Source organism: Pistacia vera, unplaced genomic scaffold (genome assembly GCF_008641045.1).
Source record: "Pistacia vera cultivar Batoury unplaced genomic scaffold, PisVer_v2 Contig1002, whole genome shotgun sequence".
Lineage (NCBI taxonomy): Eukaryota > Viridiplantae > Streptophyta > Magnoliopsida > Sapindales > Anacardiaceae > Pistacia > Pistacia vera.
The window spans coordinates 453,449-524,938 of record NW_022195031.1 but is presented as its reverse complement, the minus strand read 5'-3'; the positions used below and the strand labels follow the sequence as shown (position 1 = coordinate 524,938).

General features: G+C 32.8%; 6 protein-coding genes and 2 pseudogenes across 8 annotated transcripts; 2 read left to right on the top strand and 6 right to left on the bottom strand.

The window, feature by feature from the left end:
* Nucleotides 1-5,998: 5,998 nt before the first annotated feature.
* On the bottom strand, nt 5,999-9,603 carry LOC116136237 (annotated as a pseudogene).
* Nucleotides 9,604-15,717: 6,114 nt separating this feature from the next.
* LOC116135880 (probable zinc transporter 8) lies at nt 15,718-17,927 on the bottom strand. Its single transcript, XM_031421620.1, has 4 exons — nt 17,429-17,927; nt 17,295-17,341; nt 16,454-16,603; nt 15,718-16,023 (listed from the first exon to the last, which is right to left on the bottom strand). Exons 1-4 carry the CDS (start codon nt 17,925-17,927, stop codon nt 15,718-15,720), a joined length of 1,002 nt encoding a protein of 333 aa, XP_031277480.1.
* A 1,890-nt stretch (nt 17,928-19,817) lies between these two features.
* Nucleotides 19,818-22,161, bottom strand: LOC116135784 (probable zinc transporter 8). Its single transcript, XM_031421532.1, has 3 exons — nt 21,529-22,161; nt 20,861-21,010; nt 19,818-20,225 (listed from the first exon to the last, which is right to left on the bottom strand). The coding sequence occupies exons 1-3, from the start codon at nt 22,159-22,161 to the stop codon at nt 19,920-19,922; spliced, it is 1,089 nt and encodes a 362-aa protein (XP_031277392.1). The 3' UTR covers nt 19,818-19,919.
* Nucleotides 22,162-26,667: 4,506 nt separating this feature from the next.
* Nucleotides 26,668-34,277, bottom strand: LOC116135686 (annotated as a pseudogene).
* Nucleotides 34,278-52,399: 18,122 nt separating this feature from the next.
* LOC116136325 (40S ribosomal protein S7) lies at nt 52,400-55,464 on the top strand. The gene is made up of 6 exons (XM_031422061.1): nt 52,400-52,492; nt 53,821-53,914; nt 54,013-54,086; nt 54,171-54,294; nt 54,817-54,999; nt 55,205-55,464. The coding sequence occupies exons 2-6, from the start codon at nt 53,840-53,842 to the stop codon at nt 55,322-55,324; spliced, it is 576 nt and encodes a 191-aa protein (XP_031277921.1). The 5' UTR covers nt 52,400-52,492; nt 53,821-53,839; the 3' UTR covers nt 55,325-55,464.
* Nucleotides 55,465-56,982: 1,518 nt separating this feature from the next.
* On the bottom strand, nt 56,983-60,052 carry LOC116137838. Of its 2 annotated transcripts, XM_031423566.1 has the most exons (9): nt 59,709-60,052; nt 58,943-59,038; nt 58,413-58,497; nt 58,083-58,204; nt 57,681-57,705; nt 57,517-57,600; nt 57,387-57,416; nt 57,191-57,296; nt 56,983-57,046 (listed from the first exon to the last, which is right to left on the bottom strand). In XM_031423566.1, the coding sequence occupies exons 1-9, from the start codon at nt 59,799-59,801 to the stop codon at nt 56,983-56,985; spliced, it is 705 nt and encodes a 234-aa protein (XP_031279426.1). In that variant the 5' UTR covers nt 59,802-60,052. The 2 variants fall into 2 exon arrangements, with proteins under 2 accessions (XP_031279426.1, XP_031279485.1); XM_031423625.1 differs by lacking the exon at nt 58,943-59,038.
* Nucleotides 60,053-61,887: 1,835 nt separating this feature from the next.
* Nucleotides 61,888-62,772, top strand: LOC116135592 (F-box protein At2g17036-like). The gene has a single exon (XM_031421332.1). It carries the CDS (start codon nt 61,888-61,890, stop codon nt 62,770-62,772), a length of 885 nt encoding a protein of 294 aa, XP_031277192.1.
* A 537-nt stretch (nt 62,773-63,309) lies between these two features.
* Nucleotides 63,310-66,333, bottom strand: LOC116136569 (cysteine-rich receptor-like protein kinase 10). 2 transcript variants are annotated; one of them, XM_031422273.1, is made up of 5 exons: nt 66,011-66,333; nt 65,018-65,228; nt 64,659-64,896; nt 64,348-64,498; nt 63,310-63,832 (listed from the first exon to the last, which is right to left on the bottom strand). In XM_031422273.1, the coding sequence occupies exons 1-5, from the start codon at nt 66,194-66,196 to the stop codon at nt 63,437-63,439; spliced, it is 1,182 nt and encodes a 393-aa protein (XP_031278133.1). In that variant the 5' UTR covers nt 66,197-66,333; the 3' UTR covers nt 63,310-63,436. The 2 variants fall into 2 exon arrangements, with proteins under 2 accessions (XP_031278133.1, XP_031278198.1); XM_031422338.1 differs by having other exon boundaries at nt 65,018-65,241; nt 66,011-66,149.
* Between the last annotated feature and the right edge of the window lie 5,157 nt (nt 66,334-71,490).

Genomic DNA, 71,490 nt, shown 5'->3' with positions numbered 1-71,490 from the left:
AAAAAAAAAAAAAAAAAAAGAGAGAGAGAGAGATTTTCTAATTATAAAATGATTAAAAAAACCAAAATTTAAAACAAAAATAAACCAACATTTTCACCAATGTCACTAAACAGACAAGTATAGTTGAAGTAAATTTCTAAAAACCCCTCACAGCATTGATAAGAACTACGCCAACCCAACTACTATATCTGCCTTCTGTAATCACCCCATTATTACTGTTCTTTATTTTAACCAAGGCCAAATGACTTGCGTATACCCAAGGTTTGCCGTAACGATAAAGTGGTACCTAAAAGGTTTGAAAACGACAAACAAGTACCTTCCGTCATGTGCTGTTAGTGATTTATGTTTGTTAACAGTAAAAAGAATAAAATGCCTTTGAAAGTTTGATATTTTAGTTTTTTATAAATTTAAAATTTCCAAAAAATCCCCTAAGTTTGCTAATTTAACTAAACACCCCCATATATCAAAAGTTTGTTAAATGATAAAAACACCCCCACCACTTGCAGTGCCAGATTCTGGCCACCACTGCCAGAATCTAGTCGGAAATTGCATTACAACACAGACCCGTCAGATCTGTGTCGTAACGCGTCGATCTAGCCTTTTCCTGCCAGATTCGTGGCTGATCTGGCCGGAAAAGGTCAGATCTACGGCCAGATCTGGCCGTCGACGCAGCAGATGGAGTTTTGGCCGTCGACGGTCAGATATGGCCGTTTCGGCCAGATCCGTGGCGGATCTGGCTAGAAAAAGCTAGATCGACATGTTACGACACAGATCCGACGGGTTTGTGTCGTAACACAATTTCCCGGCCAGTTTTCGGCGGTGGTGGTCGGAATCTGGCATTGCGGGTGTGGGGGTGTTTTTGTTATTTAACAAACTTTTTATATATGGGGGTGTTTAGTTAAATTAGCAAACCTAGGGGGTTTTTTTAGAAATTTTTAAATTTATAAAAAACTAACATATCAAACGGCATTTTAGTCTTTTCACTATTAACAAACAGAAATCACAAACAACACATGACAGAAGGTACCTGTTTATCGTTTCTAAACCTTTTAGGTACCAACTTGTCGTTACAGTAAACCTTGGGTATGCATAAGTCGTTCGGCCTTTTAACCAAAGGTGATGGGCAAGCAGAAAGGTGAGGCATATGACAACATGAGTAATACTACATATACATCATTTTCATACAACATTTTCTATATAATATTATGTGACAAGATATGATTGGTTAATTGAAAGTTAAAATTAAACTTTCACCTAATCACATCTTGCCACATAATATTATATAAAAAATATTATATGGGAATGATGTATGTGTAGTATTATTCATGGCAACACAATCGATTAATGGGCGATTTAAATGCTAGTAAATGAAGACCAAAGTGAAAGTGAAAGTGAAAGTGGACCTTCCAATTGAACGCACGCCCTCAACATAAATGTCTTCTTCCTCCCAAAAGCCATATCTCCAATCACCAGATAAATGGTTCCGGTGACTCAATTTCACCCTTAATTTCCATTAATTTCACTTATGGATTCCGTGCAAATCCCTCACTCTCAAACTCATACCTCCAAGAAAAGTTTAAATTATATACTGTTTCGGATGATCTTAACCCTCGTTTTCCCAATCTTCATTTTTTTTTTCTTGTCGTTTTCGATCGGCCTCGTCGCAATTTTGTTCGGGGAATTATCGGTTTCTAGTTCCATTTTTGTTCAGACTCAGTGCAAGATAGTCTCCAGTGGTAAGTTTATTTATTTATTTAGTATTAATATTTGATTATCTGAATACAAAGCTTGTTCATTTTTTGGTTTATTAATCTTGTTCAGGTGTTGATATAAGGTCATCGAAGGTTTGTGAACTTGGGGTGTTGAATTATAAAGCGAAGCGTNTCTTTAGTCTCACTTTAATATCGCATCCCATATGTCTGCTTGACAATGAAGTATTTCTAACCCCTTAGGGATTAGTTGAGTGGTCCACAATGGTTTGCGCCCACATGGACGGTCTGTAAGTTTCATGCTTCTTGCTTATGAAAGATTGTAGGGTTCGGTGGAGCTCTGGTGAAGTTGTTTGTTTGGTCAAGATAAGTTGAGCTTCACATGTAGCTTATTTTTCATATTCCATATTTTGCTTTATCCTCTTTTTGATCCTATCTTTTGCATTTTGTCAAAAACTAAAGCTCTTCTCAAACAGCTGTTTCCGCAATTCAAGGATCATCCACACTCAAGTTTCTTTCATTTTATTGCCTCCAAAACAATCCAGGAATCTTTTTTTGGCCCCTTTGTGGTCCTAATACTAGGCCTGATGGGGATTCCCTTTTCCAGTTTTAATTGAAAGTGTTTTCAGAAAACAATTTCAGAATCCTCACCTATTGTTTCAGGGAAAAGTAAAAATGAACAAGAAAAGATTACCATTTCTTAAAGTTTACTGCACTCTTTTGTGTTTTCCCCTTTACAGCTAGCCTGCTTTGCATTATATATATTCTTTTACACTCTGATTTGTGAGAGTTTTTTAACATCTGTTGTAATATAATAAGCCAATGACAACCGGAGTATGTTACGTCAACGCCAGTGGAACACACTTGCGTTTTCATTGACGGATTGTATTACAACATGATGCAAAAAGTATTTTTCGTGATTTGGCGCTTGGTGAAATTTTCGGTGGTGGATACGTTCAACTTTTGTTTTTTTTTGTTTTTTTTTTGTTATCGAGAGTGTCTAAGTCAGCTTATACACATCTCAATTAGTCATTCGACCTCGAACAAGGGTTCCGAAACAAGATAAGTTCTGCAGCCTGTGACCAATAATATTAACAATTGTTCTTGTCTTGAGACCATAGGGGGAGCAAACCCCTTGGGCCAAAGTCTTTATTGCTTGATAAACCCATCGTTGGTTGGATACGTTGAACTTTGGGTGTGTTTGTTTTAGTATTTTGGATAATATTTTTGATATTTTTAGAGTTGGGTGGGAATAACGACTAGGATTTGAAAATTAACAAAAAAAATCCCCTTAGTTTTGTTAAATAACTAAATACTCATGTAATAAAACATTAAAAATTACAAAAATACTCTCACCCACCCATTAAATTTCGGCAGTCGGCCACCACCGTTGGAGGGTGGCCGGAGTCGTCGTATCGTTACATGACTAGCAGGATCTGGCCGATCGTGCGCTAAGATGACTTTTTCCAACCAGATCCACCGTGGATCTGGCTATGTTTGCTAGTGAACGATGGCCAAAGATATGGCCGTCGTTGACGACCAGCTACGGCCAATGATCTGGCCGTCAACGACCAGATCTGTGGCTGAAGATCTGGCCTTTTTCGGCCAAATCCACGGTGGATCTGGTCGGAAAATGATATATCGACGCACTATCGGTCATATCCAACCTGTAGTGCACCATTATATCATATTCTGGTCACCTCCGATGGTGGTGGTCGGAATCTAGTAAATGTGGATTGGTATGAGTGTTTTTGTTAATTTTTAAGCTTTTTTTCTGAGGATGTTTAGTTAAATTAATAAACTTAAGGGTTTAAAATGTAGTTGAAGAAAATATAATAATATTTTTTAAATAATGTAGCAAACCGTTATTTTGAGAAAATGATTGAAAATAGGGTAGAAAATAGTTTACCAATACACTAAAGGGTGCGTTTGGTTTATTATTTTGGATAGGATTTTGAAAATAATATTGGATAGTTGGATAAGAGAGTATTACGAGGTAAAATTTAAAAATTTATGAAAAAGCCCCTAGGTTTGCTAATTTAATTAAACACCCTAATGTATAAAATGACAAAAACACCCCCATCACCTACAGTGCCAGATTCCGGCCACCATCGTCGGAATCTGGCCGAAAAATCTCGTTACGACACAGACCGGTCGGATCTGTGTCGTAATGCATCGTTATGGCGTTTTTCGGCCAGATCCACGGCCTACCGTGGCCGCGATGGTCGGAAAAGGCCAAAACGACGGCCATTTCTTTGGCCGTTGTTACGGCCAGATCGGTGAACTTCCGGCCATTTCTGGTCGACAAGTAGGCCGTTGCACAGATTCCAGCTACCACCGTCGATGGTTGCCGGAATCTGGCAAGTATGGGTCGTGGGGGTGTTTTTGCTAATTTTTAAACTCTTTTTTTCAGGGGGTATTTAATAAAATTAATAACTTTATGGGATCTAAAAATAATTAAAAAAAATAGAGTAATATTTCTGGAATAATGTGTCAAATCCAAACATTATTTGAAGAATAGGATTGGGAATATGGGTAAAAATAATAAGTCAAACATGCCCTTTGATGTTATGTGTTATTAGTATAACGTTTCATGGTATACGTTTTTTGTCGCCCCAGTAAACCTCTACTCTCGCTAGTGAGACTCGAAATGTGAGTCATATTATATTGAACAGATAATGTTATCAATCAGGAATTTTCTTTTTAAAAGAACGATTTCGGAAACCGATAGTCTGTCGTCGACCGCAGTGATCGATCGGTGTCTCTCGCCGACATCATTATCAGAGTAGTTTCCTTTCACATGAATACTCCGGCCGGTAGGTGGGGAGGCCAGCTACTCAATCGCGTGTGATTTTTGGAAAGAAAAATTTTAAATGATGGTGGGAACTCATTGACTTGACTTTCAATACAGATAAAGCCTAAGATCCAGGCCGAAACGTTGACAATGGAGCTTCTCTTCCCCACTATTCCCTCCAAATCATCAATATTTATATTATTATATGATCAAACAATTATCAAAAAGCATCACAAAATTGTTCAAAAGTATTAAAATCCCTATTACGAAATTTTGATTATTTGATGCCCTTGTTCATTATACTGTTTTGAATCATTATTCTATTACCCTATTTGGATTAAAAAACAGAATATGTGTTTGTTTATTTATTAGGTCAACCCATTCAAAAAATTAATCCAACTCAAATAAGAATTTTTATCTCAAAATGAAAAGTGGGTGAAACTTGTTTTCTATTATCTTATTTTATTCAATTAAAAACATTTTTCCAACTTTATTTAACTAAAAACAATTATCTTTCACTCATTCCAATCTGAAAATTAATCTACCCAAGACAACCACTGCTTGCCAGCAATTGTCGCAGGCCGCCATGGCCAAAACGACGCACGATCGATCAAATTTGGCTGATCTTGCCGTTTCCGAACATATCTACGACCAAAGATATAACTCTTGACAGCTAGATTCTGGCTAGATCCAACCGTTAACGGCCAAATCTATCTGGCCATAGATCTGGCAAAAAATGGTCATATTGGTGTACAACCAATCAGATCCAACCAATCGTGCGCGATTTTGACGACTATCAGCTATCGTTTGGTGACGATGGCCGACTGTCCTCTTGGGTGGCTGAGGTGCTTTAGTTAATTTTTAAACTTTTATTGTGGGGGTGTTCAGTTAAATTAACAAATATATGGGGTTAAAAAAGTAAATCTAAAATATTTTTAGAAAATGTACCAAAACAACTATTCAACATTTTATCAAACTCCGGATATACTTTTAAATATTTTACCAAACACATTTTTATAATCTAATCTAATTCGATTTGATCCAGCTCAACTCAACTCAACTTAAAATACTTTTTCATAATAACATTTTTCAAATAATTTACGAAATAGGCCTCATACTTTTAAGGAGAGATTTTAATAATATCAAAAGGATTTTGAAAAAAATTGATAAAATAATATAATACACTTTGATAATCGTAAGCACGTTTAATACTAATCAATCTCAATCGATTATACCCTTTTAAGCATATGCAAATCCATATGGTAATTACACACAAACATGTATATTTTACGCAAAGCATAGCTCATCTCTATTAAGAAGAGAAACAAATAGAATAGGAAAATGAAAAATGATTTCCTTGATGTGTTGTTTTAAGTTCAATAAATATAAGAGTGTTTCTCTGTCCGGGGATTTTTTTTTTTTTTTTTTTTTTTTCTTTTCTCTCAATTTCTTTCAAGAAGAAGCAATCATCATCTTATGCAAGGAAAGGATCATCTGGGCCACAAATTTTCCAGCATATAATGATCAAGAAAATTACACATTGTAATGAAGAGCGTTTTTGTTTTTACATGCCCCTATAAAGAAAAAAATTATGGAGTGAATAGAGCGAGAAACTCAACACTTTCCCTGAACGCATTGTTGCATATTGCTTATCATATCAACTTATTCCAAGTATCAGAGACTAGTCTTTATATCGGCATCACTGCATATAATCTTCATAGTAATTGTCGCTTATGACTGAGACAAACCTTTCGAGCCAAGGCAGTTGATGAAGATCCTTCATAGCATCTACATAAGAGTCTGTACAGCGTGGTGGCGATTGGTATGGATGGTGATCACTCAGGCTGAAACCCCCGGCAAGGAATCTTTGGATAAGGGCCAGCTGAGATCTCTCTTGGTCTGAGTATGCATCCATGATCATGGGGAGAGAATTGAAAGTTTCCCAAGCCCATTGATCTGATTCCTGGGCAGATTGGGAGACTAAATCGTCGGAATTGTCTTCATCCCAGAAGGCACATTGGCAAGTCTGCTGGCTTTCTCTATATTCGGCACCACAAGAATAACAAAACTCGTGTCCGCACCTGGAAATCAGACATGGAAGCAGGTTTAGTTTCACAAACTTTAAACCATGGCAATATAAGAAAGTTAAATAAGACTAGTTCACACATGGACAACAAGTGCATGAAACAAGAATGTCAAATGATGAAATAAAAAAAGGTTCCATGCTACGGCCTTGACATAATAATAGTTAGACTATGCTTCAATAGAGCTTGGATCTTTCTATTGCATTTTGTCAAGTGTTAACTAGACTCAAAATTACAACTAATTCAACAATCCTCAGTTCTAACCAATTACACTCATTAAATGGACATTTTCTCACCATTCAACAATAGCTAGACACATACTACATTATATCTTAAGCACAGATGTCTTTTCGTATCTTTCCAGTTCTGGCCATAAAACCATGTTCAAACGGGAAAGGATAAAAGACATATTTTCATGAGCAACTGGAAAAAGCATTGACAAGAGAAATGCCGAGTGATAAAAAAATTATTTCTCCTTAAACCTTCAACTCAGGAATTCTTCCCGACATTTTTGTCTAGACAAAGAAACCCACCTCAATAGGACCACCTGCATGCCACCTGCTCTCTTCCATGGAAAAGATCAATACCGTTCTTTTACAATAAAAGATCTAGCACCTTTTATTTCGACACCTTAATTGATTTTTTACCTGAAAGTATTCCTTTTTTCACTTTCTAGAACCACCACCAGGACTTCCACACGGTGGCAACCACCATTCAAACTATCAATTATTACCATTATCATCACTGCCACCACCACCACAAGCTTTAACGCTGGCAGCTCTACAAACATACCACCAGTGTCCTCACCATAACTAATTCCATCATGACTGTTACCATCCCCACCATCACTATCAAAAGTAGCCATAGAGCTACCAGCCTACCACCACTACTAGTGTCATTTTCACTAGAATCAGTCTACCATTACTAACAGTGCCACCCAGAGTTTACCCACCACAACAATTTTTGTCATAACAATGGCCATCATAACAGTTGCAGCTTCCATTTTCATTACTCTCATTTCACACATATTTGAATCTAACAGACCACAATTTCATTACAAAATTAGAAAGACAATTAATTGCATTTCAAGAGCAAAGCGAGCAAGGAATTTTAAATTTCATGGACTGCAAATTCTTGGATTTATAATTCCTAAAACCTCAAAGTCCTAAAACAATTTGATACAAAATTCAAGGACCTATATCACCCAAATTCTCATGAATGCTGGCTGCTCTGAACTGGAAGATCGTTGCTTCCACATAATTATGTACAATGGAAATTAAAATTTAAAAGGTGAGAGGGATCCAATATGGCTTCTTTACTTTAAAATTCATCCAATCAACTTAATTTATGAAAAGCAACACAATTATTTATGGAGAAAAAGATATATCTTACCGGCAAGTCATGTGATAGCAACCTTGACTGAGTTCAATCATCCTACGACATTGCTGGCAACGCCTCCATCTTTTATTTTGTGCTAACTGATGCAAGGAAATGTCTGACGCATCTCTCTCCTCCAAGGGAAGATTCTGGTACTCCTCACAGTTCATTGATGAATGCCAAGGAACCCCACAATCCACACAAATAAATCTTTGACAAACTGGGCACTCAACACAGCTGTTATCAGACTGACTTGATGAACTTGCCCTAGCTGACAAACATTCCTGAGGATCAAGCAGGACTGAACAATTTGGAAACGGGCAGTAGATTCTATCCGAGTGGAGAACATTTGCTTCAGCAAGGGCTCTCTCCAGTGATTCATACGAAATAAGTGGAAGAAATGATTTGCACTCTGCAGTAGAGATGCAATATTTGCATTTCAACTGCGGACATCTGATTGGAACCTGAGACGACTGCACTTTCCCATCGACGTAGGTCCTCATACAATGCGAACAGAACTTGTGGGAGCATTTCATTGTAATCATCATCGGAGACGGCTTGTCCTCGCAGCAGATAGAACAGTTTTCAACTAATTTATCTCCTTTGGCAGGAGAAGAGACAACCCCGATAGCTATTTGTGCTAGTCGCAATGGCCTCTCAAGATCAACACTCGGAACAAGTGTTAAAACAAAAGTTTCAAGATTGCTTGTATGTTCTAGGATTCTTTGCCTCAGCGCCACAAGAAGCGGAATGTCAAGTCTCTCCTCATTTGTAATCTGCCAAAAATTCATAGTTAAAGACAGCATTCAATACATTATCATTATTTAACACCACATCACCCATTTTCAAAAATCTTCATTAGACTCAATGTTTTCCATAACCAAAAAATTGAAACGCTCATCAGAAAGTCAAAATAGACTACTCCTTGTTTACAGACAATTCAAAAACGCATACATAAAGCAAGCTTTTATTCTTTTCCATCAGAACTAACACTCAAACCAGTGAAACTGTGTCCAATTTAATTCGAACCAATATTAAACTCACAAGAATCTCAATATCGAATTTTAGTACACTTCCAAGTTTATATAAGCTACAATGCGAAACAATAACGAAAGCTCTCGCAACAAATTCCATCGCGAGTTCTAAGTTTTGACATTCTAAAGCTTCAGCACACTTTGAATCACAAAACTTAAAGGATAAAGACATAAACCTGCTCATACAACAATCGGAAATCGGTAAAAGCTACACACTGCGAACTTTATTCTGCATAGCTCCTCAGCCAGACATCCATTAAAGCTAAATAATCAGCCACAGATCCTCCACTAGAAATCAAGCTTTTTCTGCACCTGAATAACAGGAAGATTAATCGCTCTCTCCATCACAACACCAATTCCAGAGAAGCCAGAACTAGACTCTCCACGTGAGCTATTGACATGCCTTTGAAGAACATCTTCACTGAAAATTCATCAAGATCTTCCTTTGCTTCTTCTTCCTTCACCACCACCACCACCCTTCTTCACTCTCCTTCCACACCTCTCATCCTCACAACAGCTCCTGATTCCTCCTCATCTTCCTCTAATCTCACTTCCCTCACTGTATTCACACAAGATTCCACACCAACCTGCTCTTGATCCTCCATTTTTCACCACCAATTCCTCAAACAAAACCAACACACAACTATGCAAACAAAGACCAAAAGAGAAACAACACCCCCAAAATCTGATCTTCACCTCCTAATCTAAAACCAAATTTAAAAACAATCCACCAACAGATCAATTCAAAACCTCCAAAAGAGAAAAAATTCAGGAGCCACAATCAGTAAAAATATGACCTTGAACCCTCCAAACCAAGCCAAGATTCAGAAACCTCCAAGGGAGAACAAAAAAGAAGAAAGGGTATGAACAGAGAGAGCAGAAGTGAAGGTTTCCATGGGATAAGTGGTGATTAGCCTGGAAGTGGAGGGAATTAGGGAGGGTGAAGGTGAGAGAAAACCCTAATGACGGAGGGGGGGCGTCTGGACAGGGGAAAAAGCATAAAATTACTAAGATTAGAGGGAGAAGGTGATGTGGAGAGAGAGGAAGATCAGTTACTATTTGCTGTCAATGGATTGGGATATGGCGTAAGATTGAGGAAGCAACTTTTGGGGTTCGGATTTGGAACTTTGGATGTGCTGCATTCATTCGTGCCTTGTTGCTTGCTTCGTTTAACTTGTTCAAGCTTGGCTTTTCTGAAGCACTCACTTTACTATAATGTTAATATAATTAAATAATTAAAGAAATTCCATTTCTGTACAGGTATTTGCTGTCTTAAATGTTATTTATTTGCATACTTAAGAGTACAAGTTATTATGTATTAATGCGTTTTGATTATAATCTAAAAAATTTAAAATAAAATACGAATTTTGTTTTGATTTTTAATATTTGAAGATGCATTTGATACAATTCAAAAACTATTTCAAATTAAAGATTATAGAACCCATAAAATTAATTTTTATATATTTTATGTTTTACACTATTTTTATGACTGTATCTAAAAATTGTTTTTAAAACATTTTAATTCATTTCTACTAAATACATGTTCATAAGATTTCATTGTATCCCTTATTCTTATAAACTAAAAACTATATTTAATTATATATCAAGTATGCCCGAAAATCAAAATTAATAAAAACTAACCTATGTTAATAGTTTATTTACATAACATAAAACATTTTGGAATAGATGGAAATTCTAGATAGAACATGGTGACATTAATTTTATTAGACTATACTTAAATATCATTGAATCATCCGTAAAATATCAAATAGTCTAAATGAATAATCTAATGGTATTTAGTAAGTTCCTGACAAAACTAAGGTCAGTATGTCAAAAATATCATAACCCATCATCGGGAGAATGTTATATTAGAACAAGAGAAACACGCTTAATTTCTTATCGGGCTCTTACTGTATTACAACATGATTCATAATCTTACTTTGACAAATTTTTAAATATAACGTAGCATTATTTGGTTAGATATTAGATTTGTCACCCAATTTTTAAAGAATTTCTTGAATTATTTATGGTAATATAAGCTCTACTTCATTATCAAATTAGTATTCTTGATTAGAAATTATAGTATCATATATTAGGTTTTAACCCTAAGGCATCGGTATGACGGTCAAGAAGGTTTGTTCTATTTATTATCTTTTTGGGTTCGAACTATCTTAGATCACTTATCATATTGTAGTTTACCCTAAAATATAATTTTTAAGGTAATCAATAGATCTGCGAAGATTAGTTAAGATGTATCAAGCAATTCGAACACCTCTTCATAAAAAATAAAAATTAGGTATTTTTATTAGCTCTTAAATGTGAATATTTGAGCAGAAATTGAAACCCTCAAAATTGATTCTTCATCTTTTTAATTTGTATCAAATAAGAATTTCTTATTTAAAGCAATTGTATTTTAATTTGTAGATAAACCTTATATATTCAATGATAAATCATATAAAACTTCTTTAATCCAAGGAAAAAAAAAAAAAAAAAAGCCATTAAAACAGTAATCAAGATTCTGAATAGAAAGCCTGGTTTAAGAAACCTATGCACATGGGTACTTGTCTCTCTTGACTTTCTCAAAGCCTACAATTTAATTAATTATTAATTATTTTATTGACATAATATAAAAAACTCTGCAAATGTACTGATTAAAGTTGATAATCAGACAATAATGATTACCAACCTCTTTCATCTTTTTCGAGATAATATTTTATTTTTTATTATTAAGAATTTTTTTTTTTTTGGAGAATGATGCCAACAATTCTAATTTCTACCAATTGTAGTACAAATTTTTGGCTTTGGCTTTGGCTTTTGTTACCCATTAAATAAAATAATATATAAATTATTCTCTTGCATTTAAAAAATAAAAAGATGATGGGATATTGGAGAATATCTCTCAATTTTTTTTATATTTAAAAGTCTCTAATATTAGAGAAGAGAGCATTACCATACAAAAAAAAAACTCATATTTTGTAAATATCATAAATTCAACTAAAAATAATAAGTCTATATTAATATAAAATCCTTTAATTTCTATTATCAATCTATTAGAATTACAATAAAAATTGATTTATAATTTAATTTTATAAACTTTCTTTCGTAATCTCGATATAATTATTTATAATTGATTAGATAAAAAAATTCATAAAAAATTAATCGTAAGACATCACGTTAGAATTATAAAAAAAAATTATAAGGTTAGGAATATTGTCCCTAGAATTAACCCCTTCCCCTTTTACAAATAAATATCAATAGATTACTAACCGACAGTAAGAGAAAGTCATTCATTGAAACAACAGACAACACAAGTTTTCGTTTTTCAAACCAAATATCATGTAGTTTACTAGACAACAAATAACATTAAGAGAAAGTCTTCACTAAGATACTTTCTACCGTTGAGAGTTGATAAGATTTTTTAATAACTTATTAATGTGAATATGTGGTGCAATTACTTTATTAGAATTGGACTTATTTGACCCCTTGATTAAAGAAATGTCTATATTACCCTCATTACTCTTTTTCAATTCAATCATTAAAACTTGAGTAATGCTACAGTTACCGAAGTAGTGCATCAAATTTATACACCAAATAACTTGGTAAAATCCTAACCGTTGATTAATAATAAGTTAAAATTAATTAACAATTAGGATTTTATCACGATATTCGATGCATAAATTCGATGCATTACCGTCTATGATTATATTATTTTCCTTAAAACTTAATTATAAAAAGGGAAATCCTGTCCTTTCACCTCACAAGTATAAATATTATGAAGACCAAAAACCTAATCTAATATTATTACAAATTCATGATTAAATTTTAACGTCTAAATTTCAAAAAATGGGGATAATATAAATATTTCTAAAACTTTGGGGGGTGGGGATGTTATTTTTTAATAGAATGGGTTGGAAATGATTTTCATCCCGTCTTTGTTTTTATTCCAAATAATTGAGATGTCTCAATCACCAATTCGGTGGTAGGTATTCTTCGCATTGACACCAAATTAAACGTTTTATTTCTTCATTTAAAAAGTTCCAATTAATTAATTAATTATTAATTACATTATCAAGACAATTAATTTGTCATTTATATAATTGACATTAATTAATTAATATTTATAATCATCAAAACATCATTATTTAAAAAAGTATTATAATTTTATTACTTAAAATTTACTTTTTTAATATCACAAACTCTTTTTCAAAACTTTTGTATTGTTTGGTAGCAATGGAGAAAAGAGTTTATAAGTTATTTAATAAGTTGTTTTACGCCCTCATTGAGAAGCTTAAAATTTGAGTTTATTTGAAGTGTTAAAATTTTAAAAATATTATCGTTCTATTTAATAATTTTTTTTGATTTTGTCTTATATATTATAACATTTTTGGTAATTTAAAACTAAAAAAAAAAAAAACATTTATTTAACCAAAAACCAAATTTTTTTCTTCATGAAAGTATATCTTTATAGGTTGTTAACTTTCCATATTCCTTCAACCATTTAACACTTTTTATATTGAATTAATTAACCATTTTAAATTTTGATATATGCTTTCTTGAAATAAAAAATATAAAAATGTTTTTGTTGATATAGATGGCCTAATTTGTGAATAAATATTTTTTTGGTAGAGTGGGTATGGTTGGTAGTTTAATTAGTTACAATATTCAACACAAAACAAGTATTGAAGATAGAGACAAGGCTCCCATAATTGCATTCCCCAACCAAATTTATTTATATGTTACAATTTAGAGAAATAAATACAAAAAAAAAAAAAAAAAAAAGCAAAATAAATTCTTCACATTCTAGGGATAGTTTCATCTTGTTATTTAACTTTTCAAAGGTTAAAGATAAATTATTGGAAAGAAATTTTTTTATTAATCTTTTCTAGAATTTGGTTAAAATATAGATAGATGTGTTATTGATTTTATTTTTTTACAAACAAAATCGAATGAGGAATCTCTATTTCTAATTAGATAAATATTATATTTTAATTTTAATTTTTTTTTTAGTAAACCCGATAATTACCTTTTCCATGACTCAAAGATAATACCTTTGGGGATAGTTAACCCCACTCCGACCACAAGGGTAATTTTTTTTTTTTTAGTATCCACATATATGAGAAGGTACATTATATGCCGCTAATTAATGGGTTTTAGTTATTTTTGCTAGTTTTTTTCTCAGATAATCTTAGTATCCACAACCTAATCCACATTTATATTAACTTAATTATCTATTAATTATATAGTCACAAAAGGTCAAAAGAGATGCACCTTCCATGACCTAAAATAATGCACCAATTGGGAAATTGAATAATACTACACATACATCATTCCCATACAACATTTCTCATACAACATTATGTGGCAAGATGTGATTGGGTGAAAGTTTAATTTTAACTTTAAATTAGTCAATCATATCTTGCCACATAATGTTGTATGAGAAATATTGTATGAAAATGATGTATGTGTAATATTACTCTTGGGAAATTTTGTCATTTTCATAAGTAGGCAGGCGGCACAACTAATTAAAATAATTAAATTAGAGTTAAATGAAGCAATTAAATAATGATTGAGAAATGTGTAAGTTGGAGAGGCCATGTTCATCTTCTATTATGGTACATGTCAGATTAAATGATTGGCAAATAAAAAAATTGGAATTGTTTTTACCAACTATATTGTTTGGATTTTTTATATTTAAAAAATAAAAAATAAATAAATTGGGCCGAAATTGATAAAAGAGAAATTGGGCTTTTATTATTTAGGAAGCCCATGGAAAACAAAAAAAAAAAAAAAAAATACTAGTTAATTACTTTCCATTTGCCTTTTAAAAAACAAATAAAAATAAAATACATATACTTGTCATAATTTTTCTTCTCCAACTCAAAAATAGAAAGGAAATGAGATTTATGGCTAATCAGAAAAAAAAAAATATATATGGTGAATTATAATAAAAATATAAAGAAAAATAAGACGAGAAAATGATCCTATCCTTATTCGAAAAAAACAAAGACATAAGAGTTTTTATAGGACAATTGAGTTTTTGGATTGCTATTTGAATTCTTCATTTACTCTAAGAATACTCCAAAACTCCTATTTTGTAAACCAATAATATAAAATAATAACTTTTGATAACTTATAAAATAAGAGATAGATGCATTATAATTATGATTTTTGGGATTAATTATAGTATTTAATTAAGAATCGGAAAAATGAAACAAAGAAAACCAAAAATTCATTGCTAAAACTTTAACATTATACAAAAAAAAAAAAAAAAAAAAAAAAAAAAAAAAAAAACCTTAAGCTTTTAAGTAAAGGTTCAACGTTAAGATTTAAGTTTAACTTCTTAAAAATTCACCGAAATTATTTCTTTGATTCCTGTTGAAATATGAGACTTTCATTTTACATGTCATAACCAAGTTAAACATATATTAATAATTGATCTAATGGTATATATATATGATTCTAATAAATTAATATCAAGATGTTTTGATTAGAGAATTATTCAGTGTAATGTTACATATACAAATTATTTCTTACAAACTAATGTAACAATCCTGCATGTTTGCCATATAATCTCTTTTATTTATTTAATTTATTTTTAATTTAAAATTATCCAATCATCTTGAAACGCATCAGTTTGTATGAGCGAGCTAGTTTATATATGAAGTATTATCCTTATTCTATATATATTCCACGTATTTGTCATATAAAAAAAAAAAATTTCAAGCCCATTTTGCCAAAAGAGACATGCCACCAGCACCAAGAAGAACAGCAACATAAGATTTAAGCTGAAGCCTGATGCTTCCTTGCAACTTTTGGCCCATGAAGTCAGCAGCAAGAAGATCAACTAGAGCCATATAGATTAGAAGCCCGGCTGATGAAGCATTCAACAACCCTACTGAGATCAATGCTATTGGACTGTTCTCTTTGTATGTGTTTGACAATGCGATCCCTAGGGCAATGCCGAACGGCGTTGTTACGGCGAAGAAGAACACCATTACCATCTTCTTGAATAGCTTGTACTCAGCCTGATTGTTACATAGTAGAGAAAGTGGAAATTTGTAAGAAAAAATATATAACTAGAGTTTTGCTATAGTACAACATTGTATCAAGACATTAATGTAAAATTTGTGAACTCGTAATGTAAAACTTATAATTTCCATATGTACTGTGTTGTATGATAGTCAAAGCCTATATAAATTTATATGAAAAAAATTCTTGGGTTTTGATATAAGTTTTTGTTTCAAAATTTGGGCTTCGGTTATTCAACGTCATAAAAACTTAAATATCTTTTATTGTTAGACGGACTTGACGAGTATTAGTTAGCTGTAAACCACAAAATTTATAGTTTTTAATACGAAAAAGTTTGATTAATTTTTCATTTTTACAATTTTTTGATGATAGGAAACTATCATCTAAGGTTGATTAACAAGATTTGTATTTTAAAAGAAATTATACCTGGAGAATGCAACCACCAAGGCCCATTCCTTCAAACATTTGGTGGAAGCAAAGAGCTGCAATAAGACCTTTAATGCTGCAAGTATTGTTTGAGGCTCCAAGGGAAAGCCCTATCACAATTGAATGTACTACAATTCCCAATTCTAATACCTAAATATATAAACAATGTAACACATGTCATCTTCACCATTAATCAAATCAATTGACTACATCCTTATTTACTGATGATAAAACAAAATTGTGATAGTTTTTTAGGTTTGATGGATCTGTGATTTAAAAATAATTTTGAGAAACTAAAATTGAGTCCAAATTTTTTAGTTGTATGTTAAATTTTTGATATTTTAAAACGTGTTTGATATAATACTTAACTTTTTTTTTTTTTTTTTCCGAATTAAAAAGTTTAAAGAATTAAGAAACAGATATTTTAATTCATTTCTATCAAACATGTTTTCATAGGATTTTTTTGAATCTCTTATTTTGAAAAACAAATAATTGTATTTGATATTGAACATTAGATCATTTTATTCCTTCTTTTTATATTCTAACCTTATCTATACATACTATACGTATGACTAACTTGTTAATACATAGTTCATTCTATTTGTCTACTTAAAAAAATATACCATGACAATAACAAGATAATGTTACTTTTTAGTATTGTATCTTAAAACAATTTAAAAAAGCATTTTAACTCATTTCTACTAAATTTGTTTTCAAAAATAAAAAAATTGTATTTAAGTTCTAATTCTATATTTCACTATGTGTTTGACCTAAAGAGATAATTAAGCATATTTTATTGGTAACCCATTTGATATGTGTACTGAAAAAAGTAAAACATTACCATAGCTATAACACCATACCGCATCAGCTGGGAACCAACACTCCCTGCTGTCTTTGTTTGATCAAGATGGTGGCTGTGGCCATGCATATGTCCGAAGCTCGGAGGTGCTGCCGCCAGCTCTTCGTCCCTTTCACCCTCCGGAATAAGGACACCACCACCAGTATTACACTTCTGGCTATAAATACTCGTCGCCAAAGAGTCCACCATGAGCGTCACAATCGCAGACAACATCGCCACGAACCCCGTAAAAGGAAACTTATGCCATGGATTATCCTCCAAACAACTTGACGACAACATGTCAAAAGAGTCTGGCAGCACGTGCATGAACCCGGTCGCCAGAATGATCCCGGCGGCAAAAGACTTCACAACAACGAACAAATTCCGATCAGGGTGGAGAGCTTTGACCGAACGAGTGAAAAGTGGCGCAGAAACGCCGATCAAGCTGGTGATTAAGATTGTAACGATGGCGATGATCTTGAGCGGCAAAGCTGCAGCTTTATCGTTGCAGGAGGAGGAGGAGGCGGTGGTGCATTCATTGTTTGATTGAGAAAGAGCTTGGGGAGTGAAGATGGAGAGGATGAGGAAGAAGGAGATGGAGAAATGATTGAGAAGTGAAGGGGTGGTGGTGGCCATATTTGAGAGTGGCCAAGCGCACCTAATACCAAGTTAATTACCAACCACTAAATACTTTCTTCCTATCCAACAATTTATGAACATTAGCCAATCACCATTTTCCCTTTATTTTTAATTCAAATTTATCATGAATTTTGCTGATAACCATATCTTTTCGCTATTTTAAAGGGATTTAAACATATATTATTAATAATTGTTTCTTCCTATCCAACAATTTATGAACATTATTAGCCAATCACCATTTTCCCTTTATTTTTAATTCAAATTTATCATGAATTTTGCTGATAACCATATCTTTTCGCTATTTTAAAGGGATTTAAACATATATTATTAATAATTGTTTCTTCCTATCCAACAATTTATGAACATTATTAGCCAATCACCATTTTCCCTTTATTTTTAATTCAAATTTATCATGAATTTTGCTGATAACCATATCTTTTCGCTATTTTAGAGGGATTTAAACATATATTATTAATAATTGTTTCTTCCTATCCAACAATTTATGAACATTATTAGCCAATCACCATTTTCCCTTTATTTTTAATTCAAATTTATCATGAATTTTGCTGATAACCATATCTTTTCGCTATTTTAGAGGGATTTAAACATATATTATTAATAATTGTTTCTTCCTATCCAACAATTTATGAACATTATTAGCCAATCACCATTTTCCCTTTATTTTTAATTCAAATTTATCATGAATTTTGCTGATAACCATATCTTTTCGCTATTTTAGAGGGATTTAAACATATATTATTAATAATTGTTTCTTCCTATCCAACAATTTATGAACATTATTAGCCAATCACCATTTTCCCTTTATTTTTAATTCAAATTTATCATGAATTTTGCTGATAACCATATCTTTTTGCTATTTTAGAGGGGTTTAAACATATATTAATAATTGTTTGCCGAGTGTGTAATGCTTGTGGCTCCATGCATTTGGCTTGAGTTTTAATTAATTATGAGTGTGTTTTGACTAGAGAATTATTCCATGTGTAATTCTATATATATAAATTATTCCCATAGACTGATATGACAATCCTACATGATTGTCATGTAGTCTCATTTATTCATTTAATTTATTTTTAATTTAAAATCATTTAATCATCTTGAAATTTATCTGTTTTTATGAGCGAATTAGTTTATATATGAAATATTATCCATATTCTATATATATTTCACATATTTATCATCTTTCAATAACATATATATATATACACATAAAAAACCCATTTAAATTTGTTCTTATTGAATACTATGAAATTTTGTCTTTAATATTTTACGACGTTATATAACTAGAATTTGGATATGAGAAAAAGCAGGCTTCAACACTTAGGAAATTTAATATGTAACCCAAATGAATTCCTAAATGATGTGTCATTGCATATTTGCATGTGGCGGTGACATATCATTTAATACCTCAACTCCTTATTACACATTAAAATCACATAAAAGAACACACATCAATTAGAATAGTAAACTTGGGATGTCATTTGAGAAGAGTATTATTCTACATATTTTGTGTGATGTATCTTTTTATTTTTGATCATAAACTTGCCAAACGTATGAGGGTTTAATCGTGGAAATTGTGAGTCAAAATCTGTTGAGTTCCGAAGAATTCTATTTGATCATATATCATTTTCTTTTAGACGGCAATGGAGGAAAAAGACAGAAAATAAAAAACATAAAAAATACAGAATGTTCATCTTGCTATTTTGTTTGACTTATTATTTTAACTTTTTAATTAAAAAGATACAGTGGATAAGAATATTATATGGCATATTACACCAGTAAATAAATATATATTAAGATTTAAGTTTAACAAAACTATTCGATTTAAAGGTTCAATGTTAAGATTTAACTTTAACAACATTATACGAAGTGTAAAGGTTCAACATTAAGATTTAAGTTTAACAGTATTCTACGACGACGACAAAAACACAAGGAAAACAAAATTTATTACATTATGATACAATCAAAATCTCAAGCCCATTTTGCCATTAGGGATATGCCACCAGCACCAAGAAGAACAGCAGCATAAGATTTAAGTTGAAGCTTGATGCTTCCCTGCAACTTTTGGCTCATGAAGTCAGCAGCAAGAAGATCAACTAGAGCCATGTAGATTAGAAGCCCGGCTGATGAAGCATTCAACAACCCTACTGAGATCAATGCTGTTGGACTGTTCTCTTTGTATGCGTTTGACAATGCGAGCCCTAGGGCAATGCCGAACGACGTTGTTACGGCGAAGAAGAACACCATTACCATCTTCTTGAATAGCTTGTACTCAGCCTGGTTGATACATAGTAGAGAAAGTGGAAATTTGTAAGAAGAAATATATAACTAGGGTTTTGCTATAATACAACGCTATATCAAGATATTAATGTAAAATTTGTAAACTTGTAATGTAAAACTTATAATTTCCATTTGTACCGTGTTGTATGATAGTCAAAGCCTATATAAATATATATGAAAAAAATTCTTAGGTTTTGATATAAGTATTTGTTTCAAAATTTGGGCTTTGGTTATTCTATGTCATAAAAACTTAGATATTTTTTTTAGTGTTAGTGTTTGTAAACCGTTATTAATAACACCATCTAATGAGATTTATATGTTAGTGATATATTGACCTTCGCAAGAGATGGGCTATATATTTATGTACATAAAAATTTTCAACTATGTCTACATTTAAAATAATAATAATTAGATGGTGTTCAATGATTTTTTAAATGTTTGAAAGTTTAACTGGGATTTTTATCTTTTATTGTTAGACGGATTTGACAAGTATTGGTTAGCTATAAACTACAAAATTTTTAATTTTTAATACAAAAAAGTTTGATTAATTTTTCATTTTCACAATTTTTTGATGATAGGAAACTATCATCTAAGGTCAGTAAACAAGATTTGTATTTTAAAAGAAATTATACCTGGAGAATGCAACCACCGAGGCCTATTCCTTCAAACATTCGGTGGAAGGAAAGAGCTACCATAAGACCTTTAATGCTGCAAGTATTGTTTGAGGCTCCAAGGGAAAGCCCTATCACAATTGAATGTACTACAATTCCCAATTCTAATACCTGCATCCAACAACTTTGGTTTAACTTTACTATTAATTAAATCAATTCAACAAAACAAAACAATTGACTAAATACAAGTGCCATAATTTCTAATCACATTCATATTTACTGATGATAAAAAAAAAAAAAAAAAAAAAAAAAAAAAAAAAAAAATATATAATATATATATAATATATATATATATATATATTATATAATGTCACGTTTTAGTATTGTATCTTGAAACTATTTAAAAAGCATTTGAACTCATTTATACAAATACGGGACATTATATATATATATATATATATATTATATATATATATATATATTATATATATATATATATAATGTCACGTTTAGTATTGTATTTGAAACTATTTAAAAAGCATGAACCATTTATACTAAATTTGTTTTCAAAAATTAAAAATTGTATTTAGGTTCTAATTCTATATTCCACTATGTGTTTGACGAAAAGAGATAATTTAACTATTTTTTGGATAACCATTGACATGTCTACTAAAAAAATAAAACATTACCATAGCAATAACACGATTCTGCATTAGTTGGGAAACAACACTCCCTGACGTCTGTGTTTGATCAAGATGGTGGCTGTGGCCATGCATATGTCCGAAGCTCGGAGGTGCTGCCGCTAGCTCTTTGTCCCTTTCACCCTCCGGAATAAGGACACCACCACCAGCATTACACTTCTGGCTATAAATACTCGTCGCCAAAGAGTCCACCATGAGCGTCACAATCACAGACAACATCACCACGAACCTCGTAAAAGGAAACTTATGCCATGGATTATCCTCCAAGCAACTTGACGACAACATGTCAAAAGAGTCTGGCAACACGTGCATGAACCCAGTTGCCAGAATGATCCCGGCGGCAAAAGACTTCACAACAACGAACAAATTTCGATCAGGGTGGAGAGCTTTGACCGAATGAGTGAAAAGTGGCGCAGAAACGTCGATCAAACTGGTGATTAAGATTGTAATAATGGCGATGATCTTGAGCGGCAAAGCTGATACTTTATCGTTGCAGGAGGAGGAAAAGGCGGTGGTGCATTCATTGTTTGATTGAGAAAGAGCTTGGGGAGTGAAGATGGAGAGGACGAGGAAGAAAGAGATGGAGAAAAGATTGAGAAGTGAAGGGGTGGTGGTTTGCATTTTTGAGAGTGTGAATTTATTTTTTATTCAAGTTTGATTGTGTTATGCCTCAAAAGTCAAGCTTATGTCAGCCTAATAAATGTCTTTCTGTACTAGCTGCCAATCCCATATCTCCTCAAAGATATTCTTACCAACCCTATCTCCTTTCAAGAAATGAATGGACGAGAGCCTTCCATGTGTCAAGGCAACTTGCAAAATACTCATTACATTGAGTGTTTAAGAGTATAAATTAGCATTTCTCTTCCCGAAGAGGGGGGTTGGGCATATGAGAGCTAACCATAGTTTGGGCTCAATTCTTTCTCTCTGTAAACATTGTTTTTCTTCATCTTTGTATGCCTTACAGGCAGTATCATAGAAATAGTCAGAGATTAATAAAATAACAGTGGATGTAGAAGTCACTTGTTTGAGCATCCGAACCACTATAAAAACCTCTCTTGTCAGCCTATTATTTATGTTTTCTACAACATATATAATCTCAGTTCCATATTCAAATCTCATGGATCCATCACGTGTGATTCCTAAGTCCACTTAGCGCTTCTCACGTGATAGTCTTTGGCATACAAAATCAAGCGTCAACAGTTTGGTGGCCCATACAGGTCCGATTCTCAAACCTGCATCCAAGTTCCCTGATGGTGTGCTCAGATCTCAAGCTTGCTTCTGCTTCGGATATCTTATGGCCAGATCGCAGATCGCACACGTTAGAATTCTCCAATCGCGTGGCTAGATCGCACGCGTCAGAGTTCTCCAATCGCGTGGCCAGATCGTAGATCGCATGCGTTGGAATTCTCTGATCGCGTGGCCAGATCGCAGATCGCACGCATCAGAATTCTCCAACCGCGTGGCCATATCGCAGATCGTACGCATCAGAGTTCTCCGATCGCGTGGTCGGATCACAGATCGCACGCCTATGCCGTCCTGATCCTCGGCTTCATATCGCTGATTTTTAGCTTCAAATCGCGTGTTCAGATCGCTGATCTCTTGTGTTCTTATGTAGAGCTCGTTATGATCTCTCAAGTCGAGCTCGTTATGACCTTTTCAGGTCGAGCTCGTTTTGACCTCTAAGATTAAGGTCGTTTTGCTCATTGAGCTCATTTTGACCTCTCAGGTCGAGGTCGTTGACCTCTCAGATTGAGGTCGTTTTGCTTATCAAGGTCGTTTTGACCTCTCAGATTAAGGTCACTTTGCCTATTGAGGTCATTTTGACCTCTCAAGTTGAGGTCGTTTTGCTCATTGAGATCATTTTGACCTCTCAGGTCGAACCCGTTTTGACCTCTCAAGTTGAGCTCGTTGAGCTCGTTTTGCTCAGATTGAGTTCGTTTTGCTCTCAAATTGAGCTCGTTTTGCTCTCAAGTTAAGCTCGTTTTGATTTCAGGTGGTGCTCCTAACAGATTTTAGGTCGTGCTCTTAACAGATTTCAGGTCGAGCTCCTAACAGATTTCAGTTCGAGACTGTAGCCATTCAGATCAAAGACTTTAGTTTCTGAAGCGCGATTACGCACTTCAAAAACTGGGGGGCTTCTATTATGCCTCAAAAGTCAAGTTTATGTCAGCCTAATAAATGTCTTTCTGTACTAGCTGCCAAGCCCATATCTCCTCAAAGATATTCTTACCAACCCTATCTCCTTTCAAGAAATGAATGGACGAGAGCCTTCTATGTGTCAAGACAACTTGCAAAATACTCATTACATTGAGTGTTTAAGTGTATAAATTAGCACTTCTCTTCCCGAAGAGAGGGGCTGGGCATATGAGAGCTAACCATAGTTTGAGCTCAATTCTTTCTCTCTGTAAACAATGTATTTCTTCATCTTTGTATGCCTTACGGGCAATATCATAGAAATAGTTAGAGATCAATAAAATAACAGTGGATGTAGGAGTCGCTTGTTTGAGCATCCGAACCACTATAAAAACCTCTCTTGTCAGTCTATTATTTATGTTTTCTACAACATATATAATCTCAGCTCCATATTCAAATCTCATGGATCCTTCATGTGTGATTCCTAAGTCTGCTTAGCGCTTTTCACGTGCAATTCGTTGGTGTCCAAAATCAAGCGTCAACAGATTGTGTTTTGGAGATTCATTTTTGATGTGATCTTCTTATATAAGAATTTTGTGTTGTGAGATTATGTTTTATTAATATTTTTTTATGGCGAATGTTGTGAGATTGGTTTACTATAGGAATTTTGTGAGATTCAAGTATAGTTTTAATGTAATTTTTAATCTCAAGTAGATGATAGAGATTGAGTAATACTATACTCTATCACAAGAAAGAGGCCAAGCGCACCTAATACCAAGTTAATTACCAACCACTAAATCTTGAATACGTACTTTCTTCCTATCCAACAATTTATGAACATTAGCTAATAACCATTTTCCCTTTATTTTTAATTCATATTTATCATGAATTTTGCTGATAACCATATCTTTTCGCTATTAAAACCTACCATAGCTATACCACCATACCGCATCAGCTGGGAACCACACCTCCCTGCTGTCTTTGTTTGATCAAATGGTGGCTGTGGCCATGCAAGTTCCGAAGCTCGAGTGCGGCCGCCAGCTCTTCGTCCCTTTCACCCTCCGAATAAGACACCACCACCAGTATTACACTTGGCTATAAATACTCGTCGCCAAAGAGTCCACCATAGCGTCACAATCGCAGACAACATCGCCACGAACCCCTAAAGGAAACTTATGCCATGATTATCCTCCAAACAACTTACACAACATGTCAAAAGGTCTGGCAGCACGTGCATGAACCCGTCGCCAGAATCCCCGGCAAAAGACTTCACAACAACGAACAAATTCCGATCAGGGTGGAAGCTTTGACCGAACAGTGAAAAGTGGCGCAGAAACGCCGATCATTGGTGATTAAGATTGTAACGATGGCGATGATCTTGACGGCAAAGCTGCAGCTTTATCGTTGCAGGAGGAGGGGGAGCGGTGTGCATTCATTGTTTGATTGAGAAGAGCTTGGGAGTGAATAGGAGAGGATGAAAGAGGAGATGGGAATGATTGATATGAAGGGTGGTGGTGGCTAATTTGAGAGTGCCAAGCGCACCTAATACCAAGTTAATTACCAACCACTAAATACTTTCTTCCTATCCAACAATTTAGAACTTAGCCATCACCATTTCCCCTTTATTTTTATTCAAATTTTTGAATTTTGCTGATAACCATATCTTTTCGCTATTTTAAAGGGATTAAAACATATATTATAATAATTGTTTCTTCCTATCCAACAATTTATGACATTATTAGCCAATCACCATTTTCCCTTTATTTTTAATTCAAATTTATCATGAATTTTGCTGATAACCATATCTTTTCGCTATTTTAGAGGGTTTAAACATATATTATAATAATTTTCTTCCTATCCAACAATTTATGAACATTATTAGCCAATCACCATTTTCCCTTTATTTTTAATTCAAATTTATCATGAATTTTGCTGATAACCATATCTTTTTGCTATTTTGAGGGTTTAACATATATTAATAATTGTTTGCCGAGTGTGTAATGCTTGTGGCTCCATGCATTTGGCTTGAGTTTTAATTAATTAGGGTGTTTTGACTAGAGAATTATTCCATGTGTATTCTATATAATAAATTATTCCCATAGACTGATATGACAATCCTACATGATTGTCATGTAGTCTCATTTATTCATTTAATTTATTTTAATTTAAATCATTTAATCATCTTGAATTTATCTGTTTTTATGAGCGAATTAGTTTATATATGAATATATCCATATTCATATATATTTCACATATTTACTCTTTCAACACTTATATATATACACATAAAAAACCCATTTAAATTTGTTCTTATTAAATACTTTGAAATTTTGTCTTTAATTTTTACGACGTTATATAACTAGAATTGGATATAGAAAAAGCAGGCTTCAACACTTAGGAATTAATATGTAACCCAAATGAATTCCTAAATGATGTTCATTGCTATTTGCATGTGGCGGTGACATATCATTAATCCCTCAACTCCTTATTACACATTAAAATCACATAAAAGAACACATCACTTGGAATAGTAAATTTGGGATGTCATTTAGAAGAGTATTATTCTACATATTTGTGTGATGTATCTTTTTTTTTGATCATAAACTTGCCAAACGTATGAGTTTAATCTGGAAATTGTGAGTCAAATCTGTTGATTTCCGAAGATTCTATTTGATCATATATCATTTTCTTTTAGACGGCAATGGAGAAAAAGACAGAAAATAAAAAACATAAAAAATACAGAATGTTCATCTTGCTATTTTGTTTGACTTATTATTTTAACTTTTAATTAAAAAATACGTGATAAGAATATTATATCATATTACACCATAAATAAATATATATTAATTTAAGTTTAACAAAACTATTCGATTTAAAGGTTTCAATGTTAAGATTTACTTTAACACATTATCGAAGTGTAAAGGTTCAACATTAGATTAAGTTTAACATATTCTACGACGACGACAAAACACAAGGAAAACAAAATTTATTACATTATGATACAATCAAAATCTCAAGCCCTTTTGCCATTAGGGATATGCCACCAGCACCAAGAACAGCAGCATAAGATTTAAGTTGAAGCTTGATGCTTCCCTGCAACTTTTGGCTCATGAAGTCAGCAGCAAGAAGATCAACTAGAGCCATAGATTAGAAGCCCGGCTGATGGCATTCAACAACCCTACGGAGATCAATGCTGTTGGACTTTCTCTTTGTATGCGTGGACAATGCGAGCCCTAGGGCAATGCCGAACGACGTTGTTACGGCGAAGAAGAACACCATTACCATCTTCTTGAATAGCTTGTACCACCTGGTTGATACATAGTAAGAGAAAGTGAAATTTGTAAGAAGAAATATATAACTAGTTTTTGCTATAATACAACGCTATATCAGATATTAATGTAAAATGTAAACTTGTAATGTAAAAACTAAATTTCCATTTGTACCGTGTTGTATGATAGTCAAAGCCTATATAATTATATGAAAAAATCTTAGGTTTTGATATAAGTATTTGTTTCAAAATTTGGGCTTTGGTTATTCTATGTCATAAAAACTTAGATTTTTTTTTAGTGTTAGTGTTTGTAAACCGTTATTAATAACACCATCTAATGGATTTATATGTTAGATATATTGACCTTCGCAAGAGATGGGCTATATATTTATGTACATAAAATTTTCAACTATGTCTACATTTAAAATAATAATAATAAGATGTGTGTCAATGATTTTAAATGTTTGAAAGTTTAACTGGGATTTTTCTCTTTTATTGTTAGACGATTTGACAGTATTGGTTAGCTATAACTACAAAATTTTTAATTTTTAATACAAAAAAGTTTGATTAATTTTTCATTTTCACAATTTTTTGATGATAGGAAACTATCATCTAAGGTCAGTAAACAAATTTGTATTTAAAAGAAATTATACCTGGAGAATGCAACCACCGAGGCCTATCCTTCAAACATTCGGTGGAAGGAAAGAGCTACCATAAGACCTTTAATGCTGCAAGTATTGTTTGAGGCTCCAAGGGAAAGCCCTATCACAATTGAATGTACTACAATTCCCAATTCTAATACCTGCATCCAACAACTGGGTTTAACTTTACTATTAATAAATCAATTCAACAAACAAAACAATTGACTAAATACAATGCCATAATTTCTAATCACATTCATATTTACTGATATAAAAAAAAAAAAAAAAAAAAAAAAAATATATATATATATATATTATATATTAATATATATATATATAATGTCACGTTTTATTATTGTATCTTGAAACTATTTAAAAGCATTTGAACCATTTTACTAATACGTGACATTATATATATATATATAATATATATATATTATATATATATCTATATATATATATATATATAATGTCACGTTTTAGTATTGTACTTGAAACTATTTAAAAAGCATTTGACTCATTTATACTAATTTGTTTTCAAAAATTAAAAATTGTATTTAGGTTCTAATTCTATATTCCACTATGTGTTTGACGAAAAGAGATAATTTACATATTTTATTGGATAACCCATTCTGCATGTCTACTAAAAAAGTAAAACATTACCATAGCAATAACACGATACTGCATTAGTTGGGAACCACACTCCCTGCTGTCTTTGTTTGATCAAGATGGTGGCTGTGGCCATGCATATGTCCAAGCTCGGAGGTGCTGCCGCTAGCTCTTTGTCCCTTTCACCCTCCGGAATAAGGACACCACCACCGCATAACACTTCTGGCTATAACTCGTCGCCAAGAGTCCACCATGAGCGTCACAATCACAGACAACACACACCAGAACCTCGTAAAAGGAACTTATGCCATGGATTATCCCCAAGCAACTTGACGACAACATGTCAAAAGAGTCTGGCAACACGTGCATGAACCCATTTGCCAGAATGATCCCGGCGGCAAAAGACTTCACAACAACAACAAATTTCGATCAGGGTGGAGAGCTTGCCCGAATGAGTGAAAAGTGGCGCAGAACCGTCGATCAAACTGGTGATTAAGATTGTAATGGGCGATGATCTTGAGCGGCAAAGCTGATACTTTATCGTTGCAGGAGGAGGAAAAGGCGGTGGTGCATTCATTTTGATTGAGAAAGAGCTTGGGGAGTGAAGATGGAATGACCTACTAAATTTGTTTTCAAAAATAAAAAAATTGTATTTAAGTTCTAATTCTATATTCCACTATGTGTTTGACCAAAAGAGATAATTTAACATATTTTATTGGATAACCCATTTGATATGTCTACTAAAAAAGTTCTTAATTTACCGAAATTATTTCTTTGATTCTTGTTGAAATATGAGACCTCCATTTTACATGTCATAACCAAGTTAAACATATATTAATAATTGATCTAATGGTATATATATATGATTATAATAAATTAATATCAAGACGTTTTGATTAGAGAATTATTCAGTGTAATGTTACATATACAAATTATTTCTTACAAACTAATGTAACAATCTTGCATGTTTGCCATATAATCTCTTTTATTTATTTAATTTATTTTTAATTTAAAATTATCCAGTCATCTTGAAACGTATCAGTTTGTATGAGCGAGCTAGTATATATATGAAGTATTATCCTTATTTTATATATATTCCACATATTTGTCATATAAAAAAAAAAAATTCAAAGTATTAAATTATTCTATAATTCTTTTATTAGTTTTTAATAAATTGTCATTTTCAAAGTATTAAATTATGTTTTAAAATTCCCACCTTCAATTTCCTTCAATAATTTTTTATCCAAAATGTCTCAATCAAGTAAGTCAACTGTAAAAGTAATTGCCACTGGCTATTACCAGTCACCTAAGCACATTACTCACCTATAAATGCAATTAGCATGCACACAAACACAACCTCCATTGTGATTTTTCTGTTTTTAGTTAATATTAAAAAATACACAGCTCAAAAGTTCAAGATGGTCCTCCCTTCCTCCCTTCCTCTACTTCTTCACTCTGCCATACACGTAGTGTAGATACCTTTATGAAATACAAGTAATAATAGATCATAATTAAGTTTAGAGTGGCAACTTCCAAACCTACATGCTAAACTAACAAAAAGGAAAAGGGAAAACATTAAATTGGACTCCACATATATCCCCTACAAGTTGAAACTGATTTTTTTTTAGAATTTTGTAATGACTCGATATATGAAATTATATATTATAAAAGTTATCTTAACTGTTGACTCAACTGTATTAAACTATAAATCATAAATTGTCAAATCTTTGATCATAGCAAAGAAAATGTTAATCGGTCATTTTGTTTGGAACTTAAAAAGAACTTATAATATTTTTTATTGCAAAATGCAAAGTATTATATATAATAAAACCAACACTCTATAGGAGGGATACGAAAAAAGTTACCTACAATATCACAATAGCAACAGTCTTGTCAAGCATAGGCTTTCTCACAAACTTGGGCCAACTATTAATATTTGGGTACTTCTCTGTTAATGTCTATTCCGCCTCCTGCAAACAATAAGAATACAAGATTCAGTCACATTAATTATTAAAGCCAAAGGCGGTATCATAAATAGGCATTTAGACTGTATTAAATTGTATTAAACTATAAATCATAAATTGTCAAATCTTTGATCATAGCAAAGAAAATCTTAATCGGTCATTTTGTTTGGAACTTAAAAAGAACTCATAATATTTTCTATTGCAAAATGCAAAGTATTATTTATAATAAAACTAACACTCTATAGGAGGGATAAGAAAAAAGTTACCTACAATATCACAGTAGCAGTAGTCTTGTCAAGCATGGGCTTTCTCACAAACTTTGGCCAACTATTAATATTTGGGTACTTCTCTGTTAATGTCTATTCCGCCTCCTACAAACAATAAGAATACAAGATTCAACCACATTAATTATTAAAGCCGAAGGCGGTATCATAAATGGAAAATAATATAGTCACCGAAAGTAGTGCACTGAATTCATGCACCAAATGATGTGGCACAATCCTGACTGTTTATTAATTATTAATTAATATTAATCGACGATCAGGATTGCGCCACGTCATTCGGTGTATGAATTCGGTATGCTTCTTTCGGTAACTGTAGCATTACTCATCATAAATAGGCATTTAGAACATGCAAAGTAAATGGCTAAGCTTAGACTTTAATAGTTTCATGTAACTTAATTCATGATTGTGTCTTTAGCAGCTCTTATATCTAAAAAAATTTTAAACTTATTTAATAATAATTGACTTGTACTTAGCATTAACATTTTCCAATTCAGATACCATCTAACCATTAATGTCATACCTAGGGGTGGGCGGGTTCGGGTACCTACCCAAATCCCATGGAACCAGATCGGAAACGGAATCGGTCAGTTCCTGGGATTCAAAGCTAGAACCAGTCGATTTCGGTTCTTAATTGCCTAGAACTGTAACCTATAGCATAGGCTCCAGTTCCAGGTACCCAAGAAAATTATGATCACCCCTTACTATTCACAAAAAATGACAAATACATCCCTACAAAATTACAATACACCCCAAAAAACTATCGTTCAATCTCAATTCCTACCAGGATACCTTGGTCTCAATTCGGGTTCTTATAATGGTGGAACCCAAATCGAAACCGCATAGTACCGATTCTGATTTTTTAGAACCGAAATCGACCCTATGAGGGCTGATTCCGACCAGTTCTTTTGCACACCCCTAGTCATACCCAGTTGGGGAGCTATGCTAATATATAAAAAAAAGGTTATATCATAGGGCACTTACCTTGGTTGAATATATCTCATTTTGATAAGTATACCTCAACTTGTCAATTTTTCTTGTCTTGGAGAGCTGAGAAATAAATTCCTTCACCTTTTCTTACTCAGCCTAACCAAATAAAAATAATTTAATGAGAGTAGGGACTAACAGAAAGATTATAGTAATGATGAAAACTCACAATATAAGTAACGCCCTTCCATTTATATTTTGGATTACCAATGACAAAACCCTTAAAATTATAATTTGAAATCTGCAAAAATAATGATTATAAGCTGACTTGATAAATTATCTATCAATATCCAATTTACAGTCTAATCGATATAAACACTATAAACACAAGATTTACCTCAACGGAAGGCCTAACATAATAATTCTATACAAAATAATAACCCCTACAAATTCGATTTCAAGACATTCAAAAAATTTAAGACAAAACCCAATCAATGATCCTTACTAAATACCGGACTTAGGGGTGAGCGGGTTTGGATACCTTGTATTTTTTGAAGGAACTGGAATTGGCTAGTTCCAATTCCTAAAAACTTGGACCCAAACCTGAAACATAGGTTCTGGTTTCGGGTTAATTTCATTACCCCTTAATTTTAAAAAATGACAAAAAACACCCCAAAAATTATAAAACACTCCTAATAGTTTACAAAAATTACAATTCTGCCATGTTCTTACCCGGGTACCGGGACTTCAGTTTCAGTTCTAATTCCAATCCTCGGTTCTAGCAATGCAAGGAATCAAAACCAGATTCGGAAACTCTTGGTTCCAATTTTCCAGAACTAAAATCAGCCTTAATAGGGTTGGTTCCGAGACCCTTTACCCATGCTCACCCCTAACCACACTAAACTGATTGGTATTAATTAGTTAAAGAAAAAAAAATTAAGAATATAAGTGATGAGGAAACTTTACCAGATATTGAAATTGTCGAGCAATCGCATTGATTTCATCTTCCCTTTATGACACACTACAACGTTGACAAATAACCCAAATCATAAGTCACAAACACAAAAATAGAATCAACAAGAACATAAAACAAAAGTAATTAATATCTACATATTAACACCCACATAAACAAGGGAGAACGACATGCACCCACCCAAGATTTGGTGTAAAGACAAATTGGTACCCAAATAGTTCGAAAAAGACAAACAAGTAATTTCTGTCATTCTCAGTTAGTGATTTCTGTCTGTTAAAGATTATACTTCTGAAAAAGACTGAAATACCCTTAAAAGGTTGCCACATCAATTATTGAATTTTTTTCTTCTTCTCCATCATTCTGATTTTCTATTTCTTCTTCTCCATCGCTCTTTTTTTTTCTTCGCTTTTTTTTCCCTTCTTCTCAGGCATTCTGAAATCTTCATTAATCGATGAAATTTCATCACAAAATCCATTCAAACGCCGACAAACCAAACCCTAACTCGGACCACCAAAACCATAGAGTCTGGCACGCCGCCATGTTGGCTTCCCAATCACCGGCTTCATTAACAGTGGTTTTATGTCTTTTGATTGGGTGGATTTGATTGGTCTTTTTGTTTTGTCTTAGGGGTTTCTTGGTGGAATTTCGATTGTTTGGGGTGGGTGCTGATTTTGTTTCTTACATATGGTCAAATGTGTGTTGGTGTGTCTAGTTTGGCTTGTTTTGGTGGGCGGGTGTGGTGGGGTATGGGCACTTGGGAATTTCTGCAATGTATGTTCTGGTTTATAATGATTGCAGAATTTGTGATTTTGTTGGATTGATGATGGGCTGGAGTATGCCATTGTTGTGGGGGGTTGGAGTGCTTTGGGGAATTGAAAGCTGAAGCTGATGTGTGTGGGCCCTTATGTTGCTGATTGTTGTTTTGCTGTTTTGGTTGTGGTTCTTGGATGCTTTTGTTGCTGGTTTTTGCTGTTGCTAGGCTGAATTTTCCTTGCTTTTTGCTACTGAATTCCTGCTCAAGGTGTTTTGTGAAAGCTGGTTGTTTGGCCTGGGATATTTTTGTTTGGTTTTGCTATTTGGTAATAGTTTCTGGAAACTTTAGCCGCTAGTTTTTTTGCTGCTGCTAGGCTGCATCCTTTTTGTTTTCAATTGATGATTTTCTGCTCAAAGTGCTGTGTGAAAGTTGGTTGCTTGGCTGGTTTTTTTTAAAGTTTTTGTAAAGGCACCCTTGCCTCTTTTTTGGTTCAGGTTTAGGATGTGTTGTTTAGGATTGTATTCAATTCAGCAGCATAGCAAGTTTTAGTTGAAGAAACTTAATAACATTCTTAGACAGATCTTATCACAATACAAGAAACTTAGCTGGTTTTTGTTTCGTTTAGTTTATCAAGCTCCACCTCCTTCACGGACAAAGAACAAAGCCGTAACAAAAGAAAAGCTAAAAAGGCTTTTCGTTTAAAAGGAAAAACTCTCTTCTTTCTTTTTTCTCAAGGACACGTGTCAAAACCTTAATAAATCTTTTAAAAGAAGCTTTGCTCCATACCCAGAGAAAGATAATTAAAATTTAAAACCTACCCAGAGAAAGATAATTAAAATTTAAAACTCTGTGGTTTTGCTAAAATTACTATGTTAGCCTTTAGCTGACTGAACTCACTAATAGATAATGACGGAAAGTATCTATTTATCGTTTTCAAACTATTTGAGTACCAAATTGTCTTTAAGGCAAACCTTGGGTGGGTGTATGTCGCAACACATAAACAAATATTAAATTACATTACTTAATTGTGTAGACTCATACCATAAAGGGTTTGCAGACACAGTAGTCTCATCCGAAATTGCAGCCCCAATGTACTTGGTTCCAACATCTAAACCAAGTAAGCGGCCTGGTTTTGGTGTGTTTCTCTTCACGATATTGAACAAGCCAATGGGTCCCACTTTCTTCATCTAAGATTTAACTTATCCAATTAGTATTCAATTAAACATTTTAAATAAATAAACATAAACAATGTTATATATTTAAAAAAAAAAAAAAATTGGTAACTCGTAATTTTGTGAAGACCCATTGGCTACCATCTTCATCTTCTGCAAAATGCTACCAAAGTTTCCTTTAAGAACTCCGCAAACAAAGATCCTGCTCCAAGACTTTAACCGTCGAGCTCAAGGTGACATTTTTCTTCTCTTCTATTTTCCTTTCTTATGCTCCCCATATTCTTCCTGCTAATTTTGATGAGTTCTCTTGAGACAGACTTGACATTTGCTTTTGAAGTCTTGGAAAATGGAACTTTGAGAGGAAAATATGTATATATCAATATTATGAAAATCGATGCAACATAAAAATAATTAAATATAATTTTATATATTTATGTATAAAACAAATTTTATGACATGAATTTANTTACCAACTTTTTAGTTTTTTTCCATATTTCATTCAAATTATTTCTACCAAAATTACCAACTTTTTAGTTTTTACTCCATAAGCGTTTTCTGTATACAAATCCCGAAAATTAGTGTTTATATATTAAAAAATAAGAATATTTATATTTGAGAAAAAATAATTAATCATATAAATACTTGCCTCAGACACGAATTAATGTTAAAAGTAAAATAAAATAGAACCACAAAACTATCTGCAAGACTCTCAATTTACATTGGAAAATAATAACCTTAATAATATTAATCTATTGTATGGACATTAACATATTTATTAATATGTGTTACGTCAATCTCGGAAATTAATTCACACAATTAAATATGGAGTGGTTCCAATCTGATATTAGACCTCAATGCAAGCCGGAATGGGCCGAGATGTTTGGAAATGTGTCAAAGTAACAGGCCTTGCAAGGCAGCCCGTTTTATTATGGTCCACATTCCGTGGCCCGTTTTGGCTTGCTTTCAGTCTCTCTCTCTCTCTCTTAATGTTTTACTGTTTTTGATGAATTCTATCTTAAAATTGTTTCCAAAAAAAAAAGAGTTGAAGTTAATGTTTGATAAAATTGAATCAAACGAAAATTTTATAATTTAGGGAACTTTAAAATACAAATTATATTTTATAAGCTATAGTTTAATTTCTTTGGAGTATTATCCATGACCCATATCTTGCAAATTTGCATCTTCGCAATCCTTTTTAACTTAGAAAAATATAATTAGCTCCTATAATTATAATAAGAAGAAAACCTAACTATAAGTTGTATCATTTACATCATTCGTCTTTGTGTGTTTATGAAAAGATATTATGTATAAAAGATGTATATGCAACTCACCAAATGTGTGTATATTTATTGCATAGAAATTTTATAAGATACTATTGTGTATCGTATTTACAAGAAAACCTAGATTTATTAGTATCAAGAGAAAGACATCCAGTTGTAACGATAACTTTAACCTACCACTTAATAACCAAATTAAAACTTCCTATATAACATAAATATCAAATACTAGCTAATTTATTTTATAAAATACTTCTTAATAATCCATAAGGAGATAAAAACAAAAAATGAATACTCTCTCTATTTTATGAACTCATACGATTGAAATGAATAAGGACATTTTAAAATTAAGTAAAATGAAGTAAAAGTAATGACATGATTAGCATATTATTAATTGAAACCAACTAAATAAATGAGAAGAAGACTGCATCAAACATAAAGGTTCATCCTTGTGGCAGCAATTTTGTGTAACAAAGTAATTAATTTTCAATTAGAATTCAGAACCGATAATATATAGAACCACAATGCTCTATGTTTAATTATCAATACATTACAATCACTTCCACTAATCTAAAACTTTGATGAAAGAACAACTTTAATTGTGTAATTTTAGGAAATTAATTATTCTCAACAACCCACCAGCATAAGACTGTAATAAATAAAAAAAAAGAATGGCATACAGTTTCCCTAGGAATAATTTATCAATCAATCAGTTGAAAGAACTAAGAAATCTTCTTTATTAATCTAACACAAAAGCGAACACTTTGGAATGGATCAGTTTAATAAAGAACAAAAATAAGACATAAACCTTCAAACATTTTAACTAATGTCTTTATATCTTAGCATTATGGCGAATTAATCATGAACCCTATAGTCATCTGCTGTTATGTATTTTAGATTCAAACAAAGTATCCAGTACTCGCTGCATGCTCTTTGGTCTCTTTTGTATCCTTCTTGATCGCTTTTGTCGACCCTCCCATTGCTGCGCTATCAGTACTATGTATCTAATATAGCTTATATCTTGACATTATGGCGAATCAGGAACCCTATAGTCATCTGCTGTTATATGTTTTAGACGCAAACCGGGAAACAAATTATCCAATACTTGCTGTACACTCTGTTGTCTCTTTTTTATCCTTCTTGGCCGCTTTTTTGACCCTCCTATGGCTTCTATATCAGCTTCGATTTCTTCTCTCGTAAGTGAAATAGAAAACGGCCGACGCTTCTTTTTCTCCCTCTTGTCAGTCTTCTTGCCTGATGCGGCTGATTTCTTGTCCGAGTTCTTAACTTTCTTGGATTCTTCATTGTTGCTTGAGGCAATTAGGGTTTGCTCCACTGCTTCATCCTTCTTGTTCTCGCTCTTTATACGAAACTTCAACACCATTCTGGGTTTATTTTGTGTTGTGGCTGTTGGTTTATTCTCTGGAGTCTGAACAGGAAGATGATTGTGAGTTTCCATTAAACCAAAATGTTTGTTTTCCGCAGAGGTGGGGAAAAAGGAAGAGTTGTTTTGATCAGGTGATTATGATTTGTGAATGATTTCAGATGGTTCAGGTTTAAATGGTGAAAAGGGGACGCTTGGTAAAGGTTGCGATGATGGCAAAGACACAGCAGACGCCATTGTCAAAGCTTTCTTGTTGATCAAGTTCCTTTTGCTCGGAAAATATAGTGAGTAACTTTGCAGGAATTATTATAGGAGTAGAACTGTAGGAGAGTAATAAATTGAGGAATAAAAGATAAATAGAAAAATATCTTGTACTTATCTATTATCTAATGTGTATATAAAATAATGTATTATACTTTTTTTCTTGATTATTAATATGCTATATGACTCATTAATTGTCTAATCCGCTGCATATTCAAGTAAATTATTATTCTATGAAATTATATATACTTTTTAATTGTAATGGTTATGTTTTAAAAATACAATAATTGGAACCAATGCAATTGAATCATTTGAAAGACGAAGGGATGAAGAAACAGCAATTTTTTATTATTATTATTTCTTACTGCTGTAGATGCTAACAAACTAAAACGATCCATTTTGTTTGTGGTTATATATTAACAATTTATTTTGAGTATTAACAATTAAGAAAATGGGATACCAAAGGAGGATTTTTATTATTTTTCATATTTTAGGAGGACTAATGTCATCAACCCTTATAAACAAGCAAAATTGAAGTACTTTGAAGTTTGAGAATTTTTAGGGTGCTTTTAGTTGGATGGAATTATCAATTTTAATTATATTTATAATGGAAGAGTATTTTTAAATGACTCTTTATATGATTTAAATTCTTTATTATAAAGAATTTATCTATAAAAATAAGAATTCAACAGACTCTTTATCTTTTAAATATAAATTAAAGAGTGAATTTGACTACTCTTCACGTCTAGAGAGTTAAATCATGGTTTTAAAACTTGGTCCAGCCCAGCTGGTTCAACTGGTTGAACTGGGAATCGGTGATCGAGCTAGGTCGGTTCGACTAAAAAATCAGAAATATTCAATGACCCAGTTTGAACTGCGATTGGACCAGATTTTTTGTTATGAATCGCTAGTCCAACTGGTTCAACCCAGCGATTGAACCACATTTTTATTATTTTATTATTTTTTATATATCATACTGACGTTAGAATGACATTATCATGCTGACATCAGCATGATGACATCATGCTTCGACCTGGCAATTGAACCAATTTGACCAGCCAACTTGGTGACCTGACTGGGTCACTCCCCGCGGTTTTAAAACCTTGAGTTAAATTTCACTTTCTATCCTAATTTTGATTAATATACTGTAAGTTTCTATGCATTTTATTTATTAATTCTCTCTCATATTAAGTCTTTTTCTTGAAAATAAAAAGCTTCTTCATTAAATTTAAAGAATCTATTGGATTTGAATAATTTTTTTTTTCTTTGTATTTAAAAATTAATCAAGATGCTCTTATACTATATCCCGAGAGATATTTATACGTGCACGGACATATCTTTATTGCGATTAAATTGATATATATCTTTGGTATATCCCATCATGATTGGACAAGCACACATACATTTATCTAAGAGAAATACCCACACAGTTGGATGCATACTCCTATTCAATCTCATTACACATGAGAGATACTTACACAATGCGTTGACATGTTTCATTGAGATTAAATTGACATAAGAATAAATTATATTAATGTGTCTCATTGTGATTAGACGGATAAACATATTCATTTTGAAAAAGAAATTTTCTATTATTCAATTGTTTTTTATGATATTATGGTATAGTAAATTTTCAAGTTTTAAAAGTATTACATTAATATTAAATTTAAGTTCTTTTTTTTATTATTTGATATTAATTAACAGCTATCATACATAGAAATCATTGAATTTGTTCGTAAAAATGAGTGATCTCTTTATGCATAATATTACATTTCAAATTTTATATTCAGTGTAATATATATCTATATTTAATGTTATAATTATTCATTAAAAAAAAACTATAAGGATTAAATTTTATGGAGATCCATTTCATTTTCATTTACATGAAAGAAAATTGTATATAAGGATAATCTTAAACAACCTCAGGAGGTGTTAAAAAATTATAAAAAAATCTAAATGTTTGAGAAATTTGCACAAACATCCCTGTTATTCAGACCTGGCAAAACCGGTCTAGACCGTGGTCAACCCTAAACCCGAGAAAAAAATATAAGGTGCGGGTCTTTGAAATTGGACCCGTTTTTCTCAACCCGTACCTGGCCCGACCTATTTTGTCAATGGGTTAGGCGAGTAAACTCGCAAGTACCAACGAGTACCTGTTTATTTAAAAAAAAAAAAAAAAAATCATTTAGTTTGCCCCCCAAATCGCGAAATCTGAAATGTGAACTCCTTAACTCTTTTCCCTTTTCAGTTTTGCCTAACTCAAACTCACTCTCAATCTCTCATCAATCTGCTCTCCACTCCATCGTCAGTCTCAAAGTCATTGGAATCTCTCATCAAACTTCTCTCCACTCTTGACGTTTGCTCATCCAAGGTATGTCACATACACTCTTGTCTTTGACTCTCACACTCACTCACTCTCGTCCTTTGGTTAGACTTTTAACTCACTCACACTCATCAGTCATTTCTAGACTCCAATCTCATCTCCAATTCTCCACGTCGTGCTTCTGTTTTGCTCCTCAAGGCGATGTAAAAGAGAGGAAAAAAAATGAAATTGAAAGAAGAAAAGAATAATAATAACAATAACAATAACAACAACAACAAATACCAAAAAAAGCAGAGTTGAAATTCTGAAGCGATAAAAGAACCCATGACGTTGGTGTTGGTTGAAAAAAATAATATTAAATAATTTTTTAAAAAAATTGTAAGCAATTGTGCGACGATAATGGCGCTTGATGGGTCCTATGGGAAAGTGGGGTTTTATTTTTCAGTACCCGAAGCAGTAGTGAAAGGAGATTCGAGGAGGACTTGTTCAATGTTGTTAAGAGATAGAAAGAGAGAAAGATTTTTTATAGAAAGAGAAAAAGTAAAGAAATTTATATAGATATATAATTATATAAATAAAATAGCAATGTTTGTTGTTGAATTGTATAATTGGATGAGAAGGCTCAACAAAAGCTATATAACAATTGTGGGGGTGTAATTGTAAAAAATTAAAACTGTAGGAATTTTGGGGATGTAACTGTCATAATTGAAAATTGTTGGGGATGAAAAAAATTTGAAAACTGGAGAGAGAGAAAAGGGCACCTGCGGGTCCACCTGCACCCGCATAAGGTAGAGTGTGGATCCAAAATATTAGACCCGTTTAGGGCCCATACCCATGAGACCCTTACCCACACCTGGCCCATCCGCCCGTTTTGCCAAGTCTATTGTTATTATGTTATCTGCTACTTAAGGTGAGAGTTAAATTGCCTTTGACTGATAGTAAGTGAAACTTTTCATTATTAAAACAATAGGTCTTTGAACAGCTTTTACAGAGTAGACTTTGGAATAACCTTAATTATTCAATTTCTACAACCTAAGAGGTATTTTAATTTTCCTGGGTACCCAAAACTTAAAACATAGGTTTCGGTTCTAGGCATTTAGGAATTTGAATCGATTGGTTCCAGTTCAGGTTTCGAATCCTAGGAACTAATTGATTCTGGCTCCATGGAATTTGGGCGGGTATTCGAACCCGCTCATCCCTATAATTGACAACTTGAAGTTGCATATTATCAATGACTTACAAAAAAGATATTGATATCTTCAATGCCTTGTGGTCAAATACATTGATAATTTGATATCACTTAAATGACTTATATTGTAGGGCCTCGTCAACCTCTTTTGACCCTCAAATGCATATAAAATATACGCGAACGCCTTTGGAAGCTTTTAATCAACGGTGAGAGTTAAATAGGTAAATGGGTAATTTAGTTAATCATATAAAAACATTTTTCAAAATAAAAAATAAAACAAAAGATATCACTTCCTCGATGCTTGCATTGATACCGGTGATTGACACAATAAAAACCATTAAAATTAAGCTTATTGTTTGATGCAAATCTTTCTTGTTGCTCTAAATATTAGTACAATTTCATCTTTGATGAAGCCATCAAATGAAGTATAATGCACTACTTGAAGATATAAACAATAGAAATTTATGACATGTTAAGCAGAGGAGAGTTGATGGTAAAGTGTCACCTTTTAGAATACATGGCTTTAACAAAATTCTCCAACACCTAAAGGGTGAAAATGATTTTACACACTTCTCCAACATGATTAGGACAAAAGTGTCACTTCCAAAATCATTGGAACTTAAGGGGCGAAATGACTTTAACCCTAAACTCTACTTGCGTATCTTTAAAATAAAATTATTTTATATAATTAATTAAAAAAAAAAAAAAAGATATTGGACTCAGACATGTTTGGGCCAAGAGAACTACAAGATACAAAAATTTCAAGGTCCCAGTGCCACACTTTTCATATCCTATCATATTCTACTATCCTATCTTAAAAACTCAAAAATACATTTGTTTTAATATTCTCAAAATCCAATCATATTCTTTTCAACTCAAAATATTTAAATTATTTTTTACCCCATAGGTTTGTTAATTTAACTAAACACCCCAATAACAAAAGTTTATAAATTGACAAAAACACCCCCACCCACCCACATTTGTCAAATTCCAACCGCCATTGTCGAAAGGTGGCCAAAATATGTCGTAATGGCACACTAGTGGCTAGATCTGGCCGGTAGTACACCGATTTGACCTTTTCCAACTAGATCCACCGTGGATTTGGTCGAAAAAGGTCATATATATGGTCAAAGATCTGGTTATTGACGACCACATCTGGCTACATCTAGTTGTTGATGACGACCATATCTTGGTCGTCGTTTGGCCGTCAATGACCAGATATGTGGTCATAGATCAGGCCTTTTCCAGTCAGATCCACGATGGATCGGTTGGAAAATACCAGATCGACGAACTATCAGCCAAATCCAGTCGTCAGTGCATCATTACGACAAATTTTAGCCACCTTTCAACAGTAGTGGCTGACTATCGACAATAAGTGGGTGGATGATGATGCTTTTGTCAATTTATAAATTTTTATTACTAGGGGTGTTTAGTTAAATTAATAAACATAATGGATTAAAAATAATCTAAACATTTTCAAAAAATACTTATAAAAAATATACAAAAAACTTCTCAGAATACTACTCAACTCAATTTTTTTTTCCGAAAGACTATCCTAAAAAGTGATAAAATAATCATCCAAACGGAATAGTTGAAAGTAAGTCACCGCAGGGGCCGTGCGCACTTTCCTTGCCATGCCCCACTATTTAGCAAACTAAAAAAAGTTGACTTTGGCCAATTCTAACGTAGACCTCATAAGTTACCGCCAATTGCCGTTGACTGAATCACTCCCCCCAAACTTCACGACACATGGAAATTTTCATGACCCAGTGCTTTTCTTGCGTGCAGAGTTTATATACAACTAGCTGGTAGATGAGCTTCCACTAAAATCTTTTAAATTAGAAAATATTATTTTTAATTAATTAGGATTAAGATGGTGTTAATATTTAATTAGTGGCTATTAACTAATCAATATTATCACTATTGGTTTATACATGTGTCGAATATTTGAAAACTTAGACCCATCATAAAGAGTAATGCTAGACCCTAACCTCTTCTCACAAATTTTCTCTCCATATTTTAATATGGTAACTCATAATTGATCAGCCGTAATTTATTAGATGAGACTCATTACAAGTTGATTAATTGCAGAATAACACGTCAGGGTTATGAGAAGAAGTTTATGTGAAGAGGTTGTAAACGTAATACTTTTGCATCATAAAGTCTCCATAGATAGTTGTGCAGTCAATAACTAAATTATTTTATTAAATTTAATTTCATAGCCATCAATATTTTTCAAATTTTAATTAATCGATAAAAAAATAAAAACCTAAATATACTATTATAATTTTTTTATTAGTTTTTAATAAATTGTCATTTTCAAATATTCGATTTCAAAGTATTAAATTCATGTTCTAAAATTCCCGACTTCTATTTCGTTCAATAATTTTTCATCCAAGATGTCTTAAGCAAGTGAGTCAACTGTCAAACTAATTGCCATCAGCTATTATCGATCACCTAAACACATTACTCACTATAAATGCAATTAGCCTACACACAAACACAACCTCCACCACCACTTTTCCGTTTTAAGTTAATATTGAAAAGCACACAACTCAAAAGTTCAAGATTGTCTGAGCTTCATCCCTTCCTCTACTTCTTCCCCTTGTCGTTCACGTAGTGTAGATACTTCTTTGAAATACAAGTAATAATAGATCATAAAGTTTTGAGTAGCGACTTCCAAAGATACATGCTAAACTAACAAAAAGGTAAAGGGAAAACTAGAGATGGCAATGGGCTCATATTTCTAGGTACCCGTCCCGACCCATCCCAAAAAGGTCGGACTTTACCCAGTGCTAACAAGCTTGGGCTTGGGCCTAGGACTGATTTTAGGGCCCGCCCTCCGGTACAGGCTAGGTATGGGACAATCTTCAGTCCCAGGCCAGTCCGACAATTTTATTATTAATTTTACTAAATTACCCTTATAATATATATCTAATTACAAAATTATCTTATATATATATATACCTTCTAAATGAAAATTATATAAAAAGAAATGAGGGTGGATTTTTATTTATATATTTGGTGAGTATTCAAAAATAAATTAATATTTAAAAACTGTTTCTAAAACAAAAAATATAAAAAAGAATTGAAATTTATTTTATTTCACACTAATTATTAAGATTACTATTTAAAAACTATTTCTAAAATTAAAATTATAAAAATGGGTCGGGATTGGGATTGCAAAAAAGCCCATCTAGTCAGGCTTGGGCTTTACCAGTCATGCCCGTAATGGGCCCAGGTCTATGCCATGGGAGTTGGGCCGGGCCCGGGTAAAGGGCCTCCTGGTCCCAACCTGACCCATTGCCATCTCTAGGGAAAATATTAAATTGGACTCTACATATATCCCCTACAAAGCAAGTTGAAACTAATTTTTTTTTTAGAATTTTTTAATGACTTGATATATGAAATTATATATTATAAAAGTTCTCTTAACTGTTGACTAAACTGTATTAAACTATAAATCATAAATTGTCAAATCTTTGATCATAGCTGTGGAAATGTTAATCGGTCATTTTGCTTGGAACTTAAAAAGAACTTATAATACTTTTTATTGCAAAATGCAAAGTATTATCTATAATAAAATCAACACTCTATAGGAGAGATAAGAAAAAAGTTACCTGCAATATCACAGGAGCAATAGTCTTGTCAAGCATGGGCTTTCTCACAAACTTTGGCCAACTATTAAAATTTGGATACTTCCGTTAATGTTTGTTCCATCTCTTGTGAGCAATTAGAATACAAGATTTAATTATTAAAGCCAAAGGCAATATCATAAATAGGCATTTAGAAAATGCAAAATGAATGGCTAAGCTTAGATTTTAATAGTTTCATGTAACTTAATTCATAATTGTGTTTTTGGCAACTGTTACATCAAAAAAAAAATTAAACTTATTTAATAATAATCGACTTCTACTTAGAATTAACATTTTCTAATTCGGATACCATCTAACCATTAATGTCATACCTAGGAGTGGACGGGTCTGGGTACCCGCCCAAATTCCATGGAAACGAAATCGGTCATTTCTTGGGATTTGGAACCGAAACCGATTAGTTTTGGTTCCTAATTGCTTGGAACCATAACCTATAACACAAGTTCTGGTACTGGGTATATAGGAAAATTACGATTACACCCTACTATTCATAAAAAATGAAAAATACACCCCAAAAAATTACCGTTCAATCCCAATTCCTACCCTAGTCTCGGTTCTAGTTCTTGTAATGGTGGAATCGGAATTGGAACTGAATCGGAATCGGAACTGTATAGTACCGATTCCAATTTTTTAGAATCGGAATCGACCCTATGAAGGTTGGTTTTGACTGATTCTTTTGCACACCCCTAGTCATATCCTGTTGGGGAGCTATGCTGATAGGGTACTCACCTTGGTTGAATATATCTCATTTTGATAAGTATACATAAACTTGTCAAGCTTTCTTGTCTTGGAGAGTTGAGAAATGAATTCCTTCACCTTTTCTTGTGCAGCCTAACCAAATAAAACTAATTTAATGAGATTAGGGACTAAGGGAAAGATTATAGTAATGATGAAAACTCACAATATATGTAACGCCCTTTCGTTTATATTTTGGATTACCAATGACAAAACCCTTAAAATTATAATTTGAAATCTGCATAAATAAAGATTATAAGCTGACTTGATAAATTATCTATCATAATTCAATTTGCAACCTAATCGATGTAAACACTATAAACACAAGATTCACCTCAACAGAAGACCTAACATAATAATTCTATACACAATAATAACCCTTACAAATTCGATTCCAAGGGTATCATTCAAAAAATTTAAGACGAAACTCAATCAATGATCCTCACTAAATACTGCACTTAGGGGTGAGCAAGTTTGGATACCCTGTATTTTTTGAAGGAACGAGAACTGGCTGGTTCCAGTTCCTAGAAACCTGGAACCAGAACCTGAAACATACGTTTCGATTTTGATTCCGAGTTAATTTATTACCCCCTACTTTTTAGAAAATGACAAATACACCCCAAAAAATTACAAAACACTCGTAATAGTTTACAAAAATTACAATTCAATCCTGGTTCCTACTCAAGTACTTGGACTTTAGTTTCAGTTCTGATTTCGGTCCCTGATTCCAGCAATGCAAGAATAGAAACTAGACTCGGGAACTCTCGGTTCCAATTTTCTAGAACCGAAACCAGACTCTAATAGGGCCAGTTCTAAGACCCTTTACCTATGTTCACCCCTTACCACACTAAACTAATTGGTATTAATTAGTTAAAGAAAAAAAATTATGAATATAAAGTGATGAGGAAACTTTATCAGATATTGAAATTGTCGAGCAATCGCATTGATTCCATCTTCCCTATATAACACGCTGCAATGTTGCCAAATAACTCAAATCATAAGTCATTAACGCAAACATAGAATCAACAAGAACATAAAACAAAAGTAATTAATTTCTACATATTAACACCCACGTAAACAAATATTAAATTACATTACTAAATTATGTAGACTCATACCATAAAGGTTTGTGGACACATGAGTCTCATCCAAAATTACAGCCCCAATGTACTTGGTTCCAACATCTAAACCAAGTAAGCGGCTTGGTTTTGGCTTATTTCTCTTCACGATATTGAACAAGCCAATGGGTCTCACTTTCTTCATCTAAGATTTAACTCATTAAATCAGTATTTAATTAAACATTTTAAGCAAATAAACATAAATAATGTTATGTATTTAAAAAAAAAATCAGTAACTCGTAATTTTATAAAGAATGAAAGGAATACACCTAAAGAGTGAAACCTCCCCAACACCTCAACCCTTGAGACACAACCAAGGATTGAGGGAAAGCAAAAGAACCAAGCAAACAAGTAGGCCTAAACACCCTCGTCACAAAAAAATAAAAGACCCTAGCAAAACAAGGATGTAAAATTTGCAATTCTACCCATATTATTTTTAATTTTACAAGATAATAGTGGGTGTTAAAGTATCTCTATAAAAAAATAAAAAATAAAAAATAAATAAATAAATAAATTTAATCTGAATTATTTAAACAAGGTTTTGGGCCATTCTGGACCCGTTATAACAAATAACTTGTAAACCAAATCTACCTCTAACAAATAACAAATAACTTGTACACCAATTCTACCTCTAAAAATTTCTTCTAACAAATAAAATGGGCTTTTGGGCCATTTTGGGCTCGTTAATCATTCTTCTTCAAGTTTGTAACCTCCAACATCTCTTCAACAAATTTAAACACACATTTTTCCAACAAATAAATCAATGAAACAAATAAAACCCAATTTCAAGATCTTTTGGAATGCCTAGTAAACTCACAAGAACTTCACAAACTTTTAGTTAATTAACTTCTTTCTCAAAAAAGAAAATTATTTTCACTAACTCAATTTAGTTATAAATCAATGCGAGTACTACATAATTCAGCAAGGCTATTTTTTGCAGCTAAAAAGGAGAAAGAAAAAAATGATGGGGAGAGAGAACAAATAATAATAATAAAAGCTACAGGGGCGCGTTTGCTTTATTTCAAACTTATAAGGACTTATGGGTAGATTTTAGGGGTGTGTTTGCTAGATTTCAAACTTACAAGGACTTATGGTAATTGTTTAGGAATGTGTCTGTTGTACACCAGTGAGACCGACCGGTCCAATCGGTTGGATTGGTCGACCCGAGAACCGACTCCTTGATCGGGTCAAGGAGCGGTCCGATTTTTAAAACATTGCTGCCTAACACAACTTTATGTGAAATAAAATATTAAATAGCCCCCTAATAAATATTTTTCCAACACCCAATTTGTAAGAAAAATCTCAAAAAGATCTTTATTTTTCCAACCATTTTACTTCATCAGTTGAGTAGAGCCAATCCTTAGCAAGTACTTAACTCAAATACCTCTTCTAGATCGGAATACTATCTCATACTGGACAACTTTTCTTTTACCAATTGATCAGAGCTATAGGATTGATTGAAAAAGGTCGTTACTCTCCTTTATCACTTGTCTTTTTGTCTGCACGTCTATGCCTTGTGATCCAGACTCTTACCCGAAACTCGAAAGGGATGGGCAAGGAAAGTAAGAGTGAAATTCCAAATAGGGTATAAAACCAGAACCAAGTCTTTGAAGTTTTGTATCTTGACCTACCCAACATTACCAAAAGACAACATTGAGAGAAATTTGGATTATTAAATAAAATCTTGAAACATAACGCAACGGGAAACTCTTCAGTCTCTTCTAAATTGGTTTATATAAACACAGAAAATATTATCTATATCATAAAGAATTAGTAATCTTTTAACAATTTTTAAATACATATACATGGAAGTATGAGCTTTTCGATCTCGCTTGAGTCCAACTATGGCTGAAGTTCTTCACACCTTAGAGAGTAAGGACAAAGGAGATTAAGAGACACCACAAGTAGCCTGTTGGGAGATAGATGTTTGAGGAGAAAAACTTCAACTACACAACGGAAATTATATTTAGTTGATTTTGGAGATATTTTTTGGCTGTTTGGGAACATTGTTCAAAAAACAACTAAAAATATTATATAGAAAGCATCAGTACTACTCTATTAGTAGTTTGTGTGTGTATATATACCTGAAAGTGTGAGAGGTTTTCAACACTGATTCCAACTATGGCTGAATTTATTCACACGTTGGAGAAGTTTTTGAAATTTTCAATTTGATGTGATTTGCGATAGGAGTGCAGAAGATAAAGATGGTAGCCAGGTTTTTAAGTTTCATGCATTATGCTCATTCCTGCCCTCACCCTCGCTCACTTTCTATTAGTCATTAACAATCACCACGCTCATCAAACCCAAGCACCCAATCCCTCCCCATAAAACTCCTCTTGTGGGCTTGTAACGCGTGAGATAATCTTATACCGAAATCCTTACGAATCACCTTTTTTTAATTGACATGCAATTTGCCATTGTCTTGCTTACCCATTTAAGGTAAGTATTGAACAAATGTCTAGGTATTGTTTTGTTGGTCGCTCCTCTGTTGTTGTAGGCCTAGGCTGTAGCTTGGCTTTAAATGTCTTCCACCATGAACCAACTGTATGGGCAAAAAATCGTCTCGTTCTCCATCAGTTTTTTTCTCCTTTGTGGCATTGATGACAACCCGTGGCGATGTGTCCCACGTGTCACTCTTCTTTAGGTGCCAGTTTCCATGGCCTTCAGTGATTGATCTCCATGTCGAGAAAGTCAAACTAGCCATTCCCGTCTAAGTGAATCGAAAACTTGTGTATAAGAGCATCACACGCTTATAGCGCACGTGAGGAATTTTATAGGGAGGGATTGGGTGTACGGGTTTTTGGTAGTTGTTAGAGAGAAAAAAAAAAAAAAGTGAGCGAGAGCGAGAGTTGAGCGAAATGGTTTCATGCATTTATCCATTTACATAAATTTAAAAACCGAAGACTGGTTACCATCTTCATCTTCATCTTCATCTTTTGCAAAATGCTTCCAAAGTTTCCCTTAAGAACTCTGCAAGCAAAGATCCTACTCCAAGACTTCAACTGTCGAGCTCAAGGTGACAATATTTTACGTGAAGTTGACATTCTTCTTCTCTCCTATTTTCCTTTCTTATGCTCCCCATATTATTCTTGCCAATTTTGATGAGTTCTCTTGAGACAGACTTGACATTTGCTTTTGAAGTCCTAGAGTAAAAGTCTTGGAGCAGAGAACTTTGGGAGGGAAATATGTATATATAGATTAAATAAAATTTTATATATTTATGCATAAAACAAATTTTATGACATGAATTTAATTGGATCGGCCCTGCACGCTCCGTGCACACTGAGCACCCTGGCCCTACATGCTCAGTGTACATGGAGGATTTTCCTTGAGCACCCTGTTAGAAGTTGATATCCTTTTTGCCAATATTTAATGTCAATTCTTTTCCATTTTCATCAAATATATCAGGAGATGCAGCTTCCCTCATGCATCAAATTCCTTCAAGATGCTCATAAGCAAACCCAATGTGTAGCCATGCCTTTTGCATGGAAACTACGAGTTTATATGTATATAAAAAAAAAAAAAATATATATATATACATATTATAATATGCATAGCTATGCATTACATATATCAATTTAAAAGTCACCAAAAGACAAAAAAACCATATGCTTGAAAAAAAAAAGAAAAAAAAAAATCTCCTCATTTTGTTGCCCAAAAACCTAACAAAACATGAAAATGAATATTAAAATAGTTGCTTCAAATAAATAATGTAATTAGAAATTCTAGAATGGAAAATTTAAGAGATCGAGGAATAAGTCTTGATGCAATACCTCACTAGCTTGTTTGGCTACATTTACAATTTTAGCAAATAACAATCTTAAATAGAAACCCTTTTTTTTTTTAAGAATAACCTGAATATAAAATACACCCTATAAACCATATCTCACTATAAAGACTTTAAACAATTTGGGTCTAATCTCTGTAATAACAAAGAAAAGAAATAAACAGAGAACAAAATTATAATCGTATTGCCTCTCAACACAATCAGAAAAATGACCACTTTTAGCTCATTGAAAACACACAAACATAGTATAATGCGGTCTAAATAATTTAACTCAAATTTTTCACTAACCCCACATGCCTTTAAATAGTCACAAAACAATTAACAAATGATACAAAATACCCAAAACACGTATATTACACTTACAATTTCAACAAACAACAATCCTATCAAGAAACCCCAAGTTTTTAAGAATAAACTGACTATGAAATATACCTTACAAAGCCATATCTCGCATGCTCATGTAAACTAGAACATATGCAAAATAAAGTGCGTATAATATATACAAAAAATGTAACCAGAAATGATGAAATGGTAAGCCATTTCACCAAATTTCAACCCCAATGAGAAACCCCCCCTCCCCCCCATCCGCCCTTTTTTTTTTCTCTTCAGAATACACAAACATAAACCAAAACTAAACACAAATACCTGTAATTATTATTGTAAAAACCATTTTCAAGCAACAAAAAACGCATAGACTCCCAATGAGAAAACCCTTCTTGTCAAGCACTAAATGACCCTAATCCTTACTTCCTTAGCTTAACACAAAAATTTGAAATGTAGAATCACAACTCAACCATCATAAATAACCTTTCAAAAAATTACCATTATAGAAAAAGAAAAAAAAAGCCTAAAGCCTGCGGCAAAAAGATTCATTGACACACACAAAACACAAACACAAACCAAAAGTAAACACAAATACAAGTAAATATTATTGTAAAAACCATTTTCAAGCAACAAAAAACAGAGAAACTCCCAATGAGAAAACCCTTTTTTTTTTTTTCATGAACTAATCTTAGCTGGAACTTGAGTTGGCTGAAGTTCTTCATAGTGAGGAGAGAGGAGATCAAGAGCCTGTTGCTGGGAGATGAAGATGGTAGAGTTTCATGCATTGCACTCTTACCTTAGTCATTAACAATTAACCGCGCGCCTCCAACCCACGCAGCTGGGTGTGAGATCATTCGTACTACGAATCATTTGTGAATCACTTTTTGTAATTGGCATGCAATATGTCATTATCTTGCCTAACCATTCACGTATATAAGGGTATTGTTTTGTTACGTGGCAAACCATCAACATTTTTTTCCGTTAGTATTGGAGGCGAAATTCAGCCATAATAACGAAAATATAAAACAGATACGAGTGGATTTAATTGAGTATAGATGTACCTAATGAGCACGCTTGACAACAGCAATGTCATTAGCATATGCTGGAAATGTGTAATCATGATATGAAACAGGTGTACTTGATTGGCTTTTTTTCCTTTAGTGATGTAGAAGACTAGAAATTTGGGATTTGGATAGAGATTTAGTCTGGTTTATAGCATCACTCTTAAATAATAATTGATATTAAAACTATATATCTTAATATTTTAAAATATGAGATTTGTAGTTTTTTTAGACATTTTAGTAAAAAATTCATTTATGATTTATATTATTTTTAGCTATCATCTTAATTTATGTGACACTCCTGGTTTTTTTTTTTTTTTTTCTTTTTTTTTTTTTGGGTAACCAAGGTGTTCTTGTCAGCTTATGCATACCTCAATTAATCCTTAAGGGAGATTAATGTAACAATCCACCGCTACGGCCTCCCACTTAAATCTTGGGAGCCAAAGAGATTCGAACTTAAGACCGTGCGTCTTAACCACACATCTCATCACTCGTCCTACCATTTGAGCTACCTTAATTAGATTATTATATGGTGACATGTAGGGACCGTCATACAATTTTTTTTTTTTTTTTAATTATAGTTATAGTTTTTGTAACCCCTACCCCATCCCGCCTCCAAAGTTTCCGACAAGGTGGAGACTCAAACTTAGGATATTATCAAGACTAAATGAGTTCTTTTCCATTAGGCCAAACATTTGGAGTAATGTTCGTACAAGTTAACAAATAAACATAAAAAATTAAAAATAACCCATAATTAAAAAAAGTTGATGAAAAATAAATAAATTAGTAATTTAATTTTAATGATCTTTTATTTCTTATTTTTATTTTTCTAATTTTTGTATGTCAAAATATTTCATGGGTTCACAGTAAATTTGCTAAAGGACTAGCAAGGCCCATTAGGCTCATAACATAAAAAAAAAATCCAAAACGGCCCGACGGGAAATTGGGCCGAGTAAGTTGATATGCATATTCCCAAAGTTAATCTCAACCGGAAATCTGAATAAAACAACCATCCCTGCCGTTGGATTTTTTCTTTATAAGCCCTCTTACCCCTCAAACCCTAGGGTTTTTCTCTCGTCTGCCGAAGCCTGTGTGCTCTTCCTCAGTTTCTCTGACAGGTATGCTCGTAATTCTCGTCAGTTTTGCTCTGTTTGGTTGCTAATACAATGCGAGAAAATGAAGGAAAGATCTTGTTTTCTGTATCCTTAGTCTGAGTTTTTTTTTATACCGAGTCTGTTATGTACTGTTTGGTTGCTTGGAAAACGGGAGAAATGGAAAGAAAATTACTTACTATTTTGTTCTTTCTGTAGCTCAAATAGCTTTTAGGTTTTCTTCTTACTCAGCAACTGTAATGTTACTGATTGATAGAATTTGATGTTTTAATTTAATTTTGTTTTATTCTTATCATTTAGGTCTAAAGGAAGCTTAACTAATTATATTTATTCAGTAAAAGATAGCAAGGGATTTACTGATTTGTGTAAAATAACAAAGACTTTTATTATAGGATTTGAAAGATGTACGAGTCTGACAAAAAAATCTTTGTTCTCTCATTCTCTTGTCCAATTCGTTTGTACTTGTTTACACAACTCATTCATAAGGCATTATCAGCACTTATTATTTAGTAAATATAAAATCTATGAGAAGAATAATAAGAGAACAAAAGTGGAAAGCGCTTAAATATATGATACAGTTGTATTGTTTTCTAGATAACTTGGGTTACCTAATAATTTTGCCTTCACTCCCCAGTAATGGGATAAGTGACAATAAAGTATGCGGCAAGCGGTGGGAGCCTATCTCATCACAACATTCTCCCTTGGATTTCCACTTTTTATATATAGTTGTGCATGGCTTTGCTAAGGAAAATTCCATTGGGTTAAAAACATGAGCGTTATATCATGAAAAGTAGTGGAAATCCGAGTGGGGGTATTGTCATGGCGGATTTCCACCACTTCGCATCTTCCTTTCATGCCACTTATTTATACTTTTGGCTACAACTTATTTGTTGCCTAAATGACAACATGCAAAACTGGGATGACCCAAGTTCTATTTATACCTAGGCAAATGCAATTTTATCGTATATGTATTTGAGATCATAAAGGCAAGTTTTCTCAGTTTTCTATTCTTCTTGTAGTATTTGTATCATATAGTGTATGTTTATGTCATAGTACAATATATTCATGAGTATAGCTCTGGAAGAATAATACACTTTTATTGGAGTCATGATCAACTGGGTAATTGTTGCTCCAGGTGAACGTTTAAAATTATTGTGAATGTTCTAGCATAGGTTCAAGATAAGCAGCATGCTCTCTTTTATGTAGTAAAAAACTAAAAATGAAATGGTTAAGTATCTTCAAAATTTTAAATTTACTGTTAGTGAGAAGCAATTGATTTGGGTATAATATAAATTTCTTATTAATTAATTACTTCCTTGCCTATATTTTATCAGTTGACTCAGAATAGTGAAGATGTTTTCATCAAAGAAGAAGATTCACAAAGATAAAGATGCTGAACCAACTGAATTTGAGGAGTCAGTTGCACAGGTTCTAAATAAACTTTCTTAAAATACACTGGCGAACTCGATGTGAAATTTAAAACATTGGAAATTAGATTTCATTCTTTCTCTCTACTGTTGAAATAGGCACTCTTCGATTTGGAAAATACCAACCAGGAGCTGAAAAGTGACTTAAAGGACTTATATATAAATTCAGCTATGTAAGAAAATGGTTAACTTTCATAGTTAATGCCATTTTGATTCTGGCTCATTTTATGCATGGTACTAATTTGTCCTTCATGCAGGCAAATTGATGTTTCCGGGAACCGGAAGGCTATTGTTGTCCATGTCCCATACAGGTTGAGGAAGGCTTATCGCAAGATTCATGTTAGGCTTGTTAGGGAACTTGAGAAGAAGTTCAGTGGGAAGGTGATCATAGATTACTTGGTTCTCTTAAAATTTGTCTCATTATAAAGCCATCATATAAACCATATGAAATTTTTATTTAGTACTGTATCTGAAAGTGTTATATTGTGCATGGTGCTTATGTGGCTTGAGTTGTGGTTGCTTATAAATGAAGGTGTCGAAAATCTAAAATTTTGTTGCATCATGTTTCATAAGACGCTATTTGGGAAGGAAATTCTGACTGGCTTTATTAGTTGGAATAGTTGATTGATACACTGCTATGTTAATGTTTATTTTATGGTCTTTTATTCTTCTTTTGTTGGAATGCAGTTAGATCGTCTGTAACATTCTTATTTGCATTCATACATCCTGCATCTGAATCTGTCTAAAATAATTTATCTGTCTATGGAATAGCCAAATTATGAGAATGTGAGTTATGCCCAATAATTTCATTTCTAAACGCTGTGAGTGAAATGCAGTAATAACCCTGTTATATTTTCTTCTACAATATTTGTTGATTGTGATTACATTTTTGGCATATGGTAGGATGTGATTTTGATTGCCACCAGGAGGATATTGAGGCCTCCAAAGAAAGGATCTGCTGCTCAGCGTCCCCGCAGCCGCACACTCACTGCTGTGCACGAGGCAATGCTGGAAGATGTTGTATTGCCTGCTGAAATTGTGGGGAAACGTGTAAGATACAGACTTGATGGATCGAAGATAATGAAGGTATGTAGTTATAACCATCTAAATTTAGGAATGATGTTCAGAGAAGTATTATTAGGAAAAAGTTAGGGCAGGCAATGGAGATTCCTAAATTGTTTGGTTGACGCACAGGCCTAATTAATTCCGTAAATTATTTATTAAAAGTGGTCATTTGTAATTATAATTGTTTAGTTGTGTATTTATCTTAATTCTTTCCTTCAATTGACAGGTTTTCTTGGATCCTAAGGAACGCAATAATACCGAGTACAAATTGGAAACATTTGCTGCAGTTTACAGAAAGCTTTCAGGCAAAGAAGTCGTGTTCGAGTTCCCTCTATCAGAGGCTTAGAATATTATAAAGTGCCATGCCACCTTTCAAATGTTTCTTCCCTGAACCTGTTTTACTTGTCATTTTCTAAAATTTTGAAATTTAGGTGTTCTTAGAAAGCAGGATACTGTTACGTTGGATTTTATTTTCGCTGGCTAGTATGATATTTTCAGTGTTGCATTTTGGATTCTGAAGTCTAATATTGTGATGATATTTGCATTTTGCAATCTTATTCATTAACTTGCATTGGTATTTGTGGTATAACAAATATAAAACGTGCCTGACTATTTATGTTTTTCCCAAAAAAAATAAAAATAAATAGTGTTTGAGATACAAGATGTTTCAAAACCGTATAATTGATCCCTACTTTTCTGCAGTCTATTCTCCCTATTTTAATTCCGGACTTAGTTCTGTTCAACTGCAATCTTGTGTTTTCACCTCTTTTTAGGATCCTAAGCTGTCTTAATGTGAACTTAAAAGTGATTGGAATTCATGTAAAAAGTAGCAGGTGGTTTATTATTTGTTACTTTTTTAGAATAATATTTTGAAAAAAGTGAAATTGAATGATTATTATGATGTAGAATTTAAAAATTAATAAAATTATCTTTTTAGGTTTGTTTATTTGTTAAATACTTCTACAATAAAATATTAAAAATTAATAAAAATATCTCCGCCGACAGTCGGTCATTACTGTTGGAAGATAGTTAGAGTTGTTGTATCGGTATACGATCAGTCAAATTCAATCGATCGTGCGTCAATATGGCTTTTTTTGACCAGATTGACGGTGGATCTGACTGGAAAAATCTAGATCTACGGTTAGACCTGGTCGCATTTGGTCGTCAACGATGGCCAATGATATGGCCATCATTGATGATCAATAACAGTCATATCTTAACCGTCGTTCACGACTAGCTACAGTTAGATCTTTGGCCTTAATCTAGCATTTTTCAGCCAGATCCAATCGATAGTACGTCATTATACTAGATTCCAGCCAGCTTTCGGTGGTGGTGGCTGGAATCTGGCAAATGTGGGTTGCTGAAGTGATTTTGTCAATTTCTAAAAAAAAAATTGGGGATGTTTAATTAAATTAACAAATCTAAGGGGTTTAAAATGAAATGAATACAAATATAGGGGATTTAAAAGAATTAAATAATATAAAATAATATTTTTAAAATAAGGAAATAAATGTGTATTTTGGATGGAATAGGGAATAGAGTACTGAAAAATTGTGTACAAAGGGGGCCTCACTATTCTGTCAGTTGCAAGCTCCTATTCAAAAATGCTACACCAATAACAATGGCGACATATCCACACTATCAAAAACCCTTTTTCCCAGTTGAGATTAGTGCTGGCGACCAACTTACAGATAAAAAGAAAAATGAACAGATTGTCTTTGATTTCGGATTATATATTGTCTTCAAATATAGAATATAAACACTGAAGTTAGCATCAAGAGAACATCTCCTCAAGAAAAATGAGATGGGCAGATGGCACTCCTGAAGTATATGAAGTTGCATTTGTGTTGTGTCAGGGCTTCTCAGCAATTAGAGAACTTCAACCAGAACTATTGAGCCTATACATATGTGATGGAGACAATTGAGATTACCAAAAACTGGAGTGAGTTTCAGATTACTACCCAATATAACTTGAGAAAGTTTATTGTACAAGCAGAATGTACCTCAAGACAATATTACGAGACCAAGGTACATGGCTCCGCAGAGAAATGCAAAAGATATTAATCCCCTGCAACAAGAAATCATTATAATCAGAGTGATGCAATACATGTTAAACATTTATTAATGTTCATGTTGATGTCCACAAAGAAATAAATCTTCATGTTGATGTCAACCATTAACCACATATTATTTTCTTCTAAATGGCACTTACCAAATGATGCCCCATCCACTACCACTACATGGGCAAGGACACTCTTCTGCAAATTTCTCGGCGTCACTAGAGTGAACTCTTCGTGATATTAAATCATCATATATATCTGCATAAAATGAAAACAGTAGGCGTCACTAACGGCACAAACAGATAGACTGATACCTAGATAAAATCAGTTTTGTTTCAGAAATCATACCATATACAGAAAACAAGCTGTTCATCACACCTGCAGTTAGTAAGCCGTGATTCTTTATGCCATCACAAGAAAAGCATTATAGTGAAATTCACTAAACAATATGGAACCTGAAAAACAAAACTTTATTTACCAATAAAAAGAATGATGTACCGAAGTATGCGGATTTTTGTTGTTTCTTGCAGAACCCATATTACACCAAGGAAAACAACAAAACCTAATATTCAATATCAATATTTACATAAGAATGTGCATATCAGGAAAAGCAAGAATTATATAGGTTATGAAAACACATACCAATACAAAGTCCTCTAAGTGTCCACTGCAGAAACAATAGGAGAGATTTTGTTAAGCACAAATACAAACAAAGAGTAAAAAGTTTTGAGATTGCGTAGATCTTTAAGAGGCCACAAGCAAAAGCACAATAAGAAACCAAATTATTATTAATAAATTTCTTTGAATTTTTTTACAGAAGTGAAATGAGTGCTTCCTTTTTTTTTTTATATATCTGATGAAAAAATAGTTTTAACTTTCATTTTATTTGGTTAATTTGGCATTCCAATTCCAAGTGGGTAAAGTTTTGTGAATTATATTACCATATAAATCTCTAGTATTTTCAGCCTTCACATATTATAGTGCCTTCCACAAATGAAATGAAGAAAAGAGTATGAAATACTTCAGATATCCACAACCACTTACGTTTTTAGCTACACAAAGTACAACAAGCAAAGCAAGAACAAAGCACCCTGCAGCAATTCTTGCAGTAAGAAGATTTGTGGATGCTAGTATCAGTAACATTCCCCAGAAAGACGAACCAAGATCTGGAATGCAACAATAAAGATGAAATTAGTCACAAAGAAACAAGTACAGTTACCTTTGAGGTTTCTGAGCTCAATATTGAATAGGATGCAATCCAGACCATATGTAATGACAAATCCAGAAATACATTTGGAAATTTGTAGTTCCATGTTGGATAAAAGCAAAAGATACAACAAAATGAGAAAAAAGGTCAAGGATAAGAGAAACTACATCCAGCCGGCAAAATACACCAATATATGCCACCGCGTGTTGTTGTGGTTCCACCTTCGTCAGCATGAACCTGGATTCCTTCCACCTACATGCTAAAGTATATGAGCTATAGGGATCCACAAGCGTTTCGTAGATGAAAAAATATCAGTATGTAGTAGCTGCTACCAAATGTAAAAACTACATGAAATCAATAAAGTCACTATGAAATTGAGCATTTAAGAATTTGATCTGCAGCAAGGAAGCTGGAACATTTCCATAATGAGAAGAAGGAAAAAACATTTAGTGAATGCAAAAACCATTTCCTAGCTTAAACTGATCATTTCATTAATTGAGATATTAACTTACCAATAACTGCATCACTACATAAAAGATTGAGACTCAAATAAAGATACAGAATTCAAAGTTTCTTCAGTGCATTTTAAATATTAAAGGGAGGACAAGAAAATGAAGATGCAACAGGCAGCATGGTTGTGATTTAAGTATCTATGACAAATTGATGGTAATGATATAAAGCTTAAAATTGCTCTTACTTCGCCACACGTAAGTTTACAAGCAATCGCATGGCTTGCCTCGTGAAGAAATACTGTCACAAGCTTAAATGGTCTCAGCAGTATTGTCCTCCACAGCTGAAAGCGATAATTAAGAAGATTCAGACCTCAAACACAGAATTGAGAAAACACATTTTAGAAGTACTAACTTAGCAACCCATTCCCACATTAAAATTCCCAAAGTTCCTTACGTATTGCTTTCTATCACCATAAATAACCAATTGATGTTTTCTTCAAAATATTCAATAAATTTCAAGGAACCGAGTTAATATTACACCATAACAGATGTTAACTGAAGCCACAGATTAATTGTAGCTGGATTCTCATAAAATAAATTAGACCAAACTATTTACAATGAAAAACACAAAAGGGAAAAGACTCATTTACCTTAATCAATCAATAGTTTTAAACTGGAAACTATAGTCCATCTAATACTCAATAAAAAATTCTTCCCTTTAAAGCAAAGAAACACAACAACCAAAATTTATGAAGATAAACAATGACAATAAGATATTACTAAAACACCACCATGACAGCTATCTCCTTAACATTTCAATGAGATTTGGTCCATTTGGATCAATGGGGCAGTTTCCCACTTGAAGAAACACAACCTCACTCTGTTAAAACCAATATTATTAATCAAAGAAAAACAAAATTTAAAGTTTTCTTGTTTTAACCAAATGGGGCGTGATTCATCTATGTAATGCAGTCAAGATTTGATGAGCTAAGAGAGCAAAGAGATATATACCGCAAGTATAACCACGGCGCAAACAGAGACGGTAACAAGAAACACAACTTGTTCATGGTGACAGCAGTTTTTGAGCTCCCAGTTGGGCCTCATCTTGGCCTACAAACGATCTCAGAAATAAAGAAAATCCAAGAACCAGTACTGATCTTCTTTGTAGTAGTTCTTTTGTTTGTAATTGTATTGAGAATGAGAGAGAAAGAGGTTTCTCTCTTGCTCTCCCTCGTCTTGAAGGTTTGTGACCAAAATCAAATGGAGTTGGGTTGTGGTGTTTGAGAATTGAGAGTCAATTATTTGAAGTTGACGAGTGGGAAAAATCGTGGAAACCGTTGAAGAAAAACACAGAGCAAAATGGCGTCAAGCATGGGCACTGTCCCACTATTAATTGTTGAAATTTTTTATTTTGTTTTAATAATCATAATATAATAGTTTTATAAAGGACAATTTTATAAGCCTCCCTAATTTTCTTGTAATTACCATTGCCTTTAAATTTTTGGATAGTAGACACAAATCTCCCTGAAATTCGCTAATTGACAAAAATATTAATTTTTAATGGCCAATTAAGTCATTTTAATTCTACCTTTCTTTTTTGAGAAAATTAAAAAATCTAGAATTATAAACATACATGATGCTTGGAATATGAAGTGTGTCGAAAACTTTTGTTAATTAGAGGCGTTCGTGAGTCATGGGTTCTTTGAACATCAATCTATATAATATTTTCAATGATTAGCTTCGGCCAAATGTTCGACCAACATTTTAATTATGCCTCATATTTTATTTTTTCGAAAATGTTTTATGAGAAATTACTGTATTACCCCTGGCCAGTTATTTTAAATCATTAATTAATAGATGTTAAGGGGTTTTTTTTGTTAATTCCCAAACATTTGGGGCTGACTATTACTTTACAAAACGTCTGTCGGTTGTTAGAAGCTTACCATCACTATATAATATAAAACACCTCAGCCAAAGCTTGACTAAGTTGAAATAAAATAATAAGCATTGTAAAATCAATTTTCAAAATCTCGAATTGGGTAGCAGTCCCATGATCCTTGGATTTGAACTAAAAATATTATTGCTTTGCTGGCATTAAAATGTAAATTTTGTAAATCTTATGTTCAATTTGATAACGAAATTCAAAAAATAAACTTTATTGTTTGTGTACGACAGCTGAGTCATCGTTGGCAATAGGAATAATGATTGGATTAACCCAGAAGAAAATATTATGAAATAAATACTAGGTTGGGACACAGAATATTATTTTATAGAGTAAACGACTTTTTCTCACTGAAGGTTCACACCCAAAAAATTTTAAAATATCAATATCTCATCCAATGTTTTTATGTTGGTAATACTTAAAATACACTTTATTTTCTCAATCAACATTCAATAAGTTACTAAGAGTTAGGATAAGAGAATTTTTATAGAGTAAAGACCGATGGATCGAATAGTGGTGACTAATTAAAAATTCTTCACCGAAATCAGTCAAAAATCATCTAAGAATATGAAATTCTAGTTTTACAGTAGCTGACAATTGAGGAAAAACCATATGTCGGAGTGAGAAATATCTTGTAAAGAGGAGACCAGAAGTTCAAATAATGGTAACATATAGAATTTTCGTTATTGGAATCGACTTTGAATATTAACGGAATATTAATTTTAGATGAGAAAGTGGTATTCTAAAACTTTTTGAGTTGAAAAGGTTAATTAAGGCAAACCTTGGGTGAGAAAAAGTTGTTTACTCTTATTTTTATATCTAACGACCATCTCATTATAATAAAACTATTCTTTTTAAGAAAATGATACAATCATCGAAAAAAGATATCGATTTTATGCATTGATAGACGTGATACCATCATCATCGTTGATTAATTATGAATTTTGTTTTTAAAAAAAAGTAGATGGTGCCATATATGTTGGGTGCATGAATTCAGGATACTTTTTCCGGTAACGATAGCTGCTCATCTTTTTATTAGCAATTTTTTATGTCAAATTTAGTAAAGCCATTTTTGTGATTAGACTATTGTCTTTGCACGTCTATAGGGGAGATTTTATAATATGAGGTAGATGAATATAATATAAGTATCATCTCGACTTTGATTTCCACTTTGATTTCCTTTACCTTTAGCAACCTTTCGTCTTCAACCTTCCGCTCTAAAGTGAATCGTTATTCGTAGCAATCACAATGAAAACGACCATAAACAACCCCGATTGGTCCACTCTCCCGGACCATCTGCTCGCCATGATCGGGAAACTTCTCCATGCAAGAGTCGAGGCCCTTCGTTTTCGCGCCGTTTGTCACTCATTTCGCACCTCACTACCTCTTCTTCAACCTTCAACTCTTAATATTCCTGACCCTTTTGATTCAAACAACCAACTTTCGCTCACCCGTTCCACTGTTTACGCCATCGAGCCCCTTCATGAAATCTCCAGTACCCCGCTCGAGACTTCAACATGGTTTGTCAAAGTCAGTGAGTTAAGCTCTGGCAGTGTCCGAGTAGAGGATATTTTCTATAGATTTACAGATCAAAATCTGTCCGAGATGTTACCAAAGTCTTTGAACCTACTAGATTATCGACTTAAGGAAATAACTACAGCATACGGGCTTCTTCAATACCCTATTTTCCAGAAAATAGTCGTTTCTTTGGATGAGTTTGAGATTATGACGCTCTTTAGTGGAGGGAAACTTGGTGTGTACAGAAAGGGAGATGAGGAATGGACTTATATTGATTTTAGTGTTGATGGGATTTTCTTTGAAGATATTGTGTATCATATGGAAAAATTCTATGTTTTGGGCTCCAAGGGTCTTACCATAACTGTGGATTCAAAGTCTTTGGACATTTCTCAAGTTGCAGCCCCGGTACCTACTGCTAATGGTTTTAATAAGTACTTGATCAAGTCATTGGAGGATCTTTTCTTCGTTGATAAATCTGAATTTGATAATTGTTTGGAGAAAGGTGGCAGTAAAAGTTACCCGATTCATTTGAATGTTTTAAAACTTGATGAAGAGAAGCGTGAGTGGATTCGGGTGACGAATAGTTTGGATTTGAAAGACAGTGTTGTTCTGTAGTTCTATAAACTCATTCTCCGTTTTGGCTAAAGAGTTCTTGGATTGTAAAATGGGTTGTATTTATATATCTGATTATGTATTTTCAGAAGAAAATGATCACCCTCAATCGGATGCTGCAATTTTTGACTTAGAAGATAATACTCTTGTGGCACTTTCAGACTTTCCAGGCAATACTAACATTTTCTGGCCCCCTCCACCTTGGCTGAAGCACTAACAGTACGTGATTTACTTCATTCTGAATAGTTTGATACTTTCAGAAGTTTCTATTTTTAATGTAATCTCATATTGTGCATTTCTGGGAATGGTTTGAAGCTCCATGTCGCTAAGTAATTCTTATTCATCAGATTTAATACAATCCCTGTTTTGTTATTCTCTTTTTGTTGATTGAAGCCTCTATTATAATCGTCAAAATTCCTCAGTAATATAATCGTCGTTGAGTACTATAAACAGGCGAAAAGTAAACACACATACGGGAGAGACTTCTTTGTCAAGTAAATAAACACCAGCAGATTCAAGAAACAGCTATTTGCCTTCTAATTTTATATTCACTATAGTCTATATATAACATCAAAGCAACTTAAATCATATAACAAATAAAATGAATAATACAAAAAAAATAACTAAAACTTTACACAGCCCTAATTACTCACTATTATGAATGAGATCATCTACCTTCATCAATGGAAGAATAAGAGATGGAGTTTCTGGAAAAATCCTCAACAAAACTGTTACCTCCAGAAGTCCTAGTAACACCGGTGCTGGTACTAGTAGCATTAGTATTTGTATTGGCATCAGTACCAGTTTTAGTGAGAGCAGTAGAAGTGGTAGTTGTCCAACGGCTTGCACGCCCTTGAATTCCAGGTTTACCTGGTCTAGGTAACGTAAACGAATCACTTGAGAGCATGAGGTGAACAGAGTTCATGTCAGGCCTATCTGCAATGCTTTGTTGACAACATAACAAGCCTAGCTGAATGCACATTGCCGCTTCATCACGATTGCACTTTGTAAGGCTTGGATCCACCAGTTCCAGTGGATTCCCCTTTTGGTAAAGTGTCCATGTCTGTATGAGAGAGCAAGAAAAATTAAGCACACTGATTCATGAATACTATCAAACTGGTAAAAGCAACAAATTCCAGATTTGGATTACCAAAAATGGAATCTGAATCAAACATGAACACAATCCAAAATATTTGCAGAGAAATAGATTTGAGATATTTCAGAGTCCATTCCAAGTTACGGTTTCAATAAATATTCCTGTAAAGTCCATGAGAAGAAGACGACAGCAATAGTGCATCCCCCAAAAGTTTGAAACATTACCAGCTCAAATCAAATTCACCAGAAGCTCAAAGGCCTCCATTAATTGTCTCCATGGATTATAAAGGTGCGCATGTGGTCATAAGTTAACCTCAGATATCATGCCCATGTTTATTAACCTTATTTATGACAATTGATCATTAGACAATAGCATCGATGGTACCATTACTTTCTGGCTGTGGACACGGAGAGGAAGGTTCATATGTGAAGTTACTTTGGGCAAGAGTAAGATCAGATGAATTCTTCATGGAATTAACTTACGTAGTTCAAGAGGTCCACCTTTTCGGCGCCAAGACTCCTATCTTGGTTTTTTCTTCCACTTACAATCTCTAAGACCAAAACTCCATAGCTGAAAACATCTGTCTTCACAGACAAATATCCATGCAACGCATATTCAGGGGCCATATAACCACTGCATCAGCAAAAGATTGAATTACTTCTATTTCTCTTAGCTTCTCAAGAAAAGTTGCAATAAATAAGCCAGAAAAACTTGAACCCACATGCAACTAATATTGCTTTGATTGTTAAGTATAATTTTACAAGGACACAAAAAAAGTACAGAAACTACTCACTAGGTACCAGAAATCTTGAATGTATTCACATGGGTGTCTTCCCCAGGAAAGAGCCTTGCCAGGCCAAAATCTGAGATTTTTGGGTTCAATTGCTCATCCAACAGAATATTACTTGCTTTAATGTCTCTGTGAATGATCCTTTCAGGGGCCTCCTCATGCAGGTAGAGAAGACCTCTTGCAACACCTGTAACTATCCGGTATCGTGTTGTCCAATCCAGTGATGCAGACTTCTTTTTATCTGACAATTTTCACCTCTCAAATTATTAGTCCTACTTTTACCAAACTATCAATATCTAAATTTCAGTCCATGCATTTATGCAAATCCACATGATTGATTTTATTTGTTCTCTTTCTCTTACCAAATAGAAAGGTATCGAGGCTTTTGTTTGGTAGATACTCATAAACAAGCATCTTCTCAGGTCCTTCAGCACAGCAACCGAACAATGTGACCAAGTTTTTGTGCTGAATTTTCAACAATAGCTTCACCTCATTAGTAAATTCTCTCAGCCCCTGTCTGGAGTCTACTGAAAGCTTCTTTACCGCTACTTCTTGACCATTTGGCATCAATCCCTGAGAAGACGGACTAATATTGAATAATTATTTAACAGAAATGCCAACCATCACTCCTACCTTACCCCAGACAATATAAAGTAAAAAAATTCTGATTCATGCTCAAAACTAGCCATAACAATAACTTTTGACATGATGTAATAAAAAGTTAAATGAATATATTCAACTAAACTTAATCTGGTACTTTTTCCATAATAACTTGAGAGGATTTCATTGAACTCAACATTTTGATGTAATTATAAGGAAAATCTCTTGGTTTGAAAATAAATGAAAACATCCCCAGAAATTATCCAAAACATTTTCTAACATTCATTGCAAAATTTCCTTGAACTTCATAAAATCGAGCAGCTGCCTCTTGATTATTCTCTAAACTAGAGAGACCCCATTCAAAAAATTTACCCTGCTATCTTTTACAAAATACTACTAAATCTTAGAAAATAACTACCCTTTCGTTATTAAAAAAAAAAAAAAAAACTAATTTTCAGTTAATAATATATAAACAAATATAACTTTCAGTCATAATAATAAAAATTAAAAATAAACAATAAATTCAGTGGAATCGTCGAAGAGTCCATAATGTCATGTTCCTAATCATATAATAAAAAAAGATAACATATAGACAAATGAAAAAACTTAACAACAGATTAAATCCACCTTCCCACTAAAACAATTCACACATACTTCGTTATTTTCAAATTTCACCAGAAACACCTCCCACAAAATGATTTCAAACGTTCATTAAAAAATTTCTGAAATTGGTCCTATCAGAGCATTCGAATTACCTTATAAACGGGGCCAAAGCCGCCGTGGCCGAGCTGATTCAACTCAGAGAAGAAGTTAGTGGCAATCTGAAGAGTACGGAGTTCGAAGAAGAGGTCAGAGGAGTCCGCGCCCTCGGCTTCATCAACGTCTTTGAGCCTCTTCCCGCAGCAGGAAAGGAAACGGGAGAGAAAATCGTCGAAATTCATGGACAAAGTAACAGCATGCAGGTAACGATCATGGAGGATTAAGAAATCGGACGGCGGAAAATGCGAGAGAGAGCATGGAGAAAATGCAGGACTATGGATTGGAAAAGGAGGTGTATGTGTTTTAATTGATAATTTAAGGTTGACTTAAGATCCACAAGTCAATGGAATTGTCTACGGGCATTTATTTTTGGGGTAATTTAAAAAATAAAAATGTGATCCTTACAAAGATTAAAAAAAAAAGGGGATTACAAAATGATATCATACAAAAAAATAAGAAAAAAAATAGAAAAAGAGAAAGAGAGAGAGAAATCATAAAAATCAAGGGTAAAGATTGTCTTTATATGCCCTCATTGTATGTGTCTTTGTAAAACTAATATTGTTCTTTAAAAAAGGAGGAATGACTTACACATACACAAAATTTGTTGGATAGACAAATGGTATCAAAAGGTTTGAAAATGACAAATACCCACTTTCTGTCATGTTTTGTTATGAATTTACATTTGCTAAAAGATAGAAATGATGAAAAGATTAGAATACCCATCGATCCTCATTCCCAACGCACACTAGTAAGGACCAGTACCACTGTTTATCACAGAATTTCATAAAAAAATGTTAAATCCGGTCAAAAAATTGATCAACGATACAAAAGGGCTATGTAGACGGGCTTGTGGTGAGAATAGATACGGAGAAAAAGATTTAAAATTTAAAAAATTTATGACTGTAATAAAATTACTATATTATTTTTTAGCAGACAAAAATCCCTAACAGAATATACAGAAAATATTTATTTATTATTTTTAAATCTTTTGAAAATCAATCTATCTTTGTGCCAAACTTTGGACAGGTTGAAGTCGCTCGGCCTTTTGAAAAATTCTTAAGTTTGGTGGTAAATTGGTAATTATATTGCGGCTTCAACTGCTAAAAGTGAAACACTCGGTGTGTAAAAGGAAAAGCGTCAACCACCACGTGCCATGAGAAATCTTTCTATTGAACAGCGCACAGTTTCGAATTCTCAATATAATGTCATTTTTTTTTTTTTTAAGTAACTGGATATCCGCATCAATTTACGTATTTTAATTAGTTTTGAAAATTTAGTAAATACTTTACAAATGCAAAAGATCAGGTTAGTTATGATATTATTATAATAGATGATCTATAAATTCGAATCTAAAAAATAAAAAATCTAAAAAATAAAAACTTAAAGAAAGTAAACAAACTTCTTTAACCATCAGACTAATCCCTTAAAAATATAATGTCATATTAATAAGAAAAGACCATTTAATCACCTTTTTTCCTGTAAATTTTATTAGGGTTTATTAGGGAAAACAAATTCGATGTCCCTAGATTATGGGTTAATTATAAGCAGGACAGTCTTATTTTCTACAAACAAATTAGTCCTAAACACTCATATATATGTATAACGCTTCAACTCAAATGCGTTAAGGGTTGACAGGCACCAAATAGTGTCTATGTTAGTTAATTTTATCCACACAACAAGTATAATAAATAGAATAATGTTACAATTACTTAATGATACCTACTAAATTTATATATCGAATGACGTGATATAATCTTGACCGTCAATTAATATTAATTCATAATTAATCGATGATAAGAATTATGTTACATGATTCGATGCACGAAATTGGTATCCACTCTTCTATAATTGCATTATTTTGCTAATAAATATTTTTTGATAAGTTTAAAATCAAAGCCGGTCGTTTTTGAAGCAGTTACATACTAGTCCACGCCATTCCTTTTCACAAGCAAGAAATTCACAACACAACAAATACTTTTGACTCTTCAGAGTTTTAATAGGCTTTCTTTCTTTAATTTAAATTATTATTTTTCAACTTTGAATTTCAATTGTCTTCGAAATATGTTTTGATGGCTTCCATTTGCCCACCTCATTGCCTAGATCATATCAATATTTGTATGACCACAAACATAACTGTCAATCATTTATTATAAATTAAATTTCGTTTTCATGTTATAAAGTCCAGCTTTGAATTTTGACAAAAAAACAACTGTGATGGTTAATTAGACAGATGTCTAATTGAGTCCGTCAACTATGTTTTTTTATTAACAGTGATAAAGGAGGTTTGCTCTCTTTCTTGAATTTTTTGATTCAAACTTTAGGGTTATATATTATAATAATATTATAGTTTATATGACCTTTTGGGTTTGTAGGAAGAACGATATTTTCTCACCCAAGGTTTGATGAAACGACATTTTTTCACCCATCAAGTTTCAAAATGACACTTCTCAACCTTCGTTAGGTTCTGTTAGTGTTTTCTGTTAATATTTGATTGAAAAGACGAAAATACCCTTAAATATTTTATTTCTTAATTAGTTGATTATAAATTAAAATTTAGTTAATTCAAAGTCTTTATTCGATTATTTATTAGTCCAAGTATAAAGAAACATTTTTTTTTTTTTGTTTATTGAATTAATTACGAATATTGATTTTTTTATGTTAATTAGTAAAAATGAAAAACATTATAAATAATAGTGATGTGATATTGATAACATTATAAATAAATATTAAAATTATTTAACTTTGAACAATTTTATAGCATTACTCTTAACTTTTTAGGTGAGGTTAACTATTTTGTCTTTTTAAAATTTTTAATATTTGGCTAATAAAAAAATTTTAAAGTAAAATATTTAAGGGTATTTTCATATTTTTAATAAAATATTAACGGAAAATATAAAAGAACCTAACGAAGGGTGGAAAAGTGTCATTTTGAAACTTGATGGGTGGGAAAGTGTCGTTTTGCCAAACCTTGGGTGGGAAAATGTCGTTCTCTCTGGGTTTGTAGAATGTTTAATAGATCTCTAAAATTAGTTGAGGTATGTATAAACTGACTTAGATATTCTAATTAATTAATTTAAAAAAAAAAAAAAAAGAAGACCGGACTGCTTTCAACCGAGAGACTTAATTAATAATTTAATACCCATCAAGATATTTGCCAAAGTCTTGAGACGAAAATTATAACTACATATTTAAAATGCGTTTACTTCCAAAATTTTGAAAAGAACAAAGTAGCTAAGTCATCAGGATCTGATTACAGTTAAGAATTGATTGAAATATAGTACGAGTAAAAGCTCCAGTAATTAATTTAATGTATGATTTATTTTAGACCGAAATTATATTTTAGAATAAATTTATTTGACTTCTTCACCTACTTACTTAAAAGCTACATTTTTATTTATTTATTTTCTTTAATTATGTAGTGTACTTTCACATCAATTGACCTGGCCTGCGGGGCAGTTGAAGTGTTGAATACAGAAATGTGGACGTTGTGACTTGTGAATTGGGATAATGATTTTTTTAATTTACCTTAACTATTGTTGAAAGGATATAGATTTTAAGGGTCAAGGCCTTTTAATTTTTAATTTAAAATTGTTGATGTATATGCTCGATCTAAACACTAGTTAAGTTTCTAGAGGTATTGTCGGTTTTAGATCTTAGAGCTTATATGATTTTATCATAAAAAGACGTCTCTAAATAGTGAGAGTGTCTTTATGTTATATAAACAATGAAGACGCTCGTCTCTTAATTGATACGGAACTTTGACATCAACACAACTCTTAATAAATTTATAATTCATATATGAAGAAATATATTGATTAAAATAGCTACTAATACTTTGAAGAAAATGTAATAATAAATTTATATATGAAACAATTAAAAACTTATAATTTTATGTTGCTTGTGACCCGATATATCTCATTACAACTCTTCTTTCTCCATTGCACTATTATTTTGTTATATGGATGATATAAATAGCATAAACAAAAAAATATGATTTATGAGATAATAGTGTGGTGTCAAAAATATTTATAAAGATTAGGAAATTTAAGTTTATTTTAGTAATTTAATATAAGAATAAATTTCTCATTACAAAATTTATTCAAAATAATGAGACTTTTTTACTCTATTAGTGAGGCGTCAATAGATTTTCTAATTTTTAATAAATCATTTGTACGAAAAATGCTCTTCTCTTTGCTCTATTAATAGACTCAACCAAAAAAAGCCCAGTCCAACCTGAGTAAGGCCCATGGTGGTCGGACCGGGCCAAGCCTGGTTAACTAGGCCCTGATATAGTATATAAAATTTAAAAAGAGAATGACACAATTGGTTATCGCTTTTTACTTTAATAAACCCTAATTACTATTTTCTTCTTAATTACAATTTTATTCATTGTAAAAATTACTAAATAAGATATAAAAGTATTTTATACTCAACTTACTGATGATAAATCTTTTGCTATTAATTCAAACTTTATATTTTGTTTTTCACATTATAAATCTAAAATAATTAGATGAAACAAAACTTGGGCTTAAAACTCGGGTAAGCTTGGTTGAGTAAACTACTAAAACCTTAGGCCTTTTTCCAAGTTGAGTTTGAATTTTTAAATCACAACCTAGTGGATCGGCTGACCCTTAAGAATTGAGTAATACTACGATGACAAACGAATCTTATAAACATTTTTTCACAAACTTACACCCTTAGGCAACGTCAACAGGCGGGAGAATTCATCAAAAAACAAATCATTAACTATCGCGTTAGGTTTGTGATAGAAAGTTTGTGAAATTCGTTTGTTATTAAATTTTTATTGTTAAGAATTATATACTTAAACAAACTCAAATTAGAAAATAATCCAAACTTGTGAGACAACTGGCCTATGAAGCTTGTGTTTCGATTGAGATTGTTAAATGGGTTGGAAAGAAAGTAATGGAACCTTGCAATGGAAGGAAAGTATGAGCCACACAACTTAAATTAATCCTTCATAGGGCTCAATTGAAAGGGTTGATAAATGTTTGGTTTTAATTTGTTCAACCTCTCTATTGAATAAATATAAAATCTTTATCCATATCTTATAGAAATAATAATTTAAATTAAAATCAAACAGGTCCATTTGTTTGTTCAACAAAACTTCAACCAAGTTTCCCCAGTGAGAAAAATAAAATTAATTTTATCTAGTCTAAAGTAATAAATATATATAAAAAACAAAAATGACTGGATTCATATAAATAGTTGTTTTTCAAAATAATAAAATTTACATTTAGCAAGAAAATTACTCATCTTTTCCCCTAGTTTAATACAGTTAATACTATTTCCCACTTTTCAGTATTATTTCTATAAAAAATATTTTATTGAAAATTTAACTCACTGAGAAAAGGCTAGCACTTACACGCTCGATTAATCCTCATGGAGAGTTATCACACACAACACAAAGCTATAACCCCTTGATAAATCATGAGAGCGGGAGAATTGAACCTAGGAT

What these genes read in the sequence shown, in the direction of transcription:
- LOC116136569 (XM_031422273.1), bottom strand. Translation starts at nt 66,196, where the DNA reads ATGAATTTCGACGATTTTCTCTCCCGTTTCCTTTCCTGCTGCGGGAAG. An exon ending in GCTTTGGCCCCGTTTATAAG is followed by an intron (nt 65,229 to 66,010) that starts GTAATTCGAATG and finishes CCGTCTTCTCAG; the next exon opens with GGATTGATGCCAAATGGTCA. An exon ending in TTCAAGATTTCTGGTACCTA is followed by an intron (nt 64,499 to 64,658) that starts GTGAGTAGTTTC and finishes TTGCTGATGCAG; the next exon opens with TGGTTATATGGCCCCTGAAT.
- LOC116135880 (XM_031421620.1), bottom strand. Translation starts at nt 17,927, where the DNA reads ATGGCCACCACCACCCCTTCACTTCTCAATCATTTCTCCATCTCCTTC. An exon ending in TGGTGTCCTTATTCCGGAGG is followed by an intron (nt 17,342 to 17,428) that starts GTGAAAGGGACG and finishes AAACAAAGACAG; the next exon opens with CAGGGAGTGTTGGTTCCCAG. An exon ending in TTGGTGGTTGCATTCTCCAG is followed by an intron (nt 16,024 to 16,453) that starts GTATAATTTCTT and finishes TGTAACAATCAG; the next exon opens with GCTGAGTACAAGCTATTCAA.
- LOC116135592 (XM_031421332.1), top strand. Translation starts at nt 61,888, where the DNA reads ATGAAAACGACCATAAACAACCCCGATTGGTCCACTCTCCCGGACCAT.
- LOC116137838 (XM_031423566.1), bottom strand. Translation starts at nt 59,801, where the DNA reads ATGAGGCCCAACTGGGAGCTCAAAAACTGCTGTCACCATGAACAAGTT. An exon ending in GTAAACTTACGTGTGGCGAA is followed by an intron (nt 58,498 to 58,942) that starts GTAAGAGCAATT and finishes TTTAGCATGTAG; the next exon opens with GTGGAAGGAATCCAGGTTCA. An exon ending in ACTTAGAGGACTTTGTATTG is followed by an intron (nt 57,601 to 57,680) that starts GTATGTGTTTTC and finishes ATTGAATATTAG; the next exon opens with GTTTTGTTGTTTTCCTTGGT.
- LOC116135784 (XM_031421532.1), bottom strand. Translation starts at nt 22,161, where the DNA reads ATGCAAACCACCACCCCTTCACTTCTCAATCTTTTCTCCATCTCTTTC. An exon ending in AGAATCGTGTTATTGCTATG is followed by an intron (nt 21,011 to 21,528) that starts GTAATGTTTTAT and finishes TGTTGGATGCAG; the next exon opens with GTATTAGAATTGGGAATTGT. An exon ending in TCGGTGGTTGCATTCTCCAG is followed by an intron (nt 20,226 to 20,860) that starts GTATAATTTCTT and finishes TGTATCAACCAG; the next exon opens with GCTGAGTACAAGCTATTCAA.
- LOC116136325 (XM_031422061.1), top strand. Translation starts at nt 53,840, where the DNA reads ATGTTTTCATCAAAGAAGAAGATTCACAAAGATAAAGATGCTGAACCA. An exon ending in TTGAGGAGTCAGTTGCACAG is followed by an intron (nt 53,915 to 54,012) that starts GTTCTAAATAAA and finishes CTGTTGAAATAG; the next exon opens with GCACTCTTCGATTTGGAAAA. An exon ending in AGAAGAAGTTCAGTGGGAAG is followed by an intron (nt 54,295 to 54,816) that starts GTGATCATAGAT and finishes GGCATATGGTAG; the next exon opens with GATGTGATTTTGATTGCCAC.